The 70,822-nt window shown below is 39.3% G+C and overlaps 2 protein-coding genes and 1 long non-coding RNA gene across 8 annotated transcripts; all 3 read right to left on the reverse strand.

Moving 5' to 3' along the window:
• Positions 1-16,433: 16,433 nt before the first annotated feature.
• crls1 (cardiolipin synthase 1) lies at positions 16,434-25,298 on the reverse strand. 3 transcript variants are annotated; one of them, XM_081616308.1, is made up of 8 exons: positions 25,167-25,298; positions 24,717-24,822; positions 21,698-21,835; positions 20,672-20,801; positions 20,472-20,557; positions 19,684-19,752; positions 19,407-19,498; positions 16,434-17,031 (listed from the first exon to the last, which is right to left on the reverse strand). In XM_081616308.1, exons 3-8 carry the CDS (start codon positions 21,797-21,799, stop codon positions 16,938-16,940), a joined length of 573 nt encoding a protein of 190 aa, XP_081472434.1. In that variant the 5' UTR covers positions 21,800-21,835; positions 24,717-24,822; positions 25,167-25,298; the 3' UTR covers positions 16,434-16,937. The 3 variants fall into 3 exon arrangements, with proteins under 3 accessions (XP_081472434.1, XP_081472432.1, XP_008427293.2); XM_081616306.1 differs by having other exon boundaries at positions 24,717-25,296; XM_008429071.3 differs by lacking the exons at positions 24,717-24,822; positions 25,167-25,298 and adding an exon at positions 22,892-23,025.
• A 348-nt stretch (positions 25,299-25,646) lies between these two features.
• On the reverse strand, positions 25,647-38,623 carry mcm8 (minichromosome maintenance 8 homologous recombination repair factor). Of its 4 annotated transcripts, none has more exons than XM_008429069.3 (21): positions 38,456-38,622; positions 37,735-37,933; positions 37,517-37,582; positions 36,820-36,902; positions 36,586-36,735; positions 36,378-36,475; positions 36,110-36,308; positions 34,819-34,904; positions 34,225-34,370; positions 34,007-34,081; positions 33,787-33,925; positions 32,018-32,048; positions 31,785-31,922; positions 30,754-30,814; positions 30,497-30,577; positions 29,783-29,978; positions 29,476-29,689; positions 27,949-28,158; positions 27,780-27,856; positions 26,328-26,517; positions 25,647-26,189 (listed from the first exon to the last, which is right to left on the reverse strand). In XM_008429069.3, exons 2-21 carry the CDS (start codon positions 37,919-37,921, stop codon positions 26,097-26,099), a joined length of 2,520 nt encoding a protein of 839 aa, XP_008427291.1. In that variant the 5' UTR covers positions 37,922-37,933; positions 38,456-38,622; the 3' UTR covers positions 25,647-26,096. The 4 variants fall into 4 exon arrangements, with proteins under 4 accessions (XP_008427291.1, XP_081472429.1, XP_081472431.1 ...); XM_081616303.1 differs by having other exon boundaries at positions 36,805-36,902; XM_081616304.1 differs by lacking the exon at positions 25,647-26,189 and having other exon boundaries at positions 26,398-27,219; positions 36,805-36,902; positions 38,456-38,623.
• Positions 38,624-66,147: 27,524 nt separating this feature from the next.
• LOC145555066 (uncharacterized) lies at positions 66,148-67,464 on the reverse strand. The gene is made up of 2 exons (XR_014091140.1): positions 67,400-67,464; positions 66,148-66,653 (listed from the first exon to the last, which is right to left on the reverse strand). It is a non-coding gene; the product is annotated as an uncharacterized LOC145555066 (long non-coding RNA).
• Between the last annotated feature and the right edge of the window lie 3,358 nt (positions 67,465-70,822).

The following is a 70,822-nucleotide window of genomic DNA, read 5'->3' on the forward strand; positions in this document are numbered from 1 at the left end:
AATAAGGACGTCTAAGGACACAACCTTGTCTGTAACACTAGCTCCTGCGTGTTGTGTTTAATAATTAGCGGCAGGCTCACATCCAGTTAGACTTTCTTTTCACCATCTGCCGTAAAATTTCCAGTCAGAGTCTTTCAAAGCAGTTAGACAAATTCTTATTGAAATGCATCTGTGTTTATTAGACAAGCAACGTTAGTGGCAGAATGAAAATGCTTACTGATGCACTAAAATATCCAAGGGGTGCAATAAAAAGGAGCAATCATATATTATGGAGGTTTAGTTGTTAATTGTTTGCACTGTTATTAACAAGAACTGGAGAACGGTAAGGAATAGAAAGTTTTTAATAGAAAAATGCCCAATATTTTTATTCAGTGTTAAGTAAAAATCTGACCTTAAACCTTCCTTGCTTTTTGTGGGCAGAAATACACTTTTTAACATTTTAATTTGGTGATGATGAGTGAACAAACATTCTAGAAAAAAAGAAATAAAAGATTCCATGGCTGTATAATGCTTTGTGAAAATATTTCACATTTTGGTACATTACAACAACAAGCTACAGTGTTTTGATTTCATCATAATTTTGTTAGCTGGACTAGCTTAAAATAAAACATAACCATCAGGTGGAAGATTAAGGACTCAGGATTTGGTTTTTAAACTTATGCTACTATTATAGATCTGAAATGAGTGCAGCGCAAATAATTAGAAGTTTTGAAAAGTAGCCCTTTGGGAGAATTCATCTTAACACATTCTTAATTTATCTAACCTATTTAAAAGAAAATGCAGTTTGGGTACCTGGAATGCTATTGTGTGTGGTTTTCAAAGCAGCCAATCCAGGAACACTACTCACTTTTCTAGGCGTTGATTGGTCAAACCTCGAAGAGCGAAGATAAAGAAGACTATGGACGTTACCAGCTACTGTACTGCTAAGACAGATTCCACTGTGTCTATTAATGCATATTAATGTATATTTAGTGTTGAATTATTAAAACAGGTAGTTATAAGTATTTTTTATAAGCCAGCTGGATTTTACTAAAAGTGAACGTATGTGTGCAAATACTTCCTTATAAATCATTGATATTTTTCCCATTTTGGAAAACTTGTTAATTATACTAGACTTTTTTTTCCAACTGACTTAAGAATCTTCCAACCAAGCCTCAACCCTGGCATAAAGAGAATGTACCACACTGTTAACCAGCCACACCTGTTTGACTTCAGCATGCAGCACTCGTAAGTATTGATGAATTACTTGAAACGTAACAACGTGAAAACTTACAAAGCACATTACGCAGCAACGCTCTACGAGAAACTGATGCAGAGGCCGGCTTTACCAGCCTGCTTCCGCCTACACACTCACACTTGAGTACATGAAAAGACACGTGCAGAGAAACTCGTGTTGCCATGACACTGAGAGTTTGTACCCATTGCATCTAATCAGCTCAGAAGATAATATTTTTAACAAACATACAGAATAAACATGTTAGTTTAGATTAAACTGACTCTAGGATGAAAATAGTCAGAGAGAAAAACACAAATTACAAAGAATCTGAATTTTTAATCTCAGCTCACGTGTATGAAATAGGTTACTGCTTGTGGCAACATGCAGAAAATGCAAGCTTAAAAGTTAAAGTCAGGATTCAGGAAACCTGTGGATCTACTTGAACAGCACTAGTTCTGTGGGAAGAGTAGACAGCACAGCATAGGTGACCTGAGGATGCAAGAAAAACTGAGAAATGAGCAACACTCTGCTGTTTGTGCTCACATACTTACTGCCTTTCACCCAATAGCCTTAAGTCATTTAAATCTGTCCACATCAAGTTGTCATCATGTGTTGGACAATACATAGTTCCAACAAGTCTGAATTGGAAGTGATCTGCGCCATCTCAGTAGGCAAACAGCTCAAAGCATAGATGAACCGAGGCTTCAAGTCCAACAGAAAGAAAGAATGTTGAAACTCTTGACCAATGTGCAAGAGAAATTTAGATCAACAAAATTGCATGAGACAGAGAATGAAAACATGTCAGATGATGTGGACAAGCTGTCTCCAATCTCCTACTATGACAGTTCACTACTTAGTGAACACAGAATATGAACACCATTGCAGCCTGAAATCCATGGACTCATACAGTGTCTCGATTGCTTTCTAAAGGATCTCTGAACTCTTCATTTGAATATCAGGGTTCTGGTGACTGGCAAAATAAATCCATAGACAACATGTCCCTCTTAGCTTGCAGATAAAAGCTGTTAACTAAGAAAATTGCTAGTTCAGCAGTAGGTACTACAGCAGGGGTCTCAAACTCAATTTACCCGGGGGCCGCTGGACGCAGAGCCTGGGCCGCATAAAGGATTTCACAAAAAAACATTTTAAAAATATCCTCAAATGTCATCAACATTTAATTATTTCTCCAATACATGAACTGCAGGCTTTGACTTTGACAAAGACATGATGAGGGTGTGACAAAATTTAGGGTGCGTTCACACTGCAGCCTGAAGTGACCCAATTCCAATTTTTTGTCAAATCGGATTTTTTTCACCGGGCCGTTCACACAGCCACACATATGCGACCTGTATGTGTTCTGCAGTCTGAACGGGCGAATGACCTGAAAGTGTCCCGCATGCGCAGTAGAGGGCGCAATAGCGTCAGCGTTCTCAGTGTTCTGGAGCTTAGCTTACATATTTGAAGTTGTTGTCCAACCGGAGCAGCATATTAACAACTTAATCCTCATTATAGTCCATCATCGTTGTTTTTCTTTCCACTGTGCTGTTCAGACTGTCATGAAAAGATCAGATACAGGTCCCATTACGTAAAAGAAATTGGGTCTCTTCAGGCTGCAGTGTGAACGCACCCTAAGTTTATTCCACTTGGCGTCGCTCTTGTTCTACGTTTTATAGAAGTCTGTAGCCAGCTGGAGAACGTCTCGACGCGTGACGTCATTACCGCTTCTACTTGTCACAACAGCGCGGCTGATGACGAGCAGCCCAGTAGCCGTCGCCTTTCTCTGCGTTTGATCGTGGCATTTGTTAATGGTAGAAAGTACCGGAATGGCGACTGCAGGAAAGGGAAACTGGTACCGGACCGGTCCATCATCAGGCCACACTATTGTTAGAAACGTAGTGTGCATGAAGTCGATGTAGCACCGAATGTCAGCCATGATGAGGAACGGCGGGCGGGATTTCCTTCAGAGGTCCACTCACACTGTGGGCCACAATAATATTATACTTTCATATCACGGTGGGGGCCACGAGACATCGTCCTGCGGCCGCGAGAATGAGACCTCTGTACTACAGTAAATATCACAGATATTTATTTTAGTATTACACAGAGGTGGGTAGAGCACTCAAAAATTGTCATCAAGTAATAGTTATAATGTACCTATATTTATAAGTTATTTCTAAGCTCGTGGTTTGTTAAATGTTGGCATAACTCCATAGCAACTGTCTACTAAGATGGCTGTCAGTTTCAAAGTTCCTGGAATGTGATATGAAAACGATGTATTTTGATCTGAGGTCCACCCTCCTCTGTGTGGGGCTGTTTTGAATTTAGTCAATGTCAGATTCCCCGTTACTTCCTTGTTACTTCCCTTTGCACGATGCAGGAGGAGGGCGCTCCTCATCATGAAGGACTCCACCCATCCTGCACACAGGCTGTTCCAGCTGCTTCCCTCAGGCCGGAGGCCAAGGAGCATCCAGAGCAGGACCACTAGGCTGAGGAACAGTTTCTTCCCTTGAGCCATCAGGCTGTTGAACTCAAGCTGCACCAAATGCAGCTTCACCTCATAGCTTGAGACACATAACTACATCACTTAATTTACTTTATGTTCATTTATTTATTTTATTTTATTCTATTTTATTTATTTATTTTTTGTGTAGTGGATTTCTTTATCTGGGACCTGAGTACAAATTCCGTACCACAAACTTCCAAGGTGGTATGACAATAAAAAAATCCTTGAATCCTTGTGTGATTCAAGGATTATGTCTCAGCGAGGTCTAGAGAAACTCATCCATGCGTTTATCTTTAGCCGCATTGATTACTGCAACAGCGTCTTCACAGGTCTGACTAACAAATCAATCAAACAGCTGCAGCTGATCCAGAAGCTGCTGCTGCTGTTCTCACTAAAACCAGGAAGATAGAGACATAACACCAGTTTTAAAGTCCCTCCTCTGGCTCCCTGTAGCTCAGAGAATAGACTTTAAAATACTGATGTTAGTTTATAAATCACTGAACGGTTTAGCACCACAATACATTAAAGATCTGATATTGCTGTATGAACCTTCCAGACCCCTCAGGTCTTCTGGTTCTGCTCTGCATCCCCAGAACCAGAACCAAATGAGGAGAAGCAGCATTCAGTTTCTATGCACCACAAATTTGGAACAAACTTCCATAAAACTGTAAAACAGCTGAAACACTGGGTGCCTTTAAATCTCGACTTAAAACCCACCTGTTTAGAACATAAACAACAATTGGGATTTGAATCCCAACCCGGATTCAAGCGCTAGGGAGAAAAAGGGTGCGGGTTGGAGTCCACCCCCGCCCCTTGTTTCTTTTTTTTTTTCCTGCCAATTTGAAGGGCAGAACTTCGACTCAGCTGGAAATTGAATGTTTTGGATTGTTTATTCAATATTGCATGACTGTGTTTTTGTGTTTTAATATGTAAAGCACTTTCAAATGCTTTGTTGCTGAAATGTGCTATACAAAAAAAATTGAATTTTGATTTGATCATGGGCTTTGTACTATTTGTCTTAATTTTTGTTTTTTCATTAAAAATATCTCTTCAACTTGACATCATCTGCATCTTACCTGTGTTTGGGTTCGATGGTGCCTCAAAACAGAACACCAGTAGATTCAAATTCTATTCAGTTTGTATATGACCTGATTTTTTTTGTGCTCATATAGATTTTTTGCTATATTTTCTTCACTGAAACACTATAATTGATGAAAGTATCACACCAAATTAAAATGCAGTTTTTTTTAATCAATCGTCTGAGCAGACTTTCTACAGAATTGATGTATTGCAGCAACATATTTCACCCTTCCAACCAGCATTTTGTTATGTCTTAAATGTGCTCTACAAAAAAGAAATACACATAATTTCCCTAGAATAATTTAAAAACAAAAAAATCTGCAAATACTGCAGCTGACTGAATCTAACTTTGGAATGCGTATTAAGATCTACCGGTAATGTCAGATTTCCAGTGTCACTCAAATGTCTGCTTTGACTAAATCCTTTAAAATCTTCATTTAATCTAATTAACATCTTGACTGTTTTTTTCCCTAACATAACCTGAATGTACACAAAATTAGTAGTTTCCTCTCAAACTCGAATGATAGGTTTGTTGTCTGTAAAATGATCTGACCGCAAAAAATGTTTAACCATAAATATTGTTTATATCCTGTTGGTATCTGTAAAACATTTTTCATCCATTGCACAGTTCTTTACCAACTCCTGCTTTTCTGCCACCTAAAAATACCATGAAATATATGAAGGTTTGTGGATGTATTGTGACAGAATGTGAAAAAATCCCCAGGTGGCGTATTCTGAGGTTTCAGTTTGTTTTATACTCTCATGTAGACATCTGTAAACATCTTTAGTTTTTGTTTTGTTTGTTTTTTTGCTGAATATAGTTTTTTTTCCCCCTTTAAAGACTCAAGTCTCGTCATATCACCAGGTCTCTGAGCTGTCACAACACATGATGGTCAAAATGGCACAAATAAGACAGGAGTTGTTCAATTAAAGCACATGCTATGTAACCCTCCACACACTGAGGTACCAGCAGGACTCGGCAAAGAAACATCCAAAATATTTCCATTCACGCACACACACTCTCACACATACACACACGTATACACACAAATCAAGACGCTCCCGCTGCCCACACACTGGCATTCACACAGACAAGAAGCAGAGGCGCACATGTGCACACACAAACAGGCACATGCATTAACACACACCAACACTTGCACACACCCTAGCCTTTACCAGAGGATGGATCTCCGTGCTGGGAGATTATATAAGGTGGAGTGGGAGGCTGAAAGCTATTTCAGGACCTGAAAAGATGTGTGTGTGTGTTTGTGTTCGTGTGTGTGCGTATATGGCTATAGTACCCGTATGGATTTTTTACTGGTGCTGCTTTATGAGTATAGGCCCACTCTGAGGTCTGTAAGAACTCTGATTCAGCGGGGTTTCATAAGCAGTCAAGTTTGAAGTGAAGTTTGGCTCAGAAGCTCTGGCAGCGCTCAAGGTCTACGGACCTACAATGTGTTCAGTCACACCCCGGAGTGGTCTGCACACACACATATACGCACACAATTCCAATGCACAACATTCTCAGAAGTCTGCGTAGCAACTGGAAACTGCCCAAATGTTGGCCTGTTGGAGCTACAGACAGATTAAGTGCATCCAGATGGTGGGTTAGCAGCATCTTTCACAGCTCTGATAACAGCCTTTCTAAACCTTTTAATTGCAGTTGTACAAAATTCTCTTTCTTCAAGCTGAACCTGGACTGCAGAAACTGAGGTTGCTGTGAATGCAAGCTGATGTGAAAGTCAAAGAGCTGTGTACATAGACTGGAGGACCACTTTAGGCAACGTTGGTCCTGATGAGCTGTGACTTCTGCTGGAAAGGTGATGATCTGTTCATTTGTTTTACTAAAGTTGATGTGAAGTAAGATTATTCATCAGTTTAACAGACTTTTTTTTTTACAAATAAAAATCTGAAAAGTCATTGTTTTGCAGTTAATAATTATGTCAGTGAAGGTTTTTTCACACCTGAGGAGTCCAGTGGATTCTGAGCAAAAGTGCAACATTTGTTACATTTCCAGCTGGTGCGGTTCTCTTTAACCCTATACTGTCAAACGAACCAAACGTTTTGAAAAACCTGTTGTCCTCCTCGCATGTGGTGTCACTGAGAACCACTGAAGGAAATGAGATGAAAGCATCTGAAGGAGACACTGAGCACAACTTCCTTCTTCACAAAAAGTAAGTAAAAGTAGAGCGGCATCAGATTTTAGAGGTTGTAGGATTTTTCTTTCATCTTTGATAAATAACCTTGAGCCATTTCTCCTGCTAGCAATAGACTTGTGCATTTGTTTAGGTTGTAGTTACCCATAGTGCCCCACACTGTAGTCCACTTCCTGCTTTTGAAGAGTATCGCTTGTGTCAAATGTTTTTCCTTCCACAAGCTTCTCACAATACCTTCCTGGAATTCTGGCTCATTCCAAACTTGTGGCAGAGTTAGGTTTGTAGGACAAATCATTCATACGGCTTTTCATAAATGCCCAAAAGTTCTCTATGATTGAGATCATGTCTTTGTGAAGGTCACGCCAACACATTGACATTGTCTTAAGTGACTTTGGAACCACTGGGTTGTACGAATATGGGTTGGATCATTGTCCCTATGGAAGACCAATCTGCTGACAAACTTTACCTTCCTTCCTGATGTTTTTAGATTCTGCTTCAATATTTTGACATAGCTACTGTTCTTTGCTCATGACATCATTCATTTATGAAGTGGTAATGGAAAAAAAAGCAAAAATTGAGAAAAAAAACCCTCCTAAGAAACTGTCACTCTAAGTTACCAAGCAGAGATCAATGATTTTCACTCAACCAACATTTTATTGATTCTTGCAAGAGTGAGAACAGAAAGCAGACACATCCACCCGCGCTCAGCGGCTGCTCTGTCTAGACTAAAGAGTCTCTACCGTTTATATCCGGGTTGTCTATATGAGCTGTCACACCAAAGTATCTCAGCAGAGGACTGGGAATCTTCAGTCTGACTTAAGTGAACAGCTTGTCTGATCTGCATTGTAATCCTTCATATAGAATGTTGACATAGATTGAACTTTGAACCTAGGGGAGACATAAGGTATAGATTAAAATACAATGATCTCACACATAAATCTTTTGAATCTTGTGGATACTTTCCCCAGGTCATACAAAAGAGCTGAGATGGTTTAATATCCTGTTTTTTCCCTTCAAATGTTGTGATGGCCATCATGAACAAACTTTAGTCTCATCAGACCACAGGACACATCTTCAGAGATGAAGTTCTTTGTCTCTGCAGACCTTTGCAAACCGCAGCCTGGCTTTTTTTGGGTCTTTTGAAGTAACAGCTTCCTCTCCTCTGAGTGGCCTTTCAGCTCATTTCAGTACATGACACGTTTCAGTGTGGATAATGAAGGTTTTGTTCTGGAGTCAGTTTGCACATTTCAAACTAAATAAATGTATTCTTTGTTGACGCAAAGAATACATGTATTTTTTTTGTTAACACACAAAAAGAAATACCGTCATCACTCTTCTGAGATGACAGAAACACAGCCAGACAGGCACAGAATAAATAGCATGATGATGAGTGTTTGCAAAATTGTTTGCAAATTTACAAATTGAAACAATTTTGGTCAATCCAAAAGTGACACATCTTTAATTGTAGCAAGAAAAAATTGGCATTGCAACCCTGCAGTGTGAACTAAGTATAACTGACTTAAAACAAGAAAAGTTTGGTCAGATTTGAATTCAGACAGCAAGATAAAAACATTGCATGAGTATTTTTATTCAGTGTACATAAACCTCTAGTTTCAACTGTATCTTTAACAATCTACTGGCACATTTGAGTTTTCCACCTCAGGAACAATATAGAATATTTCTATTCTGTTCTATAAAAGCTTTAAGGCTGGAGTTTGCACAATCAGTCTTATTTCCAGCTTTCACAAAGTCTTTTGAGACCATGCTCAGCAGATCTAAGCTTTCTTTAGGTCTGGAGGAAACAGGATTTGTCTAACTTGATGTCGGAATGACTGAAGGCAGGGAGCGGTAGCTGGAGGGAGGTGCTGACATAAGCGCACAGATCTAAAGTTTTTTCTTGTTAGTGTGATTCAGCCAAAGTGTGGGTTCTGGAGAGCTGAGCTACGAAATGCGAAGCCCTTGCCATCACTAAAATCATCCAAATCAGCTTCAGGAGGACTTAAAAAAAAAAAAGAAAAACTGGCTGTTGAAGAAGCTTAACAAGTAGCCTGAGGTCATCAAGACCCAAATGGACCTTGGAGATCGGTGTTTAAAATCTGCTGTGTTGAGAGTGAAAGTGCCAAAATACTTCCCAAGAGGATTAAAGCTTGCAGAACTGGGGGCAACAAGAAAAGTCACTGAAGACAATTAAAAATGGAATAAAACTTTTTCTGCCTCAAGTAGAAATCATTGTTTTCCTGCATAATTGTTATGAATATCAAGGATTTTGGTTGGAAGCCCTTCCAGGTGTTTTGGGTTCTTGCCAAGATCCCTTTTGAAATCCAGCATTTTTGCAGTTTCTCAGTGTGTCAGTTTGGCTTATGTTTCTGCTGTGCATATTTTAATCTGGAGAGAATCAGACAGAGAAAACAGTGATTAGAAAGTTTATTGACATCAATGAATCAAAGTTCTTTGGCGCTCGGACCCCAGCAGAAGAGATTGTGCTGTGAACTGAAGTAAGCCTGGATGAGCATTTCCGATGTTGATACGGGATGTCTTTATCCTGGGGCCTGTACACTGGTGGTGGAGGCCAGAGAAAGGATGGAGGCCTGAAGAGCCAGGAGCATGGGCTTGTAGAAGGGGTGGAGGTGGGTTGAGCAAAACGGATGATGCCATGAATGAAGGTCCTTCTAAACGGAAGCTTGATCGATGATTGGCTGAGACGGGGCATGGTCTGATGCTAATGGGTTGGCGGCGGATGAATGTGATGCGGCGATTGGATGATGCAGGTGAGTGAAACCTTTGGAACTTTAGTACAGAAAGAAAAGCTTAGGTGCAGTGGTTAGAGCGGGTGAGGCTATAGACCTCGGTTTCTTTGCCACATGTCTTTCCCCACTTCCTGTCAGATTACTATCGAATAAAGGCCACTAGTGCCACAGAAATTCATTTAAGAAATGCCTCTAAGTTTCAAAAGTAAACAGCAAGTGTGAGAAGGCACCAAAAGGCTTCAAGGTGAAGAATAATCAGTGCTAAAAGAGGATTAGAGAGTGGAGTATGGAGGTTTGAGTTCAGCTTCTCTTTCATGCCTTGCTGACAGCAAATCCAAGCGGTCCCCACAGCTTGCATCACACATCTCACTCAACTCCACTCACACCCACTAAGGACTTTCACAGAATCCACTATCAACACCCACAGCCACTCAACACCCCAGTGATCACCACTCCCTACATTTGTTCATCTAATGCAAGCAATCAGCATTACAGGTCAGCAAGACTGAATGGTGAAACCTCAAAAGGCTGCACAACAGTCGTCTCAGAAATAGGTGCGTCTTCATTTCTAAAATTCCAACTTCCAGTTTCTAAAGTGCCTTAAATTGGATTGTTTACTTGTGCAGGGATACGGACGATGGTCAGAGCTTGTGAGGAGAGAGGTGGACATAATTGCAATTGAGTTCAGAATGGCCCATAATTCAGGCCAAAGTCTAATTTATAATCTGCAGCAAGACTTAATTAAATACTGGTAGTTGTGATTCCATTATAATGTACGCAGTACTTTACTGATATTACACTAATGTCGAAAAAACACAATTTCGCAATTGCAGTGTTTCCAATAAATAAAGAACACAGTTAAAATCACACCCGAGTAATTTTGTTCAAGCAATAAGTCCTTAAAAAACATGCCTCGCCATCATCCTCCTACAACATTCGGTTGTAAATCACAACTGGTATGATGTGAAAACAGTGTTTTCATTGCAGCTTTGCTAAGTATACCAATTTATATGCATCTAAATAAAACACCTCATCCTAGAACAAAAACTTTTTATGGAAAAACTAGTTTTTTGTCATTGGCATGTTTCCAATAAACATTTATTTTTGTAATTCCAATTTGTAAAATTTTACAGTCATTGGAAACACAGATAGTGTTTCCATCAATGTGCATTAGATGCAAATGGTAAAATTCTAAATAAATGTATTAATTTTGCAAAAAAGGTTTTACGCTGTCTTGAGGGTGTTTTTTGCTCGAGAGCTAAACTAAGCCATCCTCCTACAACATTCGGTTGTAAATCACAACTGGTATAATTTACATATGGAGAGCTGTTTCAGCCAAAATTAAATAAATAAATGAGTAAAATAAATCAAAGAGGAAAAAAAGTGAAAATAAATAAACAATTTGTTAAATAAGTAACTTAGCTTTTTCATTAACCCAATTTTTCATTTATTTATTTTTTATATCAATTTCTCAATTTCCCTTTTTCATTTATATACTTTTCATTTATCAATTTTTCATTTACCCATTTTTCATTAATCTATTTTTCATTTAACCATTTTTTAATTTAGCTTTTTCATTTACCCAATTTTTCATTTATTTATTTTTCATTTATCCCTTTATTTATTTACCCATTTTTCTTTAATCTATTTTTCATTTAACCACTTTTCAATTTCCCTTTTTCATTAACCCAATTTTTTCATTTATTTATTTTTCAGATTATCAATTTCTCTTTTTCATTCATCTATTTTTCATTTGTCCATTTTTCCATTTATCCCTTTATCTATTTACCCATATTTCATTAATCTATTTTTTAATTTAACAAATTTTCAATTTCCTTTTTCCATTAACCTGATTTTCTATTTTCCAGTTTCATTAATCAATTTCTCATATATCCTTTTTTTATTTACCTATTTTTCTTTGATCTATTTTTCATTTAACATTTGTTTGAAAAATTGTTAATTTTCCAATTTTCCAATTTCTCTTCATTTAGTATTTCCTTATTTTCTTATTTATCACATTCTATTTCCCCGCAAAACTTAGAAAAAAAATAAATGCAAATGAGGAGAGGCACGTCATCAGGCTACAACTTCCCCAATTGGTTGGTTAGCGTCACACCCATACTTTGCTTCAAGAAAGATGGCGACCTACTAACGGGTTATTAATAAGCTGAAGCTCATTAATATCTAGGGGTTTTATGGGAATGTGAATCTTTCAGATCAATTTGAGAAACAATTTTGATAGGTAAACAATTTTTTTTTGTCACATAAAAAAATTGCTGGTCTTGACTTAGTCTTGGGTAGGTGGTCTTGACTACAACTCTGCTAGTGACCGCTTGGTTCCTTGTCCTCCCCCACCCACCTTCTTTCCATCCCCTTTCTGTTGGATTTCTTTAAAAATAAAAGCCATTAGTGAAGTGAAGTTCATGCTATGTTAGGACAGGAGACGAGATGTTTCCATCCCTGAAATTATGATGCATAGAATCACATGTCTAAGTCTAAACTATGTTACAGAGTAAACATAATAAAAACATGCTTTATCTGTGGCATTGTTCATTAAAATTTCACATTTCTAATGTATTAAAATTAAATACGATCGGTTCACTTAATATTGTATTAGGGATTAGGTATTATTCAGCAAGTACTTTTACTTTTAATACTCAAGTATTTTTAAAAGCCAGTACTTTTTTACTTTTACTTAAGTAAATTTTTTGAGTACTTTCTCAACCACTGATGACAACATAGCTAAAGTCTGTTCACAGACCACCATCCAATCTGATGGAGATTAGGCTATTTTGAGAGAAAGAACAGGCAAGAGCTGCAAGAGGCCAACTCTGATAGACTTCCACCTGTATCTGCAGTGAAAGGTGGTTCTACCGCATTAATACAGTGGGGGCTGAATAAGGGTAAGCTGTACCAAACCTTCAACTCCCTGTTTGAGTGTGTGGGTGAAAAAAAAACACAACCTTTCTTTCATGCTGCTCTAGCTACATGGTGCTGACCAGGAGCGCCACCTGCAGAGTATTATCGGAGAGTGTGCACAATACTGTCACTGCACCTGACCCTCACGAGCACAACCACATCTCCAACGCGCATCATGTGCATTAGGCACAAAACCAGCACAAACCAAAACCACACAAATACAGGCCACAATGTGCATAATGCGTATGGTCCATAAGAACAGCGGATCTAATCTGCTTTTATATGCATATGTTGGAATATTGGAATTGAAGCAACGTTTGCTAGATTTGTAATCTCTTTGGCAAAGCTTCAACTAGATTTAATTGTTTAACCCTCCCGCAGTCTTAGCACGACGCTCAGCAAGAATGCGGAAGATATCATTGTCGGTCAACCAGGTGACGGAACTACATCTTTAACACAAAGACAAATATCACAAAATGAAAAAAAATAAGGAATAATCAAAGACATTGACTGTGTTGGTTTTTAAGTCTTGCAATCTTCAAAGTAGAATGATAAAAGCAAAAGTCAAAGAAATATATGCATAAATTGGTCAATTATTGGTTCTCAGCCTGAAAAAGTTTGAGAAAAACTGGCTTATAGCAAGGATTGTTAGATAATAAAAAGATTCAATAACATTTTTTCCTTTACTTATAGGAAAATCTCAAGGTAAGCACAGTGCGCACAGCTGCAGGCGCTACTGGTGCAGACAAATGCTGGGGGGAAAAAAACACCCAACCAAATTGAAAATGTGACACATCCTCATTTCCGACTTCCCAATTGTCCTAGAGGGGGTTATAGGAAGCACTAGAGGAGTGTTTATGAAAAACAAAACAAAAAAGCTCTCTGTGGCCCAAAGACTCCAGCAAAGAGCAGGGAAATAAGCTGCACTCCAGATTTTTCATTTCCAGACCGGCTGAAATCTAACATGATTTACCTACAATTCACTAAATTAAAAACAAAAATGATTAAAAACCTCATTAAGAAGCAAACATTTACACAATCAAGAGGAGATAAAACTTCTGGCTCTCCCAAAACAGCGTGAATTATGTTTTTTAATCTAAAAGTATAAAAATTCTCAAGGAGCAGTATTGTTTTCCAAGCAGTACGATTTTATAGCACAATCAAGTAACTATGTTACCTTCAGTTATTATAAAAATGCTATGTGCCATGAGCGACTGGCAACTAAACTGAACCAGCTGCTACAAAATGGGACTTACCCTGAATGGTTAACTGAAGGGCGCACAATCCTCATCCAGAAGGAACCCTCGAAGGGTTCAGTCCCATCCAACTATCGGCCAATAACCTGTCTCTCTACAACATGGAAGCTCATGTCAGGCATCATAGCGGCTAAGATAAGCGGGCACATGGATAAATACATGAGCAAGGCACAGAAGGGCATAGGCATAAATAGCAGAGGAGCCAAACACCAACTCCTTGTAGACCACACAGACGCCCGAGACTGCAAAACCCAACACACCAACCTGTGTACCGCTTGGATTGATTACAAGAAAGCCTGTGACTCAATGCCACACACTTGGATCATTGAATGCTTAGAGATGTACAGCATCAACAGGACTCTAAGAGCCTTCACTGCAAACTCGATGGGGCTGTGGAAAACCACCCTTGAAGCCAACTGCAAACCACTTGCACAAGTGTCCATCACATGTGGCATATACCAAGGAGATGCTCTGTCCCCACTGCTGTTCTGCATAGGCCTGAACCCCTCTGGCTACGGATACCGACTCAAGAATGGGGCCACAATCAGTCACCTCCTCTACATGGATGACATCACGCTATACGCCAAGAGCGAGCGAGACATCGACTCACTGATCCACACCACCAGGATCTACAGCACTGACATTGGGATGTCATTCGGACTAGAGAAGTGTGGTCGGATGGTTACAAAGAGAGGGAAGGTCGTCCACACAGAAGGGGTCTCACTCCCAGAAGGAACAATAGCAGACATAGAGCACAGCTACAAGTACCTGGGAATACCACAAGCAAATGGCAACCTTGATGAGGTCACAAGGAAAGGAGCCACAGCCAAATACCTCCAACGAATAAGGCAAGTCCTGAGAAGCCGGCTCACTGGCAAGAACAAGATCCGTGCAATAAACAGCTATGCCTTACCTGTAATCAGATACCCTGCCGGAATAATTAGCTGGCCAATGGAGGAGATAAAGACCACAGATGTTAAGACTTGGAAGCTACTAACCATGCATGGAGGGTTCCACCCCAAATCCAGCACCCTGAGACTGTACACGAGCCGTAAGGAAGGAGGCAGAGGACTAGTGAGTGTGAGAGCCACTGTCCAGGATGAAACATCCAAGATCCATAAATACATCAAGGACAAAGCCTCAACGGACGATGTGCTCAGCGAATGTCTCAGGCAATGGGGAACAGAGGACGAGGTGCTGGAGGTACCATCATGGGAGGACAAGCCCCTACATGGGATGTACCACCGACAAATAACTGAAGTGGCTGATGTCAGGAAATCCTACCAATGGCTGGAGAAAGCTGGACTCAAGGACAGCACAGAGGCTCTCATCCTGGCCGCCCAGGAACAGACCCTAAACACCAGAGCAATAGAGGCTCAGATCTACCACACCAGACAAGACCCAAGGTGTAGCTTGTGCAAGGAGGCCCCTGAGACAGTCCAGCACATAACAGCAGGGTGCAAGATGCTGGCAGGGAAAGCATACATGGAACGACATAACCAAGTGGCGGGCATAGTGTACAGGAACATCTGTGCAGAATATGGACTGGAAGCCCCGAGATCAAAGTGAGGACCAAAGGTGGTGGAGAATGACCGAGCTAAGATCCTGTGGGACTTCCAGATCCAGACAGACAAGATGGTGATGGAGAACCAACCGGACATTGTGGTGGTGGATAAAGAACAGAGGAAAGCCGTTGTGGTGGATGTAGCAATACCAAGTGACTACAACATCAGGAAAAAGGAGAAACTGGAGAAATACCAGGGCCTCAGAGAGGAACTGGAAAAGACCTGGAAGGTGAAGACCACAGTGGTGCCTGTGGTCATCGGGGCCCTCGGGGCAGTCACCCCCAAACTGGAGCAGTGGCTAAAACAGGAACAACATCAGACATCTCAGTCCAGAAATGTGCAGTTCTAGGAACAGCCAATTATTTTTTTAATATACATCTCACATCGCTCCATTAACCCTTTAACATTTTTACCAGCATTGCACTTAGAAGTAGCTCATATAATGAGCTCAACACATGCATAGTTTCATCAGGTGTTTGCTCATTTCTGCTGCTAGTCTGAAGGAGCTGAGTGGGGGAGTTGGCAGTGGAAGCTTGGAAACTGCAGCTCAGAGAACAAGCATCGTCCTTTAAGGCAGATCCAGGTCCGACTAGTTTTGCATAGCGGTTGCTATGGAGTTTAAAGGATTTCTCACATGCATCAAATAATCAAATCAGGACTACAGGTATGTTTTGGATGAGGTAATAGAATATAACATGATGTAAAGCTCTGAAAGTTGATTTTACACCATAGTGCTCCTTCAAAACAAGAAGTTGATTAAATTAAAATGTTAATGACCATTAGATACTATCACTAATTAAAGGCTGTACTGTTATAAGTAATCTGGCTCATTTAGGTTTGTGACGCAGCAGCTTAGGAACCCCTCCTTGGACGTCTTTGCTTTTCACCGACTTTGATTAAAACTCCACTAAACGGATCAGATGTCAGATTTCTGTTTTAGCAGATTAAACTTTGGTTTTGCTCATCCAATCAAATCACAGACACACCAAAGCAGATTTTCTATTTGTTTTGTTTATTCAGAAATCATTGGCTTACAAAAATTCAGGTTGATGAGACAATGATTCGGTGGACGTTGCATCTGACTGACTGTAAGAAATAAAACCAGGAAGAAGAACCTGGCAGCTCAGGGCTTGAGGTTGCCATGTACGGCTCCTGACGTGGGTGGAGGAAATATTTTTATTTATGTTTGCAGTTTTTTTCCCCTCCATGCATGCAGCTCTGGACGCGCCCGCTGGCAGAGCTGCTGTCTCAGGATCTCTGCAATGAAACCATCTGTGGCTTCACTTGTTTTCCCCCTGCATGCGTCATCGCCATGGTGACCCATGAAGGCTTGTCACAGCTACTTGTCTTCAGAGCTCCTGGCGACGGTCCATCTGCCTGTCTGTTCTACATTCGCTGCGGCTGATGAGCGCCCCCCTGCAGAAGCTTCTTCGGTTTTCTTTTTATTCCTACGAGCGTCTGGGGAGAGGGGGAGCATCCCGGGACGGGGGTGGCGTCAGGGAGATCTGGTGTTCAACACCTTAACAGTCTTGCGGCCGTAATGCCAGTAGCTGTAGCCTGATGCTGCTGTGGTCACAGCTGTTACATACCTGCAGAATCATAAAGACGATAGTTTTAGTTAAAATCACAGCTTTCGTCTGGCTAGATGAGTTTTTCAAATCAAAAACTCGAACAATGGAGAGGATTCATTAAACACCTGTTATACTCAATTGTTCAGCTGATACACTACTGCCCCTAGTGGTAGTGCCAGGAAAACAGTGTTATAGATTGAAGTGGGAAACAAAATGCATGTTAGAATTTTTTTTTATGGAAAAAAAACTTATTTTGATTTTTAATAAACTTATATTCTATTAAAATACCTCCTCCACAAAGCTGCAACCTTAATTATATTTGAATACAATTCAGCCTGAAGCTCTACAGAGACAAGAAAAAATAGTTTGATAGTTCTCAGTTTGCTCTGTATTAGTCATTATTTTCATATTTTTACCTCTGTATTTATGTCGTCGTCATGAAACTAATCTGAATCCAATTCTGTACCTATTTGACCAACTCTTTATGTTACACATTAGTGGTGGAGTAAGGGCGCACCGATTGTAGTTTTTTGGCTAATCTTTAAAAAAACAAACTTGTAGATTCTGAGTTTGGTCAAAACCGATTTCTAATTTTAAAAAGTCGCTAAAAGTTGACAACAGTGGGGAATATTGTTAGGTGGGTCTGCCAGTCAGACCCACCTAACCCTAACCGGCCGGGGGCTGATTTTCAGACTTTTGTGCAGGAGGATAAGATCAGCTTCATATGGACGCATCACTCGATCAACTAAATGCATAAAAATTTAAGCTGATTTATGGACCCACCTAGGCCTGTCGCGATAAATCGATAAATCGATTAATCGAACGATAAATTAAACCTATCGACCTCATTTTAATTATCGTCTTTATCGTCTCTTCCGGCCTTTTTTCTTTCTGTTGATGACACTGATTGAAAAACGGCTCAGCTCCGGTGCTCTACACTGACCCTCCCTTCCTCATTTCCTTAGTGTAATGTCCAGCACACATTACACGAGTTGTCGGCCCATTTTCAAACCGTGAGAGACACACTAGCCGACAGAAATCCGTCTATGGATTTCTGTCGGCTATGAAATCCATAGCCACACGGCATGATCGGGTTCATCGTGCCGTGTGGTGTCCAGCCACATGGGCCCAAAATAATGGCTACAAGTCCAGTTAACTAATTTTAAAACCAGGCATTAATCAATGCTTTACTAGAATCTACCTGTGATGCATGTGGCTAGAGTCAGTAAAGTCCTGACTGAATGAAAATCATTATAAACTATTTATGTCACGTTAAGAAGAACAGCTGAAAAGTTACCGGGTTTATTAACTGCAGTAGCAATTTGGCTCCAACTCCTCTCCTTATCATTTCTATATTCTTTGCACAAAATGTTGGATAAACATTAATGTTGTTTCCACATATCATCTCCAATGTCTGCTGAACTTCGGGTTGCACACCACACACTGCAGGATGATCGGTTAGATCGGCCAACGATCCAAGATTGTCATAAGGGGAGAATGGGGCCAAAAAATGGTGTAGTATTAACTACTGCATTAGGTAGTGGGATGTGCCGGTTTTCTCTATTTAAATCTAGTGATTACTGAAGGACAATATAGTATAGACTTTATAATCTGCACTCTTTTGGTTGAATGCAGTATTTATTTCCACTTTGGCTTTATGCTGTTTAGTTTTTATTCAAGTAGGTTTTTTGTTCATGTAACTGAGAATCCATTTTATTTTTGTTTTTGGTTGTTTTGTTTATTTAGTTTATCAGTTTCAGTGTTACGTGTTATTTTGAAAATAAATATCAGGAAATCGCATGTATTATTACTTCATTTCCATTAAATCAGTGTCAAAAGGTCTTGAAACAATATTATCGTTTATCGCAATAATGTTTTTAGACAATTAATGGTCCAGCAAAATTTGTTATCGTGACAGGCCTAAATCCCCCCTTAGTGGTGATGCTTCCTACTTAAAATCCACAAAAAAACTCAAATGAACATCTGGGAACATCTGCACAGTTCCAGACACAATGAAGACACATGATGCCACATCAAATGTAACAAGATCAGGTCCTGCAATATTATAAAAATTATGTTATTAAAATGTTCAAAATAATACAGGAGATATCAATTTTGAGAGAAAAGTTTAAACATTTGTGGTTTTGGGAAAAATAAAGTTTATTTAAAAATATAGGCTACTATGTAACATAAATGGCTGCAGTAATTTAGGCTTTTATTCTAGCTCCCCATTTGGTCCACGTCAAAATGATCTGAACCAGCAGCATTTATGTGCCAGACACAGGAGGAGTTGTTTCTGCTCATTTGTTGCTGGTTTTAGTAGTTTCTTCTAAGGAAAGGGAGGAGAGGATAAAAATTCAAAGGGACGTCTGCAGAGGTCATGTGATGTTTACCATAAACCCTGCAGCAGGACGCTGTCCGTATAGTGGAAGACCGGAGCAGCCAGAGAGGCGGCAACCAGGAACAGCTGGATGGCCGTGTTCACCTGAACAAACAATTATGCACATTTTCAGTCAAGGTCATCTTTATGAAGTAGAAATGAAAAGTTTGTTCCAGGTTCAGCAACATTTTTAGGTTTCCGTGAATAAGAAGGAAAACAGAGTGAACACAGTTTCAGAGTTAATGGTTTTTCTCTCAGGTTAGATAAAAAGATTTAAAAGTAGATCTCACCTTGCTGAACAGTGTGGGCTTTAGCTGGGCTGTAGTGTAGCAGGGGTTAAAAAACTTACTGAGGGTCACCTGGACAACACAAGAGAGAACATTTGTAAAAAAAAAAAAAAAAAGTAACAATAATGAAGCACATTGACATATAAGGGTCATTGTAGATAAAAAAAAGTTAATTTCTGCCACAAAATCCTCAAATTTTGAGATTCATCCAAGTATTTTCTAAACAAACAAGAAGGAAATTTTGAAGTTTGAAAAGTTGAAAACTTCCAAAAACTGAGATTAATCTCAAAAATCTAAATTTCCACATTTTTTTCTACAACAGTTCTGAAATTATTCTCAAAATTGAAGTCTTTCTAGGAAGTGTTAGAGTTTTTAAAACTCTGAATTTTTTTTTTTTTTAGCTTTTTCTAGAATATTTCTGAGTTTAATATCAACATTTAATTTCAAATTTGACTTTGAAAACTCAGAAATTTACTTTCTAGAAAATGTCTGAGGTTAATCTCCAATTTTTTTCTTGCAAATTTTAGACATTCAGAGCTCTGAAATTTCACAATTCTTTGTTGAAAATTTCTGAGATCATTCTCAAAGTTCTCAAAACTTTTTTTGGTGTAAATATGACAAAAAAGACAAAAAATAATTTTGTCTACAATGGTTCAATACACCATGGTACATCAATCAGTATAATTCAAACCAGCTGAAACTGTTGAGGCTCCATTGACTTTCCAGGAGCGTTTGATAGAACAGTTTGTCAGAACCAGACCATTTGCACCCATGTTCCCAGCATTTCTCACCGGTGGAGGAACGGTCTTGTATCTGACCCAGAAGACGGCGGCTATCAAACCAATGTCTCGAAAAATCACTAAAGCCGTCAGCGGAGCTGAAACAAAACACAGCCGGTTAGATTCGTTGCGGCTCCCACACAGATTCTTGGACTGTTAGTGAATAACAGCGAGAGACAGAAAGCAGAGCCGGGGCCTGCTGAGTTTAATACCTGGGATAAGTTCGGCGTAGGTGAGACTCACATATAAAACACTGATGAGGATCTTGTCGGCCAGCGGATCCAGAGCGCTGCCCAAGGCCGACTTCTGATTGGGCCACGTTCTGGCAATGAAGCCATCCAGCTGGAGGAGACACAGGGACAAAGACGGGACACGGAGACAAGCTTCAGGGTTCTGATTGGCCAAACAAATGAACACACTGCGTGTTGTCAGACGGGTTCTGTTTGAATGATTTCTTCATCCCTTTCGTTGGACATTTATTCCCTGTGGTTTTGGATGCTGTGAAGCTGGAAGGACTTTTGTTCTTAATTTTTATTTTCAGATAAAAACAGAGATTTAAAGAGGAGCAGCAACAATAAACAAACGAGGTTTAGTCAGTCCCTCCGGGATGTTGCGATGTTTTTTTTTGTGTGTGGTTATTGCAACCTAGAATGACTGATTTTGCAGCACCTTTTTCAAAAAGTTGCACATTTTTTAAGCTTTATTTTTGTCATAACATGGCGTTTTAAAAAAGTTGAACTAATTGGACGCAACCTTCCCTTTCCTTCTTTTTCACCCTCCCTACCTGAGAAAACCCAGCTTCATTGTCCTACCGCTGAATCTGGACACATTAGCATAGCTAGCTAACAACTGATGATGTCATCTAGTACATGTTGCTCTTCAATATAATCTCTGCTGCCTGAATATTGAGCTGTTAGCATTTCATAACATCCATGAAACTGTCATACAGCAACAGAGGTCGATTTAGATTTGTTGCAAGACTGACTGCTACTGGGAATCCTTCCTGCCCAAAGCATCACCACCCACAATGACTCTCTTAATGATTTTAATTAACGTTTAATTTTCTTTGAGATAAATGAAGTATTTTTGAATTGAACTGGAACATGAAAGAGCGAGTCAAAATCAAGCAATTTCACAGTTTTAATTTCACACAGAACTATACATTTTTTTTAAATCTTTCACTTTCACTGGCATAAATAAGACAAATTAGTAAAAAGATAAACTATGAAAAGCTTTACCAGGTCAGTGGCTCCTGCCAAAGTAAACAGACCCAGGCTGAGGTCAAAGTGCTGCTGGGTGATCAGATAACCCAGATATGGAGCCAGCAGAATCCGACACATACACAGCAGGTTGGGGATTGTCCATGGGTTCTCATACTGCAGAGAGAGGAAGAGGTTACAAACGGGTTACAGCTGGAAGTTAACGGGACATTTTTTTAAAAATCATCAAAGCTCTTCCTGGAGCAAATCTCGTCTGTCCGCGTATCTATGGCTTATCCGTGGGGTGTGGAGGGAACAGATTTTATCTTTATCATTTTCTGTTACAAAAGTTTTTTGTTTCTTTTTAATTGAGGTTGTTTTGACTTGAGGAAATGACATTTAAAGGGGCAAGTTAATGTCACCGACCAACACAAAACATAACTCTAAAATCTAATAACTTTAACATCAGTAGAACTTCTAGTGGACTGTTAAAGCAGTGGGAGCGCAGAGCAAAAGGTTCAGACTCTGTACATTAGACATACATGTGATGGGGAGGTCACTGCTTGTCCTGCTTTTATACAAGAAGAAAAACACAACAACACAACCTAACTGACAGGAGAAGTCTTTGTCTACCTCTGAAACTGATCTAGCAGCACAAAGGTCTCATAATCAGCCACTATGTCGCTTAATTTAGCAACTTCTCAGACAAAACAATTTAAAAACATTGGTATCAGCAGGTCAGGATTTTTACATTTTTACTGCAACCGGTGCACCTCCTAATTGTCACTTTAAAATATTTGCGGCTCTGCCTACAAAGAGAAAAATACACAATTCTCACAAAAGTTTTTCTTCAAACTGTTCTGGTAAACCAAATGAAATGCTGGTTGCTGCTGACCTTTAACCCCACTTCTTGCAGAAATATGAACTCTAGATTTACCTAGAATTTTAAGCAGGAGAGTATCTATCGACTTAAACATATTGTCAAAAAGAGCAACAAATAGAGATGTAGGTTGTCTTCTTCAAGTCTGGCTTAAGATCACAGTATTCAGAGACAGGCTGTCAAACAGGAATCAAGCTCCACAATAAGACTCCAGAGTTTTGTGACATTAAAATCTCTCACTGCAGTCAGTCAAAGAAAATCTGCTTTTAACAAATATTGCTAAACGAAGATGTTCAAAATAATCAATAAAATGATGATTAGAACAGCAGACTAAACCAGAATGACTCCAACACCTTGGGTCTGAAGAATTCGATGGATGAAATCCGCTCTGTTGTCCTCAATTGTTTCTGAAAGGTCATGCTGAGGTCATCAAACATTCAGCTTCAGGTCTGCACTTCTTCTGAGGATTCTCTTCCAGAGAGGAGTCTGCACTCAGTGCGTTTCAAGGGTGATTTATAACTCAAGCCTATCTGGAGACTTTATTTTTTATTTTTTTACAATAGACATGATCTGGGCTGAAAGGCGACAGATATGCTGCAAGCAAGGTCAAGTTCTCCAAAACAATCCAGGTCAACAGATTGTTTTATCGCGAAGCCACACAATCTGAGAAATAATTTGTTTCTGTGCAGTGGGAGGAAGCCAGAGTGTCTGGAGAACCCCTGCATGCAAACTCCACACAGACAGTAGGGTTGCACTGGTCACCGAAGCCTGACCTGTCGATTCTGGTTGTTTTTGGTCAGAAATGTTGCTAAATATAACAATAAAGTCTGCCATACACTGTTAACATTTTTAATCATGAACAGTCCAGACCTTGTGATAAGGTCAATAAAAAGTGTTATTTTATTGCCAATATGCAGATTAGTTCAAATATCCTGACATGACTCCATACAATTAGCTGGGAAACTTTTTTTAAACTACTCGGAATAATTCAATATTGCAGTGTTTGATAGGATCAATTTGAAAGTATGTGATTGAATAGTTTTGTTTTTCCAAAGTGATTTGAGACATTTGTTGTAAATTTGTGCCATGTAAATAAACTGAATTGAATTATAATGCTTTGTCTTTCTGCTGTGGGAAAATATGCTTATACACCTAAACTTACGTCCGCTATTCTACAAGTACGGTAACTGATTAAATTGTTAATACGGTAAAAAGGAACTGTAATATTAGCATCACCATGCCACCTATCCTTTTTAGTGACCTTGGTTGAACTGTATGTCTGTGTGGGAAGCTGCAGCCCTCTGACCAGTTGGACCAGGGGTCCCCAAACTTTTTCCTGTGGGCCACATAACTTTTCCCTTCTCTGCTGGGGGCCGGAGTCAGTTTGGAACAGAAAAAGTGTGACGATTGCAGGAGTGCCTAAATGTAAAAATGTATTGTTTTCCAGAAAGCACAATCAAATAACCCTCTTTGGGTTCTTCACAGAAAAAATCCAGAAAATAACACTATTTATGAAATAAATACCATATTTTCCAGACTATAAGCAGCAGATATCTCTGCCGCTCTAGGTTTTCCACAATGATGCAGCAGCAGAGGGGGGCGGACACCCAAAACGGTAACTAAGTAAAAGTGCTGATCCTGCATGTTGCTACTAGCATGTGCTAAATGAAAATGGGCTCCTTGTTCTCCTTCTACTGCTTTCTTTAGATTTCAACGGCAGCTTGCATCCGTTATTGTTACACTACTGCCATCTATTGGATCCTAATATCTATACCTCAAATTCTCATAATGATCAGAGTATTATTTAATTATTATTTAAATTTTAATTCCCTATTAAAACCTAATTCCGTTTTAATTGGAGCTTTCTTCTTTTATTTCCAATTTTGACTTCCAATGATTCACTTCCTGCTAAAGAGCCCCCTGGTGGTTGAAGAAAAATTCACATATAAGCCACACTGGGCTATAAGCCCTTGCAAGGTTCAAAGCTTAGGAAAAAAGTAGCGGCTTATGGTCCGGAAAATATGGTCTATGAAAAAAAATCTAAATGCTCTCTGGTATTGTTCAGGGGGCCGGACCAAATGTGGAGGCGGGCCGGATCCGGCCCGCGGGCCGTAGTTTGGGGACCACCGAGTTGGAGGGTTAACAGCTATGGCTGCCTCTATCCCTGTTCGGACTCACCAGTTCTTTGAATTTGAACAGTCCTTGTCCCGGTACCGTGTCCCTGTCCGCTGCTGTGGACTTGTCAGACGCCTTCTCTGTCTTCCTGCTGCAAAGTCCTCGAACTCTGGGGAGAAACAACGGTCTCAAAACGGCCGCTGACCTTTCAAGACCTCTTGGTTGCACAAGCACAGATCCCTCCGCGAGTCCAAACATTTTCACTCGATGGAGGCTCGAGCGCGAACCCCCACAGTCCGTCCATTTGAGTTTGAAGAGCCACGAGCCACTAAGTCGAGGCCGTGTGAGCCTCACGCTCACGGTGGCAGGTGGCTGTCCGAGTCGCCATATTGGGGACGCAAGCCGACACACACCCGGGCAGCGCTTAGGAACACTCGCTGCCTTGAGAAACAGTGAAGCGGAAAGCCGGCTCAAACACGTCGTTATCATCTTCGAGAGGCTCGCATTACTGACCGGCTGCCCGTGTGTCGTTTCCCCGCGTGCTCATCGTGGGTTACTGATCCTGATGGCAACCCTGCGAGGGAAGCAAGGCTGCCATGTTACCGGAAACACATACGGCACAAGATGTCGTAAAACATAGGTGGGTTTCAAAATAGTTTCAGAAAAAAGTTCCTTTATTCTGCTCAATCTGAGACTGTATTATATTATGGAAGCCCATTTTCGCCATGAAAGAAAAAATAAAAGTCCAACAGGAAGTCATAATTTCGACTTTCAAAGTCATAATTATGAGATTCAAAGTCATAATTTCGACTTTCAAAGTCATAATTATGAGATTCAAAGTCATAATTTCGACTTTATGACTTTTAATCTCATAATTATGACTTTGAAAGTCGAAATTATGACTTCCTGTTGGTTTATTTTTCATTTCATGGCGCAAATGGGCTTCTATAGAGTTTAAGAATCACCGTTTCAAAAAAAGTATTTAAAAACCCATTTTAAAATAAAGTCTGTTGTATTTAATGAAACGCTCGACAGAAAAGAATAGTTTATTTACAACAGAATTTGCACAAACAGTAGTTGTACATTTTTACACAATTATCTACATAAAGAGAAAATTCATTTGTGAAAACAACTGTAGTGAGATTATATAAATTAAACAATTAGCATATTCATGCACTTTAGCTCGTATGTGAACAATAGCTACTACTGCTGGAAACTTGTATTCCTGACAAATGCTGCAGCAGACATCCCGTAAGACGCACTTTAGAGGGTTTTTGGCTGGATTCACTCCCTTATTTTCTTCTGATCGTCAGCATTCCCTCTACTCTTTGCCTGAGAATATTATCCCCACACAGGTTTTCTTGTGTTTTTAGTTTAAAGCGATTTTACAAATAACCAACCAAACACCAAGTAAAGTCTGTGTTGGGCAGTAGTGTCCAGCAATCACATGGTCTGAAGTTGGTACAACTTGGGCCCTTTCTTAAGCAGGAAGCCCTGTTCATTGAGGGAACTCAAAAGACCTTGAAAATCCATCACCTGGAAGGAATCAACAGCATAAAGTTGTCATTAGAACTGGGATTGTAGAGAATGTACTAACTTTACTCACCCAGTAATAATTATCTAAATGATGAGCACGGCTATGTGTTTAACTTTTTTCGGGCCAAGAACTTTTACCTTTATGTTCATTTTGTCAGCTACAGATCGAATTGTCTGCAGGTCAAACTGCTTCTGATTGGTCCTCTGAGCGTGTGAGTGGAGGGCGCTGACCAGCCGCTTTGCAGCGCCTCGCTGACTCATGCCAGAGCCGAGCTGAGAACGTTCAAAGTCCAGGTTTCCCAGGCCGTCTGAATATGTATCAGCTAGACTTCAAACGGAAACAAAAGATGCTTACGTCGCAGTACACAACACAATAAGACAGGCCCTCACCTCTAGAAACAAGCAGACTTTTACACTACCTTGATTGTTTCGAGAAAGAATAGAAAAAACTAAAGTAGGGATGCACCGATGTAAAAATTTAAATGGAAAACAAATAAACATTGTTTGGACGTTAATATTGGCCCAGTTTTACTTTCCAGACCAATACTGACATGTTAAAAAATGACTAACATCAGCTGATATCGATATATTGTGCATCCACAGTTAAAAGAAGTACAGTGCTTTACAATTATGTTCATATACCTTCAACTTTTCAGTGTTTTTTTCATATTACAACCACAAACTTGAAAGTAGTGTGTGGTTCTCCAAATTGTTCTGTTTTTTTCTTCAATGCATCTGTATATAGGCCTGTCACGGTAACACATTTTGCTGGATGATAAATTGTCCCAGGAGTTATCACAATAAATGATAGCATTGTTGGTTTTGAGACCATTGTCAAGTAATGCAAAGGTAACAGCATAGTAATACAAGAACACATTCTCAAAGACCAATAATATGTAATTTCTAATGAACAGTTAAGACTGGAAGAAATTTTAAATATCCAAAATAAATAAAGTAATGGAAAAAAAAACAAATAAAATGATCAACAAAGTCTCTAAACAAAATTCAGCAAACTTAAGACTTTTATCATCTAGTTTTTGGGAGAAAGAAAGAGAGAGAAAAGAGGAAAAACAATAAATCATGCACATGGAAATTATTGAGTTTGTTTTACTTTATCATTCGATTGATTGATTTACTGCTTATTGTGGCAGGCCTACAGTTGTACTCACCCCCTTCCTCTAAATACTCCTAAATAAAATCTAAATAAGCAGAAATCCTAAGTTTTTACATGTGTAAAGCTGGTAGCAATATACACAAAATAACTAATTGCAGCAAAAAATAACTCCAGGCAGTATTCAGTATTCAGACAGCTTAAATACAAATGTGTCACAATTTTTAGACTTTTTTCAAAAAATATTGTAGAAAATCATGTCATTTTTCTTTCATTCACATTTATGAACTTCTTTGTGTTTGTCGATTGCAGGATATCTCAATAGAAAAAGTTAAATAGCTATAAATACTTTTGGAAGGCACTGTTTAGGGTTATTACAGTGAGGAACTTCATTAATTGGCGAAACAGTGAGATAAAAATAAATAGAACATGGAGTCTCTAAAGTCTCTTCTGATTTGCTGACGTTGCTGCAGAGTTACCTGTGTTTCATGATCTCCACCACATCTTCAGCATCACTTTGTGTCGCCACTTCTCTGAGCTCCAATTTGGCTCTTGCCTAGAGAAAATCAAACAATTGCCGGAAAAGAAGGTCAGAACTCCAGCAAGGTACGAAGCACTCACTAAATACCTCAGCCCAAGCCAACCCACCTCGGTAAGCCTGATTAAGGACTCCAGCTGCCGTGTGGTGATGGGCGTGGCATCAGCCGAGTGCGCTTGGGATCTCAGAGATAGGTAGAAATCTTGAAGGGTTTTTGCCGCTTCAGGAGACAGCGTGGGTCGGACGTACTGACGGGCGTAGCTGATGTACTTCCTCAACAGGCATGTTGGAATCACATCGACCGATTCATTTGCTGGAAACTGGAGACAACAGGTGGGATTGGTAGAATCTTCACAGGCTGTACAAATGCCAAGGAGAGCTTAAGTTTCAGTAGACCTCTCTACTTTAACGTTCAGTATTAGAGTTGCCATCTATGAGATAAAGAGTCTGACAGAGTTCATCCTAACATTACAGTCAGCTGATACTTTGGTGCCAGCTTACATCATGCTCTGGTGTTGAACATAAACAGAGAAGTTAGGATAAGAACGAAGGACAACAGATCTCCATGTCAAGAGGACAAGATTGTAACTCAAAAATATGATTTAAAGAGTAAATGTTGAAATGAGATCTTTTTGGAGCCAAGGAAAACTTTAAAAGAATGTAAAACAGGCTTTTCCAAATATAAAACAGAATTCACTTTTTAAACTGTAGGCACCTTCGACAGAAGGTGCAATTTCCACTGCATTCCCTTGAAGTGCTTGAGCAAGTAAAACTGCTAAGGGACAATCATCTGCCCTACAAGGTCACTGACATTTCAAACCTGGCATGTGCCATAACAGAGGGAGTTTAAATGCTTCAAAGACAGTTTTGTTCAGTCCTTCTCCCAGACAGACACAGAGATGCGTCCTCTGGTGTAGCCTCTTAAATAGCTGCATTTATATCGACTATAAAACTGCACAATTTGACATTACGAAAATATGCCTCTTAATAGAAACACAGCAATTTTGAAAAAATAAAAATTTTTTGATAAAGTAAGTTTTGGCACTAGGGTGAGGTGGTATTTTTAGCTATATCAAAATTAATTAATTTTGCAAAACTGCAATGGAAACACTTTTTTCACATCACATGAGTCACACATTTAACAACCGGATATTGCTGCTGGTGCAGCATGCTGTTTAATGACCTATTGAATGGACAGAGTTATTCACATGATTTTTATTGCATTTCTTATTTAATAGTAACACAGCAAATGCAAAATGTTATATTTTTGACACCAGCGGAATATTGGCAAAGTTAGTTCAGTAAAAGTGTTTACACAGAGGAATGAAATGACTATAAACTGGTGGAGGCACTAAAGTATGATACACTCACTTATTTTAAAAAGACCAGATTGTTTTAGACTGCCTGGTAGAAAAGGCTGGCTCTGTTCTGGAGACTAGTTTGGAATCTCTGGATGACATTATGAAAGGAAGGATTCTTTATAAAATCAAAAAGATTACAGACAACCCAGAGCATCCTAAGTATCAGACAGCAACAGAGGATCTTTAGTCAGAGTCTTCTTCAAAGCTGCTGAAAGACAGGCCACTGCAGGAGATCCATCCTACCCACAAACATCAGCATCTAAAAAAAAGTTTTACCTGCAGTCGTTCAGACAGAGGCATGGCTGCATGCTGCAGCAGGATGGAAGTCTCGGGGTCATTACTTGTTCTGGTCACCGTGGCGCTGCTGGTTCTACCTTTCCCCGCCCTGTTGGCCATGACATGCTCGGACAGCTTGCGGTCATGTGACTCATCTGGGATGTCCAGAAGAAGGAAGACAACGTCGAAGCGGGAGAGGAGGGCGGAGCCCATTCTACGGACACACCAGAAGGAAATTAAAGCCAACTGTTCCACGGTTCCATCCACCTGAAGCAGCTGCTGGAAGTTACTAGAGGTGAAAACTCACTTTAGATTTTCAGAGACAGTCTTCCCTCTGTTGTAGTGGCCTCCGACGGGGTTAGCAGCAGCAACAACAGACGTTCTAGCAGGCAGAGAGGAGACGATGCCGGCCTTAGCCAGACTTACCGACTGCTGCTCCATGGCTTCCAGCAGAGCCTGCTGCTGGCTCCCCAGCTTGTCGAACTCATCAATGCAACAAAGGCCTGGAAGTACAGGAAGCAGGAAAACAGGAAGTCAGCCTGACACAGAAGGTGCCAATCAACAACAGGCAACATGGACTTCAAATCCATAGTAACACAGCAAATGCAAAATGTAATATTTTTGACACTAGCGGAATATTGGCAAAGTTAGTTCAGTAAAAGTGTTTACACAGAGGAATGAAATTACTACAAACTGGTGGTGGCACTAAAGTACCACCACCAGTTTGTTTTATCACATTTTGAGGTATTCACAATTCACAATCAACATTTCTGCAATACATCTGTTTTTGCATACAGTCTATGTTTAAAAACCTTCACATATATTAGTCTTGAAATAAACTTATCAACTATCAGATACTTAAGTACATTGGTGAAATTTTCACTGCTAAGCCGCACAGTAATTTCATCAATGTTTGTACCCAGCAGTGAAAAAAAAATCAATATGGAAAATTAATAACGCTGTTAGTTTTGGGGAATTTCAAATAATCTTTCCCAGAGGAAAGTTCACATGCATATATTACCTTGGTCAGCCAACACCAAAGCACCTGCCTCCAGAGCATAATCTCCTGTTCCAGAGTCTCTGGACAGACTCACTGTTAGTCCTTTGGAGATAAACACAAAATGCAACATTTTGGAACTAGAGTATATATAACCATAGTCAAAAGAACAGAGTGTGTAAAAAGAGATACAGTCAAGGTAAAAAAAAACCCCCAAAACAAAACAATACAATACACTCTTTCAATTCTAGGATTTGAAGTATAGGCACATAGAGGCTTACCCGTAGTGCTGGTGCTGTTGCCGCATACATAGATTCCCCTTGGAGCCACGTTACACACCGCCTGTTGGAGGAGGAACAGAAACAAAAAAGATATGAACAGTTAAACCATCTCAGTCGGTACTGTCACAAAAGGATCAGGATCACAATTACAACTTTTACTGGATGATGAATTGTCCCACAAATTAATGCAATAGACAATAAAACAAAAATTGTTTTGAGATCATTTATAAAGGGGCAGTATTGTGCGTATTCCAGTCACAAAGTGCCATTTTATAGCACAATCAAATAACTATGTGAACTTGTTACAAAAGCGCTGAGTATACATTTATTTACTTTTAAAGGCATCACAACATGGCTCCTCTATTAACCCTTTAACAACGTTTTTACTAGTGTTTTACTGAGAAGTAGCTCCTATAAAGAGCTCAGCAGATGCGTAGTTCCAGTAGATGTCTGCTAATTGCTGCTGACTAGTCTGAAGGAGCTGAATGAGCCGGAAGGTTGGAAACTGCAACTCTGAGGAGGAGCTTTATCCTCAAAGGCAGAGCTAGGTCCACAAAAGTGTTGTGCACAAGTGAATGGTTGCCACGGGAGATTAAAGGATTTTTCAAACATTCATGAGAAAAATCAAAACAAAACTCCACGTATGTTTTTGATGAAAGATTAACAGTATGACATGATGCCAAGCTCAGAAAAGTTAATTTTGGATAACACTTCCCATTCAAGAAATATGTTAATAATGACATAAGTTTGTCCTCTTAAAGACTAATAAACTTTAATTTTGTACATAAACACTCCACACTGAAACTGGGAGATATTTTAAATATAAAAAAACTCGAGAACCAAAAATGATACAAAGAGCAGAAATAAAAACCACACACAGCCAAAACCTTTAATAAAAAGGAATATGAAGACTGTGAACAAAATAACCCTTCAAAAAAAATGTATCACCAGAATGAAAATCACTGAGCTCATTTTAATCTATCATGCAATTAACTAATAAATTGCTTATTGGGACAGCTCCTCTGTGTTACCTGTAACATCTGACTCTTCCCCAGTCCAGGGTCTCCCACCACCAGGATGTGAGGGTCTCCTCTCACTGGGACGCTGCTCTTGTCTGTGTGTTTCTGTCTGCCTCCAAACAACGCCAAAGCCAGGCCAGCCTTCACCAGCTGCCAACGCACAGGAAAACCAGCATGAACACTGAATATGAGCAGCGTGTTTGATTGCTCTACAAAATCAGAGTGTAATTTCAGTCTGAACTCACCAGATGGCCAAAGATGGCAGGACACAAAGAGCTGGAAGAAGTCAGAGAAGAGCACACATTAAGAACTTGACACATGTTAAAGCTGTTTTAATCAGATCATTACATGGCTGCTGGATTTCACCAATTTTAAATCAATACTGTCTGAAGTATAACTCCTAGAAGAGCAATGCTCATTTCAAATTAAGAGAAAAGTCAAGAACACAGGAAAAAATGAACACAGATAAACTCTGAAATTTAGAGCTTTAAATAGAATTTAAAATATGTCTACAATAGGATTCAAATTCAAACATATTTTATTGACACCAAAGGGAAATTAAATATATTTCTAGCTTCAGTTGATATTATTTCAGCTTTCCCAATGTTAATCACAGGCTACCCAGTTGCTATGGTTACACATTATCACCAAATATCAAAGCATGAAAAATATTGCCAAAAATCTGTACAACTACACTGCATCCAAAACATAAAGGAACATTTGTCAAAAAAAGTAATTTCCTCCAGAAAGGCAGGAATGAAAGTTTGAAAAAGAAAAAAAAATCTCAATGAAAGTACAGACCTGCTCCAACCTGCTGAGCGGCGCAATTCTACAACGATTCAGATGAACTCCAGACTTTTTCAGATTTAAATTGGAAGACTTCTCAGTCTTGTGTGTAAATACAGAAGTTTTCAATTCACTGCAGATATATCCATTAATTTTGGCCATCGTAAGAAAAACATCACAAAAAAAAATCCTAAAATGCATAAATGGACAGATGGACCCTTAACATGTCCTGTAGTAGGTGGTTTCAACTTTGACCAGGTCATGTTAAATAAATCACATGCTCAACCAGTTTTTAGGATTTCCTTCTAATGAATATCCTGAGATATCTCTGCTACTGTCTCCTACTACCGTCAATGTTGTGATATTTGCTGTTATTTCAGTTTTTAAGTTAATCTTTTCCTCTGATTTTTTCCTCTCTTCACAGAAGTTGCAGTTCAGTTTTAGCTGCTAAACTTTCCTGGAAGAGAAGGAATCAGCAAGCTGCCAATAACTTCATATTCATATATTTGAAATGACTTACTATTCATGCTCTTGTGGAACAACCAGTGAAAAAAATTAGTAGAAAAAACAAATCTGACAATGATGTCGGTTTTGTTTTTTATTTAACATCACTAATTGAAATTTACTGAGATAATAATAAATCAACAATTTTAGAATAAAATTTTTGTGTGTGTGTGTATCTGGTCGATCTTCTCAAACCTGCAATCGGTCATGGTAGCTGGACGCCCAGAGTCAGAGTCATCCTTATTCATTTTAAACATAAAGGGAATCTTTATGTTTAAAATGACTCCTTTTAAACAGAAGGGTCTGATGTAGCAGAGCAGAATTGATCTGCAAGTAATTTTACTTTAGAATTAATGACATGTTAAACATTTCATCCAGTTCAATTAAACAGATCCATATAGGTCATGTGTTCAAAAAAAAGTCTTACTAAGTCCAAAAACTAAAAGGTATATCTCTATGATCGGTCTATTAGCACATTTATGTATCATATAATATCTAGAAATTCTGGCACTGCTGTGGTGTGGCTTGCCATCACAGTCCATATCGCCAAACGCAGCAATAAAAACACATTGAACTCTTTTGTTTGATTTCCCCTCACTATCGTATTTTTCATGCCCGACTGTGAAGATTTACACAAATCATTATTTTGAACCTTTTGATGATTTTATAATAATACCACGAAGCACAAAGCAGTCAAACATACTGCAGACAGCGATACACTTACTGCACGATGAGACGCAGCAGGTTCGGCTGTGACTGGATCTCCTGGATGGCGTAGAGCTCCTTCAGACTGAACTCCTCTCCTCCTGTGCGATCTTCCCTCGATCCTCCTGACCCTTCACCTCCACACTTAGACAGCTGACCTGAATATTCAGCTCATATTATCTTTATCCTGAATTCTTAGAGGGAAATGTGGCATGGATCAAAAACATGCCTGCCGGTACCTTTGGTGTTGCTGACTGAAGTAGCTTCGATGTAGAGGAGAAACATGCATTGATCTTTATTTCCTCTGGAGCTGCCTGCAGTCAGAAAGCAGATGTTTGAACTATGTGATGAAGACATCTGACTGGACAGGTGGCGTCTGAGGTTAGTCTTATTGTCACTGCTGAGGGTACATCTCTAACCATGATCAGATATTAATTCAACATATGTATGTTCGCACCGTCATTGATGACTCTGACTATCCCCGTAACGGTGACTGCGTCTCCTGGGACGCAGCTGTCACAGAGGTCGGAGGTCAGGTGACACTCCACGGTGCGAGGGATTCGTCCCGTCTCCCTCTGCTCGCCGCCCACCAACTCCTGCACCCTGAGGAGGCGAGAGAGATGCGTTTCAGAGATCAACAAACACTTTTTTCACTTTTGATCTGCCTTTCAAAATCTTTTTAATTTCATATGGAGATAAAATTACAGCTCCCTAAACAATTTTTAAAATGTTTAACTTTTTTTTAAAATGATATATGTGCTACAAAAGCCTTGCTAAATCTGTTACGTAGTAAATTACAGACACATAAAAAACATAGATTTTTTTTAAAACAAAATTTATGTCACAAAATTGTAGAACTTGCAATATCTGAAGACCACGCCTTCTGAAATCACCAGCATGTAAAACAATAAATAAACAATCCTTCATAACCCAATAAATCTGTCTGTACAATGTCCCAACAAAAATGTACAGCTGATATTATATTCTCTGTAGACCAAATGAAATAGTTTTCATCTCCTCTACACAGAGAATATGGTCATTATGCCCTTACTTGATGATTTGCCAGTCTACTGTCTTTGTGGAGGGAGAACTTCGAAGAGGGAGGAAGGAACGAGTACGACATCCAGGCTGGATACACTATGTGATAAAACAAACAAAACTGTGTCATTGTTTTAGAGACCAAACAGGGAACAGAGTTATGTACATGGAATTATCTTTATGGGTGAAAAAGCCTTTTTTCAGTGGAAAACAGTCATAGTAAAATTGCTTAGTGCTTAAAAATAACATAAAATAGGTAAAAACCAGTGATGGGTACATTTTCACTAATTTGAAAATAGCAGAGCTAATTTTTCATTTTAATGCATTAACATTTTTGATAACTTTGAAAACAGTTGGAGCACTTAGCCTCCTCTAAATGAACATTTCCAGATAAATGAATGTAGATTTGAAAACTTTCAGCTAAAGAGGGGGTCACCGTGCCTCTAATGTGCGGGGTGGGGGGAGGGGTCGAGGGGCCATAATGGCCCATCGATGAGTACTCAGTCCACACTGAGGACTGTCCCTCCCCAGTGTTGAAGCACTGAGGAGTGACAGTGATTGTCCAAGTGGGCCGTTTGGAGATGCCGAATGGAGACTCCGGATGGAACACTTGGACAACACCTGCACATCCTCATAAATAAATGTCAAAAATGACATTTTTTTTGTGTGCTATTTTAATCATTCTTGGAATCCACGAGCAGAATACTTTATTCAACAGATTTATTGTATTTTCCAGTCCATACATTCAACACTCAATGTGTATTGAAAAGAAATAAAAATGAAAAAAAATTTTGAAGCAAAATTCTTACATTTTTTTGTTTCAAACGTAATAACTACAAACCACTTACAGTTGGAGTATATTTTTGACTGCAAAAATGGAAAATTTAGCTTGTCTTCTTCATAAAGAGACCAAGTTTTTGCATGTACTCCAAATTGTTCAAGAACAGCAGATGATTTAATTTGGGTATACCTTTTCAGCTGTTTTTGGTGATTTTGGTCCCACCAGTTGATAAGTTAACATAGTTGAATTTAGCAGGTTAGCATTAGCTTCTGCTAATAGCATGCTGGAATAGTGCTTTGGCGTTTAACTAATGTTTATGACTAGTGCATTGGGTTTTAATCCAAATAACTTTTTAGCAAGCAGTATTCACAAACTAGCTAGCAAGGGTTTACTAGCAACTAGTCAGTGGTAGCCTCAAGTGCCTGGAGTCACAAAACATACTGAAGATGTCTGCTTGTGAAAAGTCCCAAAGTCACCAAATTTGTGAAACCAACCCAGATCACTTTGAACTGTGTGTTCTAACCTTCGTAGGTGTTGCATATTTCCCATGCTGCAGTGGTAGGGTCAGAGTGCTGGTGCAGGTCTGGCACTTGAACGCCATCCTGGTACACTGAGGTCTGATGTTGCTCACCCGGACCACGGTTCCTCTCACACACACCATCCGGCCGAACACACTGGCTCGCAAAGTCCGCAGTGGAGTCAGCGGCTCGTAGTTATACAGCCTGCGAGGGAGAACCTACAGCTCAGCTGGGACAGTAGAACAACTTCCTGCTCTGTACGGCGGTCAGTACCTCACACTGATATGAGGAATATTGATGATTGGTGTAGCAACAGGAAGTTCCTCGTCTTGGAGCTCTGCAGCTTGTTTTTCCAAATCTGCAGTCAATACCTGAAGCACACACGCTCTTCAGTTGGAAATGTAACAGCAAGCGGACTAACTTCACAAATTAAAATAGATTTATGGTAAGAATATTACATTCAATGGCTTTTTGTGTTTACCTGATGAATGGCCACGCCCAAACAGTTCAGTATCATGTCTGGCTGTTCCCGCAGGTCTGTCACAATGTCAGTGAGAGCTTCACACACGGCTTTATTCCCAGTTAAATCTGTGTAATCCACCAGCACACTGCCCTGGCGCTCAATATCATCCTACAGAAAAACACAACTGTTCTCTTTTACTCACCTTTTGCCGAGAAAACACAAATCATAAAAACATACCAACACAGGACTGACTTTATCATACAGATGGATCTGGGATATGAAGTACTTCTCAAACACTTTGATCTTCTCCACACTGGGTGAGCTCTCTATGAAACCTTAGCAGGAAAAAATGGAAATATTCTCAAAATAAATACAGATTTTACTTATGCTGTGTACAGTCAGGCTTTACTTCATTTCTGCCAGGCTAAACTTTGTTTGCTAACTAATTTTAAATATGTTTTTTGATACACCAGTGGCAGTGAAAGCAAAGACGGGTTAAAGAGCATTTTTGGTGAAACCGTAAAAAATTGTGAACACACAAGGATTCAAATTTAAACATTACACCAGTGGTCCCCAAAGTGGGTCCTCGAGGGCCGGCATCCTGCATGTTTTAGTTCTCTCCCTGGTTTAGCTCACCTAGATCAAATGATGGCTGATTAGAGGCCTAAGAAGAACATTGACATGCTGAAAAGGTTGTTACTACCACCAGGGAGAGAACTAAATCATGCAGGATGCCGACCCTCAAGCACCGGCCTTGGGGACCCCTGCATTACACAAACGTAGAAAAATGCCTTCTTTTGTAACAGAACAAATTAATAAAATTAGGCTGTAAGGCTTCTCATAACAAAACAAAATGCAAAAATAATTATTAACATACAAATCATTGAAATTTTACCAAGTTAAGTTAAAATATGAGGCTAATATGTCCTGTAATGACACATTGACTTACCTTCTGTGAAATACAGAGCCCAGCCTTTGTATGGACACAGTGCATCAAGAGTGGTCTGGATTGGGGCTGAGTGGACAACAGTAAAGCAGTCTGGATGAAGCTGTAAGAACTTTTTATTTGTTCTAAACTAATAAAAATGGTGACATGACATTTTTTAGGTGATTTGAAATAAAAAAAGCAAAATTCCTACTAGATACAGATATAATAATGGAGCTCACCTCTCTGGGAGCTTAAAGATGGATTTCCACTAACACCACCTCCTCGGCTCCCTCCACCTCCTGCTGCTGACCCTCCTCTCCACGGCCTCCTCCACCCTCCCTGTCCTCTCCATCCATTCCCACCTCCTCCTCTCCATCCCTTGTTCCCACCTCTCCATGAGCCTCTAGAGGTTCCCTCTGTACTCATTGGGGGAAAAGTCTAAAAAAATTTGAGTTAGAAGCACAGATTTCACTTTTTTAAAAATGCTTAGTTAAATGAAAACACACCTGCTGCGTACACAAACGAGTCACTGTAAAAAGGAGATCGCACATCTAGCACAGGATTTATCACTGCAGTCTTCCAAGAGAAATAAGACATGGCCAACACTTCTATCACTTGATGGAGCCAATGAATAAAACAGGTACCCTACATAGTTATTTTTAACCACAAACACTTGCTTTTTAAGGTGTTTCCCAGCTCTGTTGGCTTTTATTTAACGGTTGTCAGACATGATGAAAATGGGTTATGAAAGAGAGACATGCGGCACAGGTCATCTGGCCGAGATTCGAACCTGTGACGGCCGCGGGTCGTACGCTGTGCCCCTGCGCCACCGGTACCCACGTAACACCTAATTTTTTTAGTTGTTTTCAGTTACACAGGGATTGCTTAAAGAATCTCATTATTATTATTACCTTATATTATCATAGGAAATCTATGAAAACTACATAAGGTCGTACATACCTTTCGTTTTGAGTCGATAAGATACTATAACTGCTCTGTAACTAGACCAGTCCACTAAATATCATCTTCCCCGAAACGCTTCGATAATTTGTTAGCTAACTAAAGTGTCAAAATTCCCTCCACTGACAACAAGCTTCTTCTGCTGCTGCTTACAACACCCCAGGTTGCGAGGTGCTATACTGCCCTCTGAAGGACATCAAAATAACTACAGGAATAGATTGAATCTCTCTCTCTCGCTGAGAATTTATATATATATATATATATATATATATATATATATATATATATATATATATATATATATATATATATATATATATATATATAATAAAAAAGTTCATAATGTAATGATAAAAATTAATTAAAAATTAATATAACTGTCTTATATTTTAGATTCATTGCAAACCAACTGAAATATTTCAGGTCTTTTATTCTTTTAATACTGATGATTTTGGCATACAGCTCATAAAAACCCAAAATCCCTGTCTCAAAAAATTAGCATATTTCATCCGACCAATAAAAGACATTTTTATTGGTCGAATAAATAATTTTTATTTATTATTTATTGTTTTAATGCCAAAAATGTCAACCTTCAAATAATTATGTTCAGTTATGGACTCAATACTTGGTCAGGAATCCTTTTGCAGCCTTCAATGCGGCATGGAGGCCATCAGCCTGTGGCTCTGCTGAGGTGTCATGGAGCCCAGGATGCATCGATAGCCTTAAGCTCATCCAGAGTTTTGGGTCTTGGTCTCTCAACTTTCTCTTCACAATATCCCACAGATTCTCTATGGGGTTCAGGTCAGGAGAGTTGGCAGGCCAACTGAGCACAGTAACACCATGGTCAGTAATACCAGTGGTTTTGGCACTGTGAGCAGGTGGTGCTGAAAAATGAAATCTTCATCTCCATAAAGCTTTTCAGCGTCAATGATGGCCTTCTGGACAGCAGTCAGGTCAGCAGTCTGACCCATGATTGCGGTTTTGAGTAATGAACCAGGCTGGGAGTTTTTAAAAGCCTCAGGAATCTTTTGCAGGTGTTTAGAGTTACTTTGTTGTATCAGATGATGAGGTTAACTGCTTGTTCAGAGAACCTTTTAATGAGCTAATTTTTTGAGACAGGGATTTTGGGTTTTCATGAGCTGTTTGCCAAAATCATCAGTATTAAAACAATAAAAGACCTGAAATATTTCAGTTGTTGTGCAATGAATCTAAAATATATGACAGTTTAATTTTTATCATTACATTATGGAAAATAATGAACTTTATCACAATATGCTAATTTTTTTTAGAAGGACCTGTATATATAAGTGTTTCTGAAACACCCAAGTGTAATAATGCATAGGAGCCAATATGTGGCCACAGACATACATTTTCAGCTGTGAAAAATGTGAAAGAAAAACATCCAGGCAAACTGACTAGCCTCAAGGCAATCTGCCCTTAGATATAAAATAGGCAGTAAAAAAAAAAAAAATAAAAATGAGCATAGACAACAGTTTGTAAACAGCATATAAGAAAACTGATGAAAATTCACATACAGAAAAAACAAAATATAGAAAAGCTATTTCTCAAAACGTGATATGAAAACTTGAGCCAAATTATATGAAGGTTTGAGTTCAGTTCTTTACTTTCTACTTTCTCCCTTCTGATGCTGCTGCCCCTGCAACCCGACCCCGGATGAGCGGAAGAAAATGGATGGATGGACTTTCTACTAGCGCAATCATGTTGCCAACTGCTAATTTGATATGTTTTGTTATATCTTCAGTTGCATGCTGTTTGATAAGACTATTGTGGCTTTGATAAAAATAAATTGTAGTAACAAACTGAAATTGTAGAGTGACTAGAGGACAAGAAATCCATATTAGTTATCTAGCCCCATCTTCTGGACATTTTTATAATAACAACATACTAGTAAGTATTGAAAGAGCTGCACTATTTGTTATCAATTCAGAATTACATCAGTATAAATACAAGTCATTTACACATTCTGAGGAGCACACCTCTACATTTTCTCAACAGCTAATTTGTTTCCCCCCATTCTTCTTTGTAAAATAGATCTAACGCTCACCAGCAATTTTCTAATTTTACCATTGATTCCCAACAATATTTAGGTCTGGACTTTGAGTGGGCCATTCTAACATGTGAATGTGCTTTATATGTTTTTGTTGCTTAATGAGTTCTATCGAGTTTGGCAGGAATATATGTGAATTTCTCCTTAATTTAACTTCAGATTTACTTACACTTCTGCATTTTTGACAAATTATCCGTGGATTTAGGGTTAATGACATTTGCAAGAGTCACATTTTCAGTATAAAAGCATAGTTTTCTAAATCAAATTTAATTATTTGATTACATTTTTTTTATCATTTGATAAATAACTATTATCTACTTAATTTTTCTAATTGTATGGAAACTGGATTTTATTTTATATCAGTATATTTTACATTTTATTTAATGTTCAGCATATTATGTGTTTCTTGTATGTCATGCAGCTGTTGCCCAAGAATTTCCCAATTTTGGGATCAATAAAGTACATCTTAATGGACAGTATCATATACTTTTGAGGCATTTACATTTACAGCACAATTAAGTAACTATGTTAACTTCAGTTATTCTAAAAATGATACATATATCAGATTTGACTTATAATAAATTTTATTTTGTAATTTAATGTCTTGAAATTAGGCCTATGTCTCTTTAAGAACGTCCTACTTTTTCTAAAACACTACCTTCACAAAGTCATCATGACATGGGCCCTCTTTTAACTCTTTAAAGTTTTTATCAGTGTTTCACTGCAAAGTAGCTCCTTTAACAGCCACAGCAGATGTGCAGATCTATCAGGTGTTTGCTAATTGCCATTAAATATATTAAAATATCTGTTTGTAACTTGAGAAAATATGAAAATATTAAATGGCTATAAAGACACAACTGTTATCTGAAGATAAATTTGCAAAATATGATCCAGAAACTTGTTAATTTCATTAAACTGAAAAAAAAAATCTTCATCAACAAAGTTGAATTCAATATGATTTCAGTGACACAACTCAAGATAATCATTTAAAAAAACCAAAGCTTGTCAACACATTTCTAAAGTAAAACTTGCAGCAGCAACAACAACATCAAAAAAGTCACAAATTTTCTCAAGTGTGTGTTCTGATGGGGTGGAGAGAGACAATGAATAGAGAGGAAAAATCAATAGTTGAACTACTGTGGCCTGCAGTAGTTAGTAGTAATAGTCCAGGATGCACACACTCAAGAAAAGGGAGACGAAGGGATGATGAACTGTGTTGTGGCAGGTTGCTGCAAAGGCCAGAAGAAACTTTTGTAGGAGAAGCAGGCAAAGAAATTAAAAGAAAAATGTTGTGCTCCTATATTCATCCCCCGGTGTTATCACTCTGCTGTGATGAAAAATAAAAACATCTCTGCTTGTGTGCGTGTGTGTGTGTGCGCGCGTGTGTGTGTGTCTTTTTGGTATTTTCAGGAGAGTAATCGTGGAAGTGGAGGTGCTTGGCGGGAGCTGAGGGGCCAACAATCATGGTCAAGAGATGGATGTGGAGAACATGGAGAGGTGCAAACTCTCAGCTAGGCGTTTAGTGCTATGTGATCAATCAGGAGCGGGTCGATGCGATCAAAAGCAGTTTAGCAAGCAAGAGGATTTCATTTTTCAGCTGTTTGTTGTTGAGCAAGACCTCAAGGCTTTGAAGTCTGATAAGTGTATTGCTGCTGCTGACATGACAAGAGTATTGATATGTCTTGAAAGAGTCTGAGTGTCAGAGTTGAAAGATTCTATTCAGTGTGTGCGTGTGCATGTGTGTGTGTGGGTGTGCATGTGTGTGTGCCATGCATTTAATACCTTGTGGGGACACATATTACTTTGTGGGACCCACTGCGCCTTGTGGGGGCTGAAGCCTGGTCCCCACAGGGGGGAAATGCTGTTTTTGGGTCAGGGGTTAGGTTTAGGACTAAGGTGTGACTTGAAGCATTCTGGAAAAACAACCGTCCCCGACTGTGAAGAGAGTAGTACCAAGTCAAAGAAGATGGCTGTTAAAAAGAGCAAACATTCTTGTTCGTCCGACTTTAATTGCTCCATATTTGGAACATGAACTGAGAGGCTTCATTCACTTCCTCCACTGCCATTGCCAAACTACATATCTTATCCATGTGTCTGTCTCCTTTGGTTAAACAAATTGTTTTGTTATTCAAAACTATTTATCTTACCAATAGATAGATAAAACTGTCTACCAGGGTAAATAAGACCCCTGTAAACAAACTTTGTCTTGCCTCATAAACCTAATATTGTGTTTCATCTCATCTTGAGAGCTAGATATATCATCATCCCTCCATTATCTAGACAGTAAAATTATATATATATATCCAACTTTTCTTGTGGTTTCAGTTGGTTTAGTTCTGATATTCATTAAGCGTAATGTGAAGAACTTGTCAAATCTTTGCATCTTTATGCGTCAAGTACCCACAGTGATTATTGTGACCTTTTGTTTTCGTAACCCTTAAATGTATTTTTAATAATGATTTTAACATTTCTGAAGTCGATTTGTCTTTGTTCTTCTTTCACTGTCGTTGTAGCACAAACCTTTGCAGTGTTATTCCAATCGTGAAGTTTATTTTTTCTTCATAAATTCACAGAATCTTACTGTGTGAAAATATCTCCTCAGTTCATACAATCCGGTTCCCCTCAGGAAGCACAAAGCCCTGTGATCAGTCGTGTCTCTCGGAGAGCAGCACAGCCCGGTGTGTGTAGGTGGTGGGCCGTCGCCACTTTGCTGCAAAAGAAAATTGAACTGCCAAACTGTCATGGCATTGCTCTGCAGAAAGTAGTGAATGTGGATATTCATTGAAAGAATGTACACCTAGTGTTGTAAAAACGTATTGCTGCCTTTCAGATTTCTTCTGTTTTTGCCTTTTTGTCATAAAATAGACTGAGTAAATACAAAAAGCAGTTTTCAAGTAATGATTCTGTTTACTGAGGGAGAAAAACAGCTATCCAAACCAACCTGATCCTATGTGAAAAAGTAATTGCCCTTAAACCTCAATCCTGGCAACAACTGCCAGCAGTAGTTAGTGAAAAGTGGTAATGAGTCTTATTTTGCTGAGGAGGATAAATGAAAAGAAATAAAAAAGTTGTTCACATGAATAGTGGGAAAAAAATAAAGAGAATAGCAGTTGAGAACATCCTGGGTGGCTTACGAATGTAGCAGCTGGAATAACGATTTTATCATCCAAAAAAGAAGCAAGGTTTCAAAGCTGAATCTTCCAGGCCAAATAGTGGGTTCATCACACACTACCTTTAGCAAACCCACACCACCACACACACCCAAAATTAGATGTGACATAACAACTAAACAAACACACCCACCACAAGTCGACATTGAAGCAGAAATCCAGCCCACACTCTGGGTCTGGGAGAAACTGCTCTGGCAACCTGCTGTCAAGTGCTACTGACATTTCTGCCTTTAACACGGGCCAGTAGAATATAATTACAGACCAGGGCTTTTCAGCGGTTATCTGAAGGTAACATATGCATAAAGACACCAGCAGTATGTCTGACACAGAAACTAAAACCTGTCGCTTAGACTCTTTCTGCCAGCAGCAAGTCTTTACTCCAGTCCCATTTGATGGAAATGTCAAGGACTTTTTTTTTCTTTCCTTTCGGTGCTTCTTCAATTTGTGCTCAAATTACTCTGATGACAGCTTTGTTCTCTGCTTTTCTTTCAATGCCAGTATTAAAAAAAGGGTTTCTCACAGTCATCTCAGCTTTTCACTAAGGACGGAGAAAAGAGCAATCGAGGACCTTCACACTCATTCCGTCTCTCTGACTACTGCCTGTTTTTTCTCTCAGCAGAACTAAATTCCAAAGAAGATTAGTTTATTTTTTTCCATCTACACTTTGAATTATAACTCGTCAATTTTGTACAGCATATGGGAATCTGGGTCAAAGGGGCAGCAGTCTGAGTAAAAATCCCTCTCCCTAGTTACCTCCAAGCTCATACCCTGGTAATTTGAAGCTGTCTGCAAGGTATACTGTGTCAAGCAAGTCTTTTGTTTCTTTCTTCAAGAACAGATTTAAAACAGTCCCTTGAGATACATCAGGAAGGCATCCTTACCAATTTCTCAAACTGTCTCCTTTCAATGTGGATGTGCAATGACTAGACTCTTACTCTCTCAAAAATAGCTGAGCTTCCCAGTTTGCCATTTAGCAAATCATCCAGGTTCTCAAGGAATCTTGTTTTGACCTCAGCAAATTCAGTCCTTTTGTAATTATCCACATCTTATGCCTTTAGAGAAGAGTTGGATTACAACCAAATCTGTTCCGATTCCTTCCAACGGTTGGAAGGAATTGGAACAGATTTTGTACATCGAGGTCCCAGTTTATCTGGTCATCCTGCTCTTTAGGGTCAGAAGCTCAGACACTGGTTCACTTCCAGCTCTGAGTTGGCAGTTTAGTCTGTCCCTCATAGAGAATAATGAGATAAAGAGACACTAATTCTTATGCAATCTGTCCGAAGGCACTCAAACTGGATGCCCTCTGCCTCCGGTGGTGCACAAACATGGATGAAAAAAGGTGATCCTGGTGCCGTCCAACAGTCAACAGAAATGAATCTAACTTTTTTAAATATGTGAACCAAGCTGTTGCTCTGGTTGTACAGTCCTAAATGCCTACACTCAAATAATGTCTTCAATTGACCTAATATAGTTACCGTATTTTCCGCACTATAAGGCGGAATAGTTGTCAAAAAACTGGTTTGTTAATAAAGTTTGACTGACCTATCTACCTACGACCTGATAATCAGGTCGTCTGCAGGTCATTCAGCATCACGTTCTCCACAAACATGCTGTGCGCGAACGGAGAAGGGTGACCATCGTCCGGCCACGCCCCGGCCCAGTCGCGGAAGGCTCTCCTCGCCGACACGAGTCGGACTGTTTTGTCGACATTCTTTATGTCAACAAAGTGGCTTTAGACATTCATACGGGGTGCTTTGACTAGGGTTACCAAGGGACCAGCCCCTATACATTTAAAGCTGGGGGGGGTGGGGGAGGAGAGACAGAGACCGTGGCGGGAGCGTGTCGGTTGGTCTGTGTTACCCAGAAAACATTTGGGCACAATATCGCAACACCACACCGTGAGTGAAACAACGACTGGGGCAGCCTACTATATAAAGTACTCGGGGACCACTTCTTTATTATTACACATCCACATTTGTAGAGAATGGAACAAATCATGTCCCGTACAGGTTCAATACGGGACGGGTGGCAACCTAACTGTAGCGTCTATGTTATGCGCCTATAATCCGGTGCGCCTTTTAGTGTGGAAAATACAGCACATCATAGCGGTTCCCAACATGGGCGGTACCGCCCAGGGGTGTTCAGAGGACGGCAGGGGGCGCTGGCGGACACGCTTACAAAAGGGGGCGCTGGGATTCCTTTGGGGGGCATTTGGTCGAAGGTAAATTTTACACTTTAAATGCACAACAATACCAGTTTAGACTTTGAGCAACTTGGTAAAACTATTTTGTAACATTAAATCATGCTTGGCTGCAACTGTATCAATGGCAGCTCTTCTTCTATTCAGTGTTTGTTAGCTTTTGGGGCAGCTCCGCTCCTGCTACTAGCTTCTCCCCATCAGTTCAGCGTTACACCGGCTGATGACGTTGCTGTGATTCACTTTGTCTGGTATTTTTATATGTTTTGCCTGTTCTGTGATCATGTCAAAGCAGCAACTTATTAAAAAGTGTTTTATTTCTGTTTGAAAGCTGCCCGCTTCCATGGAAGAAAAAAAATTGCTCTTATTAACATACTTAAATCACGATACCCTCACTTTGTATCCCTCTGAAAAATGAACTACTTTTAATAAAGAAATCCCTCCATGGGTGATACCACGATAGAGAGCGTTCATTTTATAGCGTTAACACCGGTGCTGTAAGAGGTCCGGTATGAAACGGGTGTGATAAAACAACGGTACCACAGCACTTTTAAATTTCAATAATCAGAATACCGAAATTGTTTCCGTTGTTTTAAAAGGTTTATGTCAGTCTGCCTTTTCCCCATCGATACTCTTCCCGACCGCCCTGCACTTTAGGGGCTTAAAAAAAAAAAGACGAGCACATTGTGCAAAACTCTGAAACAGGAGAAGCGGGACATAAAACGCAGCGACGAACTAGATGTGAATTATGGCATAAAAACAGAGAATCTGACGCTGAACAGTGAAAAAATCAACACATGATGTGAAACATGACGATTAGGCAGAGCAGCAGGTGATGAGTGAAGATTACTGATGGTCAATAAATGATAAAATAAATCTAGCAACAGGAAAGAAACTAAAGTGGACATAGCAATAAACCAAGAGAGGATAATACTAATCAAAGGAAACTAAATGGAAATGAATGAAGAACAAAATGCAAGAATAAACTAAGAAACTAAAGTAAATACAGAGGAATAAACTGGTATGGCAAGACCTTTGGAGCAATAATTAATACAGAGACTGTATGGCAAGAATAAACAGACACTATTTCCAGATAAAAGGTCAAATAATATTGTTGAAGTGCCATGGGTTTGTTGAGACCACATCTAGTACTGAGAATAAATATATCTTACAGACCATAACAGTAAAGAACTTATCACTTATTTATGTTTTTAATTAGATTTGATATATTTATTTCTTTATTATTTTTCATGTCAGTGTTAATGTCATGAGGCTGATGACTCCATGACACTTTGAATTTGACTCATTAGGATTTGATTAAGAACCAGATTTGATCTTTGTAATTTCTGTCCAGTAAAACTATTAATCTATAATCAATAGACAGGTCTATATAAAGATATAATCCATGTTTCTGTTTCATATTTGTATGGCATTAAAAGGATCTGGAACTTATGTTTTTCCACTGAAAGCTCTGGTTTGAACAATAAATGCCATGTGAGTGAAATAAATTTTATGGATGATGCTCTGATGTCCCATTCTCCTGAAGGCAGCACAGAGCTGCACAACCAGAAACTAACAAACACTGAAGAGAAGAAGAGTTATGATTAATGTAGTTACAGTTCTATCCATGTTTTAATGTTGCAGAGCTCAGTCGTTTGCAAATAGTTCACAGTTTAAACTGGCATGTTGAACATCTTTTATCTGGTCATTTTGTGGAATATTTAACAAGTAGAAAAGGGCAAAAAACAAGAATATTTTTTCCACTTTGACTGGCAGCCTACAAATTTTAAGTTGAATCTGCATTACATTTTCCATAGACACCTGTGAAAATAATTTCTGTTCTTATGGCTTTTTTGTTCTCTGGGAAATTATCTTGATGATAAATACAGAAATCAGCATAAAAATCAAAACATCTACAATAGTGATAGTAACATTAATAATAAAATAATAGTCAGTGCAAAGTAGCCTACAGATTCTTTGGTGGGGGGCGGAGAGGGACCTGGATAAAGGCTGGGGGGGCGGTTGTCATGATCCGTGTTTCTGTGTGTTTATTTTTGAGTTTTTTCTGTGTGATCCTGTTTCCTGTGAGTCTCTGTCTCTGCGTCTTCCCCGGTGATTGTCCCAGGTGTGTCTCGTTCCCTTGATTACCCCGTGTTAATTTAGCCCCACCTGTTGTCTGTGTTCCTCGTCGGATCCTTGTCTAAGTTTGTCGATTGCTGTCAAACGTACGTCTTCGTTGTTGTCTGCCGGCACAGTAGAACTGTGAATTCCTGTGTCGGCAATAGCTCGTTTTGTCAGTCTTCTTTTGTCAGTTGCTACCGGCATTTAGCTGTGTGCTTGTTTCCTGCCGTGCTGCCTGTCCTGGACTGTTTCCGAGCAAAATCATCATTAAACATTATCATCATCTTCACCATAACCTGTCCAGTTAGTTTTAAATTCTTGGGGGTACTATGTAAAAAAAAAAAAAAAAAATTGCACGTATTGCATATGTATATACTGCTTCTTTGAGTGCTTTGGAGTTTTTGTGCTGATTATTTTGTTTGCAAAGCAATAAAAGCTGGGTAGCTCTTGAATTGCTACAAAATAAAGCTGTATTTCTTTCAGCCCTCTGGCTGCAATGTTGACACCTTGAGATGTCATGAGACCTAAATCCTGAACATCATGGCATGGAGAGCATCCCAGTTTACCATGTCTGGTTTATAACCATTCATTTTATATTTTAAACTGGTTCTATTGATCCTGTGTCCAGACAGAGGGATAATCAGTAGCCCAGCATCATGACCTGTTTGTTCTGAAGATCCTGCAGCTTCCACTTCTCTTCCTAACATGGCGCCTCCTCACCCTGACTCTCATACTGACAGGAGGAATCACAAAGCTCTGATATGTTAAAGCTCATCTTCTGAAGTTGGGATGTTTTTCCTCCAACAGGTTCCAGAGGAATCAAACCAGATGATGGACTGGATTTTATTTCACTGTCATTTGTGAATGTTAGCTTCTCATTTTCAGCAGTGGAGCTATAAAGGTTGAAAAAGGTTATTATTTTGGAGAAAATCTCATCAATATTAATATTTCCACTAAATAAGGGCAAAAAAAAAATTGTTAAAGGAAAAGCCTCTCAGACTCTGAGCCCGACACCACCAAACTATTTTTTATATTAGACAATTAAATTTCACATAATTATCGTGGTAGAAGCCATTTGTTTGTTAGATACTTAATGAAACTTATTTACCGTGTCTGATGCTTGTTGTAAATGACGTATAGTCACAAAGAACGACGTAATTAGTCCAAGTTTGTTGTTTATATGAAGTTCAGAAACTACAGCGGCTGTGATGAGCCAAGACAAAGGTAAACAACCTGAACAGATGATCAACTCTAAACCAGTCCAACCTTTTTATTCTCCGTCTCTCTCTGTCATTTAAGCACAGCCGTTGCCATGGCAACCTCCTGCGCTCCACAAGCCAACCAGATATTACATTAAAAACATAACATTCAGTCCGATATTAGGTTTTCAGGCTTGATATTTGTTTTGCGTTTATTAATAAGCCTCCCTGATTGATCAGTTCATTTTAAACTCCTGTTTTGCTCATTATTTTGGAAATGGAACCGAAACGCACAGAATTGTGCAACACCTTGTTGAAACAATAATCACTGAGATTATTATTGTTGTTGGGTCATTAATTTGAAAATGTTTTGTTGACTTTTTTTGTTGTTGTTTTTTAATAAAGTTATGAACGTTTTGATAAGGAGTCAGAGCAGGACGTGCTGCTCTCAGCCTCCTGGCTGCGTTCAGTTTATCACCTAATGCTGAGATCGACTCAAAACCTTCCGCGATCGACATATCGCAACCCTGCTCTAACAACAAACAGTTCCGAAACAATATGAAATGTGGAGCTATTTATTAATTAATTAAATCGTGTTTTGGATTGTTCTTGAAAAACTAATCAGTCACGGCTGATTAGTGGGCGCAACACGGCTGCACAGTGAACCCACTGACTTTTTACAGCAGACAGCCGCTCCCCCCTCTACTGCGTATCCCCACTAAATCTTTTAGGGGTATGCAGTACCCTGCCTTACCCCCTTACTTTTACCCCTGGGTTTAGGCCATAGAAATTAACAAAAAATGAATGCAAGTCAATGCAAAGTCCTTGTAAAGATAGAAAGACATACTGTGTGTGTGTGTGTGTGTGTGTGTGTGTGTGTGTGTGTGTGTGTGTGTGTGTGTGTGTGTGTGCGCGCGCGTGTGTGTGTGGGTGTGTGTGCGTGTGTGTGTGTGTGGGCGGTAAGGACATGGTGTTTGCATGAGCCAACTTGGCAGAATACGTTGTTTCAAGTCATAAAAACAGTGAAGAAGGAACAGTCTGAAGTGAGAATGAAGTATAATCTCATCCATTGAATAATTAGCTCTGAACAAAAGTGCTGCCTTTCAGAGATCCTGATTGTAACTGCTGAGCTGAAATAAAGTAGTCAGTTAATGTTCATTTGAATAGATTTTTGTGGGATAAGTAAACACGTTATGTGACCTAATCATTAAGAAGTTTAGTGTTGTTTAATAAACACAATTTAAATCTAATTTAGGAGGGAAATCTGCTTCAAAAAGGTGGCAGTGAAAAGGAGACAGGAAGAAAAATGAATCATTCACATTGTGGTGCTCGGCCCAGTTTGAACCTAAAACCTACTTTACCTTTGAAACCCCTCAGGGAAATGGGACCACCATGAGAAATCTAACTACTGAAAGTTTAATTGCGTTTACATTTAAGCACATTCTTAAAGCTGCAGTAACTTTTATAAAAAAACAAATGCACATTTGTTGAAACTGTGACTATGTCACAGTTTCAATTGTGACATAGTCACAGCTCTGCATATTGTTTATGACACAAACAATATGCAGAGCATTTCTTCAGACAGCAGCAGGAGCTCAGGGAGGAGGAGTTGGAGAAGATCAATGTTTTCACAGATTATCAATCTTATAACATACTGTCATGATACAGAAATCTTTTCCAAAGCGGAATAATACTTTTTGGACACAACAAAACATAACAATTCTATCAATTGTTAGAATCTGCTTAAAACGTTGCAGTGGTTAAAGTATGAAGAAGTTCTTTTTATTCATTAAAAAAAAAAGTTTTTAAAAACATTACCTTAAATTGTAACGGCAGTGTGCTCTTCAAGAAAATAAACTGTTGTATTCTGAACAAGTGCTCAGACCAGCACTTTTTATTGCCTTTCTTATTTTCTGTGTAAGCAGGAAGGACAGGCTCAGGGTTTTTAATATGCTGCTTGTGCATTTTAGAAGAAGTTTTTGTGAATAAACAGGAGGACTGTGTGTTAGAGTTTGCATTTCTTTTAATTCAAGACCTAATAACAAGCAAATGGCCCATTTATTACTCTGTGATGCAAAACCTCAGTAATAAAGTGCCAAACCCTTTGAGAAATAAATCAGTGCCTTAGGTTTTGGTTGATAGATTGTCAAGGGAAAGGATTTTTCTGCCGGTGGAAGCATCTTTTTCTCCTCATACTTTTCCAGAATAAATGACTTTGGAAGCTAGAAGTAATAAAATTTGATTTTCTTTGCAGTGAATGAGGAACATAAACTACTTTTCAAAAGAAACTGTAATAATTGTGAGAATAAAAAAAGTGAATAAAATGAAACTGTGTGCCGGACAGTACAACAATGACACTCAGATCTTAGATTTTAGTCAAATAATCCCCAAAATAGCGAAATAAAAATAACAAAAAGCCAATAGTATGTCCAGTTATCATACAGTCCATAAGTCAAACATTTGTGCTTTCGTGTGAGGTGCAGTTGAAGCTCTCCAGTTCTTATTTGCACCATCTCTAGGTAGATGGCAGTGTTGTAGTACTCGAGATCAGTCTTGGTCTTGAGACCATTTTTTGATGGTATCGGTCTCATCTCGGACTCGACCGCATTTGGTCCCGGTCTCAGGCGCTGAGGACTCGGCATTTTATTTCAAGACCAGTTGAGACCGCAACTGTGAAAATGTCACTAAACGTACAGTACACTGTCCAGTTTATTTGTTAACATCTTTGTTTTCAGTGGATGCAAAATGCACCGATTAAAATCCAAGCAACTACGTGTTTCTGTTACTTCCCCTGCTTCTCCCCACCTTTCACTCACATGCGGCGCTCCAAGACATGCGCAGTGGTTTCCTCTGAGCGACAAAAGGTGTCTGTCTAACCGTCAGTAATAGAATAGCGCTGCATAAATCATAAGAAATCCGATGGCCACAGCTAACTCAACATCGCTTTCACAGACGATGGGGACAACGTCTAACTTTTTTCGTCTCTTAGAAAAGTATCTCAAAGAAAGGTTAGCTCCGTTGACGTGATGTTAGCAAAGCTAGCTGTATAGAGACACATAAGCATTTGTGATGAAAAAAAGTTGTCACTCACTGTGTTGAATTATTGTGCGGTGGTGTTGACTGACTTGTCGCATATATGGGACAATGCTGTGTCCAAAAGTCTGCAATATAGTGATGCGACATTCAGAAACAGTCCGATTCTTCTGCACGGCACTTTACTTATTAGATTGGACTGGAGTGTCACTGCGAGCCATTGTTCTATCAGATTACCATGCGCTGTCAAAATAGCATACATGCAGTGAGTACCACGCCTGCATGCTCATTGTTGAGGAAAAATGATTATTTTTAGTTTAATCTTTTTTGAACAAATTTCTTAATTTTGAACAGGTTTCTGTTAGGGATTTAAAACTAAACTATTGCTGGGTAAGTATTGAAATAATGGAAAGGGAAAGTAGAGATCTGCAGGAGAACTTCTGCTGGGACCCCTGGGGAGTTATCAGAGAGGACAGGAGGCCATAAAATTAACATATGCAGGAAGGCAGTATCACTTGAATCACTCTGGGAAACAGAAGTTTGGTCGGTTCACACAAGCAGGATCAGAAGTCTTCCAAAACTAACATCGGAGATGGTGCAAAAAAACTGAATATAACATAAAATGTTTTAAAACAATAACATTTAATTTGTAAGATATTTTTCTTAGTCATTAATAGCATGCTTTGACTGAAAATGGTATTATCCGTGACTATATCAGAATCAAATGGAAATTGTGTGACATGAAAATGTTTTGTTTAGTATAAGAAAATTGCCTAAGTTTATAGTGAATGGGGTTTTTGGAAAATTATTCTGTTAATTTTTATACTTAGGATTGAATATTATAGTAGGCAAAAAAAGGAATTGTACTCCATTCTTTTCTGTTGATTGTATGTATTGCTTTTTGGCAGGACTAAATCTTTGAGGTTGCTGAGAGCAGAAGAACAAAGTTGGTTTCATGGAGATAAATTTTTTCCTTGAATTAAATACAGAATAAAAGTTTGTTCCTGAGAAAGCGGGAGAGATGCCAGAATTTCACAGCTACCTGTGAAATTCTTTCCTCTGTTTCTCTTTGCCCAGATGGCTGTAGATCCGCAGGAGGCCCGGACAAACTCTCCATCATTTTGTTTAACACAAAGGAGCAAATGTCTTTTGATATTGGTAATAAAAAAAGGAAAGTTCTAGATTTCTCAGACGCTCTAAAATAGCTTCCAGTTGGTCAAGCAGAGGTACGCCTTATTTAAATATATTAAAGAGGAAAACACACCCACAAGTATAAAAGTTTGTGCGCAGGAGTACCAATTCAGACTGCTGGTTTATTTCCTCTGCATTCAGCATTCTCCAAAGACGCGTTTTTGCCCTTTTCTATCTTTGTCTCAGGTGATGAATGTATTGTCTCTGTTGTTCTGCAGTTTTCTGTTGTATCTTCATACTTTGTCTCCCATTGGATTAAATTCCGCAATTCTGTGATGTCATCACGCATTGTTGTGTTTCTTGTGCCCACACGCGGTCGCCAAGAGGAACCTGGGATTTCAACAGGAAGAGAGAGCCAGATTTTTTTTTCCAAATTTAACCAATTCAGAATACTCTTCCTTTAACAGCATTAAGAAGTCCGACTGTCAGAGGAGTTGCCAGTTCACCATACACAACAAGGTATGACGAAAATAAGTCATTAAATTGTTTTCAATGATAACTGTATAGATATACATGCATTGTTGTGGTTTCAAAGTGTATTTAAAGCAGGGTCTAGCTGCAGCTGGAGTCAGCTACCACACACGCCCTTGTAAAACTCATTAACCTACTTAACCGCTAAGTCAGTATGCCATACAACTGTTAATAACAAAGTGTATGACAATCTACATAATGATTCTATGTTGCTGATTAAATGAAGTCTTATGGTAATGACGTCTGACAGATATAGCCGTGACTAAGCGTATGATGATCTGACCTGGCAGAACACCCGTTCTTTGTTCTTGTAATGTTCTGCGTACACTGCAGTAGCTATCATTATTTTATGATAGGCAAAGAGAAACAGAGAAAAGTATTTCACAGATAGCTGTGAAATCTGGAATCCTTCTCGCTTTTCTCCCTACGTAGATTCTCAGGAACAAACTTAAATTCTGTAAGTAGTTCAAGGAAAGGTTTTCTCCACAAACCCAATTTTGTTCTTCTGCACTCAGCACTTCAAAAGATTGAGTCCTGCCATAAACCAAAAAGTAATACATACAATCAACAGAATAGAAAGGTTATAAAAAGAAATTTTACTCCAATCAAATATAATATTGAATCCTAAGTATAAAAGTTAACACAATCATTTTCCTAAACCCCATTCACCATAAACCTGAGCAATTTTCTAATACTAAACAAAACATTTTCATTCACACAATTTCCTTTTGATTCTGATATAGTCACAGTTAATACAATTTTCAAATACATTCATCATCTACTAAATTAGTAATTATAAAACTAGATAATACAATTTTCAGTCAGCGCATGCTATTAACAACTAAGAAAAATGTCTTACAAATTAAATGGTAGTGGTTTTAAACATTCTATGTTGTATTTAGTTTTACACCACCCCAGATGTTCAAGGAACACTTTTGATCTTCCGTAAACTGAACAAACTTCTCTCTCCCACGGTCATCCAAGTGATACTGCCTTCCTGCGGATGTTAATTTTATGGCCTCCTGTCCTCTCTGATAGTCACAATAGGGTCTCAGTGGGAGTTCCTTTTATGATCTCTATTGTCCTTTCCGTAATTTGAATACTTACCCAGCAATAGTTTAGTTTTACATCACTAACAGAAACCTGTTCAAAATTAAGAAATTTGTTCAAAAAAGATTAAACAATATTAAACACTAAAAATAATCATTTTTCTTCAACAAACGCAAGAACGAAAGAGCATGCACATTGCTCTTTGATTGTTTTCATTCAAAGTGACAGCTGTAATGTCTGCCATGGTGTCAGACTGCCTGGCTTCATGTAGCGGGAGAGAGGGAGAGAACAGTCACGATGAGCGTCTTGTGCTTGGTTACTTCTTTGTTGCTCCTTGGTCAGTGTTCATAGTTGAGCGTTATTTACCACCAGGGCATTGCCTCAATTGCTATGTTTAATGGTTCAGACAGTGGTGGTCTCTGACATGAGCAATATAGGCAAACGCCCAGGGCGTCATCTTTTTAGGGATGGCACCAGACCACCACGGATTGTAGCATAGAGATGGAATATTTAATATTGGTAAAATGTATTAAGTATTAAATATCTAGGTGTTTTTATGGGAATATGGATCTTTCAGATAAATTTGAGAAGCAATTTTGATCAGATTTTATTATTGTGTCATGTAGCGCGGGCCGCTGGTCTTGGTCTTGTCTTGGTCTCGGGTTAGGTGGTCTTGACCACAACACTGGTAGATGGTGAAGCAGATAAAAATATTTCCTGTTTTCAACAACCAGTAGCAGAAGAATAGTCTAATAATGCAGGTCTGCATTACTAATACAAATCTAAATACTAAGTTTGACTTCATCAGTGTAAACAGCTTTGCTACAGATGGTTGTAAACCCTGGCAGAACTGGCTTCCCCTGCTCTCTGAAAAATCTGAGAAAAACTATATTTTTGTCTCTACTCGCGCTATCTGATGTTGCTAATTAATGTTTTGTCGCAGTCTCCTTTGAGTTTCAATCAATAACTATGACAGAATATAAGAGCGATTGTAGAAAGGAAAAAAATAAAGGAGTAAATTTCTGCAAAAAAAAAAAGGAGATTTCTAAGTTTCAAAAGTAGAAAATTTTCGACTTTTGGAAATGTTCTGCGTTTCATGGCATCCAAACTTCATCCCTTCCCTGCGATTTCCCCGCTCAGCTTCTTCAGACTAGCCAGCAGAAATGAGCAAACACCTGGTGGAACTGCACATCTGCTGAGCCTCATTATAGGAGCTACTTCTCAAGGCAACACTGATAAAAATGTTGTTAAACGTTTTTTGCCCCCCAAAAATCAGTGCTTTCACTTGGATTCTGACAAGTGACAGCAAAACATTGTTAAACATTTTTACCAGTGTTGCTGTTAAGGAGAGATGTTGTGATGACTTCCTGAAGGCGATGTTTCAGAAAGCGCAGGAGTTTCTTAAAGAGATAGAGGTCCAATTTCAAGATGTTTCTATACAAATAGATGGCTGCACAGTGGTGCAGTTGGTAGAGCTGTTGCCTTGCAGCAAGAAGGTCTTGGGTTTGATTCCCGGCCCGGGATCTTTCTGCATGGAGTTTGCATGTTCTCCCTGTGCATGGTGGGTTCTCTCCAGGTACTCTGGCTTCCTCCCACAGACCAAAAACATGACTGTGAGGCTAATTGGTCTCTCTAAATTCTCCCTAGGTGTGAGTGTGTGTGTGTGTGTGCATGGTTGTTTGTCCTTTCTGTCTCTGTGTTGCCCTGCGACAGACTGGTGACCAGTCCAGGGTGACCCCGCCTCTCGCCCAGGTCATTCGCTGGAGAGGCACCAGCACCTCCTGGTACTGGTGACCCCACTAAGGGACAAGGGTGTATAGAAAATGGATGGATGGACTATACAAATTTCTTTTAAATCACATTTGATATATACAGCAAAAATACATAGTTACTTCTGTGTGCTATAAAATAGCATTATGAGCCAGGAAATACATAAGACTGACCCTTTAACAAAAGAAAGAGAAAAATCACTTGGCATGAAAGACTTTGAAATACACATATGTAAAGGCCCAGCTTAACGTCAGCTGGTAACCACGGGTTCTCAGACAACAAGGAGGGAGACAGTACCAAGGGAGGACAATTCAATTAGTTAGCTTTTTTTTTTTTTATTCCCCAACGGAATAAAATGCTCCGTTTTCTTTTTGGTGAAAAAGTACAATAAAAGTATTAAAATGTTCCAATCAGAGCAAACTAAAATTGTCCAAGAGGGTCAACATCCACAAAGTCCGGCAAATCCTGCGCTCCGTCCAGTCTGTAGTCGCAGCCCCAGCGCCACCGCCTCCTGTGGTCACTCCAGCCCACTCTAGTTGCTCCGCGTAAAGCGCCGCCCCGCTGGCGTCCTGTTGGGACAAAAACACCTGGCCAGGAGAGCGATCGCTGAGCAGCGGATGTTTTATCTGTCCCAGCAAGGGTCCCTGCAGATAATCAGTGGAAACGTTACTTACTGACCAGGGCAGAGTTCCTCCTCTGCCCACTGACGGTCCGACACGTCGTTCCCACTGATTGTATCCTCTGCTGCCAACCACTGGCTCGTTCGGGGTCGCAGTCCTCCGTCACGAACTTTCCTGGGTTCCTCTTTTTCTCCTTCCCCAACGCGAAGTCCTCTGCCTTTTAAAACACACTGCCAGCGTCTTGCAGGTTCCAGGAACTCTGCCTACGGGCACGTCCACCCCGCGCAGGTGACTGGCATCAGCTATTAGTTCTCGGAGTCCACAGTGAATAAAAAAACAAAACATGCAGCGAAAACACTCAATAAAAACCACACTTAAAAAGTAAAAACAAATTTCTACTGTGTGACACATACTACAAGTACTAAAAAACGTGTCATGTACTTCCCTTGTACTATTTCATTTTCAATGGTGTTAGTGAAAAAACTGTAGGAAGATAGTCATTGAAGAGGACCTTGTCTTTTTGGGAAAGCAGCCATTTGTACGTCATTACGACTGACTGTGTAAGCTATTTTTATGCTTGTGTTCTTAAGGCCCTCTCTTCCCTCTGTCCCTGATGGTCCGACCTTGTCAGCCGCATCACTTTGCCATTGAAATGCTTTGTTGAAACAAACGAGCCACAAACTGTAACTGCTTCTGGAAAGCAGGGATGACTGTTAGCTAAAGGTAAACACATCCTGGGTGGTTTTTAACAGGAACAAGTAGCATATTTCTCTGCGCGGCGCCTTGAAAGCAGCTGGTTCTATATTTTTATCTTGGTGACAGCAAAGCAGACATCTTTTTTTTGTTCCTTTTGCTTGTTTGGGAAAATAACAAGTTTGAGTGCTTTCAGACGCTGACTGTTGCTGATAACACCGGTTTCCATTAAACAACTCTAATGGCGGCTAACAGCCCCCATCTATGGCAGCTAACTAGAGCGGGAAGCCGTCATGGAAGCAGCAAGTGTGAGAATAGTTGCCTTTTCTTCACTGCAACCAGGGAATAACAGGACTACCACCTTGAGGGACCTTTTCCATTACAGCTAATAGGGCAGGATAGATGCTGGTTAATGAGGCAGTGGGTCGGCCTTCATCTGGATTGTTCTTTGTTTTCATCTGTACCTTCAGGTTGGGAGTGCTGCTGTGGTGTTTACCTGCTCTAAATCAACTTCATTTAAAGGTAATATACTGTGGAAAGACAGTGATGCTGTAAAGTGATGAAGGTCTTATGCTCTTTCATCTGAATTACTGGTGTTGTGATCCAGAAGGACAGATACTCTTGTTTCAAATGCCTCTGAGAAAAGAAATGTATTTGTAGGGTAGCTTCATTTAAAAAAAAACAAAAAAACATATTGGAAATACTAACAAAAAATGCATTTTACAAAGCTAGATGTATTATGTGATGTGCATTGCATAGTGGAAAATATGATTGTTGATTTTGGTTATATTTTGCATCTTTATATTGTGTAGTGTTTTTTTCCCTTTTAACTCCTCAAAAGTGAAATCTGGTCTTCTAGGTCTAGTAAGGAGGCGGAGTGCAGTGATTGGCTGCTCATACAGGTGTCTGCAAAGACAAATTGATGACAGATAAAAGGAGCTCAGGTAGAAGGAAGCAGGAGAACTGAGTTGGTGGGTGACAGAGACAGATGAGCTCCAGGACGAAGGAGTGAGAACTAACGCGCTCAGTGCAGATTCCTGGGACGTGGACAGTCGGCCCAGCACAGATGATTGGACAAGGATAGAGTGGAAGCAATGAAGCTTTCCAGCCCTTTGCTTTGCCCAAAGGTTCATTACTCAATGCTTCATTCATTACTCACCAGTGACAGCTGCTGCTGGAACTGTGCCAGCCTTGTCACTCAGATCATATTTCCAAAAACATGTATGTAATAGTCACAAAGTTTTTATCAAACTCATGTTTAGTAACCATCCATCCATCCATTTTCTGCCCCTGGGGACACGATCGAAAGCCTTCTCCAAGTCCACAAAACACATGTAGACTGGTTGGGTGAACTCCCGTGCACCCTCCAGGACCCTGCTGAGGGTGTAGAGCTGGTCCAGTGTTTCACAACCAGGACGAAAACTACACTGCCCTTCCTGAATCCGAGGTTCGACTATCCGATGGCCCCTCCTCTCCAGGACCCCTGAATAGACCTTACCAGGGAGGCTTAAGAGTGTGACCCCTCTGTAATTGGAGCACACCTTCTGGTCCCCCTTTTTGAACAGAGGGACGACCACCCCAGTCTGCCAATCCAGGGGAACTGCCCCCAATGCCCATGCAATATTGCAGAGTCGTGTGAGCCAACACAACCCTACAACATCCAGAGCCTTAAGGAACTCCGGGCGGATCTCATCCACCCCCGGGGCCCTGCCACCGAGGAGCTTTTTGACCACCTCGGTGACCTCGTCCCCAGAGACTGGAGAGCCCAACCCAGAGTACCCAGGTTCAGCTTCCTCAACAGAAGACATGTTGGTGGGATTGAGGAGGTCTTCGAAGTATTCCGCCAACCGGCCCACAACGTCCCGAGTTGAGGTCAGCAGCACACCATCCCCACTATAAACAGTGTTGGTGCTGCACTGCTTCCCCCTCCTGAGACGCCGGATGGTGGACCAGAATCGTCTTGAAGCCGTACGGAAGTCTTTCTCCAATGTTTAGTAACAATATAGGGTAACACTTAAATTGACGGGTTGCGAATAAGACTGTCATAACACCGTCATAAACATAACACCTCTCATGAACATGAATAAGTCTTTGTGAATATTTATGACTGCTGTCATAAAGCATCATTCGGTAAATTATACTTTTAATTCAAAGCTGACATTACGTGATGTCTTTGTTATGACAACTTGACATTAACCAAGAAATCATGATCTGACATAAATTTGTTATAAAAGTATTACTGATTACATTTTAGCTTTAATAACAAAGTTACATAATTTTTAAAGTGTAATCAGCAATACTTTTATAACAAATTTATAAATTTTACAGCTGCGTACACTGATCGCCATCAGTGTACGCAATGAGTCTTGTTCTAGTCATCTTAAAGATGAGTAAATTTTATGTTTCAGTAATAAAAAAATGTCATCGGCTCTTCTGATATTGTAGCTCATCAGGTTAATGAAATCTCTACAGTAAACCAAAATTAAGCTTTTATTTCACAAAATTTCATCAAAGTTTTGTAAATTGTCAGTTATGGTGTTGACACATCATGGTTGTGACAAACAACTTAGGAATAAAAATAGAAAAAACTAAAGATTAACATAAGCTAACCAGAGCTAACTAGCCCTCTTAGCAAAGGAAGAGAAAGGAAGTGGTCATGGGATTTACATTCATGCACAACTTTGCTTTCTGTCGTATGGTATCAAAAATTAGAAATAGTTTTAAATCACTAATATAAGAATGAAAAATATCTGATATGAGGATGTTGTGATGTTCCTGCTCATTGTGTCCAGACATAGTTCCTAAAGGGTAATAAATTGTTGGAGCAAATGACTGGTTCTCTCCTTGGGATCGTATGGACCCAACAGTTTTACGGGTCTCATTCTGTCCTGATAACTAGCCATAATCTTTCTCCTAGTAAATACAACTATCATCTTTGTATTTTTATTTCTAAATCCTCGTTTAACCCTATTCCTTGTCTTCTTACTGTCTCACTCCAGTAGCAGAAACACTGACATTAAGAAACAACAATCCCTGAATTGCATTATTATCAAACTTCTATAACCGCTGGATCAAATAATTATGAAATTGTGCGTATTTATTCATAGTTTAAAGATATATACTTTTAGGACTGCCATTTAGTAAAAAGCTGCATGAGCTGTCAACTAGTGTCTAAAACTCAGTCACCATGTCTTCTCATCTTCTGAGGGAGATCAACAATTTGAGAAACAGTTTGTTTTGTGAAGCACCGCCTCACTGGGAGGGAAGCGAAAGGCTAACATGCCAATCAGGTGCAAGTTGGGCGGGTTAAAGTAAGAGAAACCAGATACTGCATTCATACAATGAAGAAGACCATCTAGCAAAGCTTTCACAGAAAGAATTCTGTAGAATATCAGAGTACAGGAGATACAGGATAGAAGATTTGACTGAATCAAGACATTGTCCAGAAGTTCAGACTGGGAAGCAAACTGGAACATTGCTAGCCAAGTATGTGGAGCAGGAAAATAGGTTGTAGTTACTTAAATTTATGCAAACCAATTGTCTCAAAAGATTCAATAACTGCAACATGTAAAAGACAAGTGTAGTTACATTGTGTGATTTTGACAAACAATATTCTTAAACTCTTCCAAAATATTATTTAATGCATAATTTATTTTACTTTATGCTTACAGCAGCAGCAATATATTTACTACATGTCATTACATGACAGTTGTACTGTTCAAAACCTCTCGGTTTGCTTGAGTAGAAATGGAGTAATGTCTGTGTGTTAAAATGTGAAACATTTACCACCCAAAATCCTCACTACTTTCAAATAGTTTACTTTTTATTTTGATCTAGTTGTTGGAGACTCAACTTAAATAGATTCACTTGTAAAGCATCTTTTTTTTTTTTTTAAATCCAAAAGTTCCTGCCACTTGTTTAAGATGAGTACAAACAACAAGTTGATGAGAATTAAGTGATATTCACTTGAACTCTTTTATTAAGCAGAATGTTTTATTTTACAGTGAGGAAGGCTGGAGTCCAGCTTTAGCAGACGGCTGGAGGCATCTGACCCGCTTCAAGCTCAGTACCTGTTTGCTCTACGGCAACAATTTGGTAAGATTAAATTTAGTGGACTAAAGAAAGTCAGACGGTTCATTACAAGTGAAATCCCTTGAGGTAGTCAAGTTTCTTGTTTGTTCAGATCTTGCAAGTCATTTCCATAGTATGATTACTAATTAACAGTTGATTCTTTTGTGTCTAATTGCAATCTAGTTATTCAGTTCACAATTGAAGTTTTATTATCAGGATTCTGCAAATAGAATATTTTCAAGGTATATTTCAATCATTCCTTTCATACAGCCGAAGCTCCCTGAAACTATAATTATGTGAACTATAATTTTGATTACTTTGAGTATCATGATATTTTACGAAATCTGACTGATATGATCTTCTTGAACGCATACTGATGCTTCACATTGATCATTTATAAGCTTATCAATAACAAGAGGTGTACTGTCTGTTAGTGAACATTATTGAACAGATAGCATCATTAGGACCAAGGAAAAAAGTTGTAGATAATTTTAAAGGTAACAAAACAATTTACCATGTTTTGACCAACTCTTGGAGCCTGGTTGTGTAGCGAGCAAGTTGTATTCTTTAGGTAAGTGTACCAACAGCTAACTTAGTTAATGTTATTATAAGTTGTTCCTGGTGTCAGAAGATGTAAGTCTTCGTGAGAGGGGCTACTTGAGAAAAAAAGCAAAGATTCACTGATTGAATTGTTGGTCGATAGCCAGCATATATTTGAATTTCTGCAACAAGCATTAAATGAAGAGAAAAAAAACTATATAAAACCTGAATGACCATTCAGTTTGATAAATATTTACACAGAGCATCATTCAATAAATCGATAGAAATCCAAGTGCTCACATGAAAACATCAAATCTAAATAAAAATACAAATTGTACTAAATATTTTAATACAGACTGATGGTTCACATTGATCATTTATAAGTTCTTAGTATTGGAACCTTAACAACTAAGGGTGTACTATATTTTGTTAGTGAACACACTTAAGCATGTAAGATAACAGATGGAGGGAAAGAATCATTAAGGCGAAAAAAACAAACTGTATAAGTCAGAGACAAAAGCTGTAGATAATTTTAAAGGTAACAAAACAATTTACCATGTTGGAGCAACTCTTGGTGCGTGGCTGTGCACTGTAAAAAACTTTATCTTTGGGGAAAACTGAAAGATAAATATTAGTAGCCTAACATGGGCCTGTTTAGTCCCTGTCACATATTCTTAAGAAATAAAATTTACAGATGAGGAACTTTTACTGAAATGTATCACACTAGCAAGTTTTACAGAAAAAAAATCTATAAGTTTCAAATGTATTTAAACCAACCTTTACTATTTTGGAGAAAGCATGAAGCACTGAGAAGATCAGTATTGATTCAACAACAGGAAAAAAAACTGAAGCAAAGTTGCATTCACAATGAAGTGAGGACAAATTCTGGAAAGGCAGTGATGTTAGAGCAGTGGTTCTTAACCTTTTTTGAGGTACCGAACCCCCCAGTTGCATATGCGCATTCACCGAACCCTTCTTATTCTAAGCCCCCAACCACTCCTGCTCCACCCCGACACACAAAATACTTTGCGGTATTCTGATTTAGTAATGTAATTATATTAGCTGTGTTACCACCCCCACACCACTAGAGGCAGTACCAACCCCGAAACGATGCGACTAAGGAGCAGATTTAGACTATAGAATGTGGTAAAAACTGTGAGCTTTGCTGAAGTAATTAAAGATAAAAGCTCAAATCCATGCTGAGAGTGGATCCTTCAATCAGGGCTCCTCCGCAGCACTGATTGGCTAATCAATGTAACGTAGCAAGTGATGGCAAAGTGGGGCGTCATCACGACTTTACACAAGTGTGTCTTTACCTCCGTGGCAGAAGTTCCGCCGAACCCCTGAGACCGACTCACCGAACCCCTGGAGTTCGATCGAATCCAGTTTAAGAACCACTGTGTTAGAGTTGTCTTTCACTTTAACTGCAGAAAACTAAAACTTAAATTTGAGTAGCCTCATGTAGGTCTGTTTACTACCTGTCACATATTCTTAAGAAATACAATTACAGATGAGAAACATGTATTGAAATGTATCACACTAGTAAATGTCAGAAAAAAAATCTAAGAGTTTAGCAGGGTCAGAGGTCAGCCACTCTTCTGTTTAAGAGCATGAGGTGGGCAACACCGGCTGTTGGCTAGCTATAGGTTATATTATATCCTGTTAAAGAGTTTGATTTTTCCTTCAGAAGGATTGCCTAATGTATCCTGACGTGGGCATCACCGGCTGCAGAGTCAGAGGTCAGCCTCTCTTACCTAGTTATAGGATATATCATATTCTGTGAAATAGTACGAGGTAGGTTTCACCGTATGCTGGCTCAGAGATCAGATACACACACGGCAAGACTCTCCCCCCTCCTCCTCCTTGGAGACAGACAGAAGAAAGATCATGGTTACCCTGCCTCTTATGGGACAAGAGTTAGAGACAATTAATTCCAGCACTGTGTATCATGAATATAATATGTTTAAAACCATTAGTTACAATATTCCTAGTCTAATTCAACATGGTTTAGAATATAGTATATTTATTCGTTTATATTTATTTATTCACATCAAACTCCGATTAAAATTTGACAGAAGGGTGCAAGGGACCCTTCTGTCGCTTGCACCCAGAAGGGTGTTACATATATATGTAACATAATATATATGTTACATATATATGTAATATATGTTACATATATATGGGGGTATCAGGTTATCGGATGTGGGGCAGGGGGGCGGGGGGGTTGATATCAATTAATGTCAATTAATCCATCAAACTCAGATTAAAATTTGACAGAAGGTGGTATATATAGTCTCTCTGACAATCATTAAGCACACTGGGTAAGTCTAAGTCTGAATGCCTTAAAAACTCAAGACTTAGGAGTGGCCTAGTGAAAGTCTGAGCTTAAATCCTGTTGATATAGTGACCAGAACTCAAATCGGTTGTTCTACAATTTTAGTAGATTAGTAGTAGTAGATTACTAGAGGTTAATCTCTCCATTGTAAAAAACTCATTTCCAGTCATGTCAGAAGCAAGATTGACATTGTTGCCACAATGATTGGCAATACCAGTTTTTAAGTTTTTCTTTTTCACAGATTTCCAAATTAAGATTGGTCCAAATTTTTAATACAAAAAATATTTTTTGTATTCATTAGGTTATTGTTGCCCCTATTTTGAGCTTTTGACCACCAGGCTATTGAATGCCTACTAATTGGCAATAGGAAAAGGTCCTTATTTAGAATTTATTGTTTTTTGACCGGACTGCACAGTGGAGCAGTTGGTAGAGCTGTTGCCTTGCAGCAAGAAGGTTCTGGGTTCGATTCCCGGCCTGGGGTCTTTCTGCATGGAGTCTCCATGTTCTCCCTGTGCATGGTGGGTTTTCTCCGGGTACTCCGGTTTCCTCCCACAGTCCAAAAAAAAACATGACTGTCAGGTTAATTGGTCTCTCCAAATTGCCCCTAGGTGTGAGTGTGTGTGTGTGCATGGTTGTGTGTCCTGTGTGTCTCTGTGTTGCCCTGTGACAGACTGGCGACCTGTCCAGGGTGACCCCTGCCTCTCGCCCGGAACGTTAGCTGAAGATAGACACCAGCAACCCTCCCGACCCCACTGAGGGACAAGGGTGCAAGAAAATGGATGGATGGATGTTTTTTGACCATCAGGCTTTTTTCATGTGATTTGAAATACTTCAACTAAAGCAAACTAATAAATAACCCTTATAGTCTTAGGATGGTGCTCTGGAGGAGCGCGGCAGATGTCATGGTCGGACATCTGCAAGGAGCAGGGTGGGAGTGTTCTGTCAGACTATCAGTTCCAGAAACCACACACACACGCACACCCACACACCCGCACACACACGCACATGCATACACACGCACACACACACACACACACACACACCCCTACACACGCACACACACACACGCACAAACCCTGGTAAAATTGAACAGGGTGTCAGTGAGACACAGGGTAAAAAGCTCCATCTCTTAAGACCGCAGGAGAACTGAAATTAAGCAAAACGACACTTCAAACATTTTTTATTATTATTCATGTTTCGAATGCATAGATTCCAAATAAAAGCATTAAACATCCCTGTCTTCACACCAGAGTCTGAATTCATAGAGCCAACGAACCCCGGCTGTTCTTCTTCTCCGACCTTCTTCTGCATGTTTCTGGGCTCCTCTGGTGAAGCAGCAGAAAAGTGTCCGGCAGCAGTTCATGGATGCTGCCAAATGTCACGTCTTGTTTTGAGTCTAGATTGTCAGATAAAGGTGTTGAAACTGCTGCCTCTCTCTGATCCTAATTGGCGTGACACTGAAGAAGTGGAGTGAATGATGTGGAATAAGTCGCGTGGTTCCATTCTGTTTGTTTGTGGCTACGGCTTTGAACTGCGCCGGTGTCCCGCGGGTGCTTTCAGATACCACCAGTAATATATTGTTCATGGCGCAGGGCCTCAGGCAGACAGAATGATGGATTGAGCTGTTCTGTTTTCTTCTCACAATCCATCTTCAAAGAAACAAATCGATCTGGAACAGAGGAGAAGGAATGGGTAAAAAAAGAGAAGAAAATCACACAAATTGACTTTCTTTAGAGTGTTTTGATGTGATGTGTTATTTTGTCAGAAGCATTTTCAAATCAAAGTTTACCTTTTGGATCAGAGAACAGCAGGAGTGTGTGTGAAGTTTTGAGTGTGTGTGTGTGTGTGTGTGTGTGTGTGTGTGTGTGTGTGTGTGTGTTTGTGTGCATGACTCTAACGCTCTAAACCTATCCAGAGGAATGAATTCACATATTTATTTAATAGCTAAACATAAAGAGTGCATTGACGTTTACATTTATTTTTATGTAGTAGTTTTAACTTGCTTTGTGTGAGAATCAGACCACTGTAACCAGGTTTTTCACTGTTCTTAGAACCATGCATGTCTCATTGAATACATGAAAAAAATAAAATTAACCTGTCAGGGGATTTATTATATCTTATCATAATTTTAATTATTACATAATTACTTTTTTCCCAAGGCTTTTAACATATTTTTGAATTTCTATAGCTTTAATTATAAGTTTGTTTAATTTCACTGACAAATTTACAGTAATTGCTTTACAAATTATATTTATAAATGATCTACTAAAATTGGTATTATCAGAATTATTATTATTCAAAGATATTCAGCAATGTTACCATAAACATTTCATGATTATAAGACGTTGTGAAAAATAATATCATTAAAGGTTTTCCTAATATAAGTATTTATTTTATATATTAAAATCATCCTACCTTTACACATTTAATTATTAAAAATTGTGGAATGGCTTCATTTTACAAATATTTAATTTTAAAAATATACATTTTTAAATGAATATTATTGTTTAAAATGTATTCTATACCAACAAACATTTGTTGTTATTATTGTTATTATTATTAAAGATGTAAGACCATAGGGATATAGATGTATCAACCGTCATCAGAATAATTTGCTCATTTATATTAATTTTTGCCAACATGAAGTTCATCCCTGATCCACTATTGTTATTCTTCATCTCCTGATCTTTAATGCAACCACATTAAATGTTTGTGGTGTAAACAGACTCAGCCACAGTTTGGTGACTCGAGCCCCATAGTCTCTGTACATTAGGAAGCTGCAGTATTTCCTGGGGAGGTTTTCATAAAATCTTTGCTGTTAATTAGTAAATTCCCATGTCTCTCATCTTCTGTGGCATTAACAACCTGTAACTGTCAGCTTAGGTTTGTCAGCTCAATAAGCACACAGTGGCGTCTCTTATAGACACAGCGGTTACCCTGTGAGGCAGCTGCAGTAACATCTGACGCCTCTGGAGGGCAGAATGACTCTGTGGTACAAAACCATAAACAAACTACATTTTATTATTCTCCTTTGCGCTCATTGCCCTATTTCATTTCTTTTTAATTTCCTGTCCTCAACAAAAGCCTTTCTTTTTTTTGCGTCTTTCGTCCTTGAACATAAGTTATATTTAGACTTATGGTCTGACATAAAATGTAACTTTCTGTACAGCACTGTTTTGATAATCACAATGTAAATAAAGTTTTATGAACATTTTATCCAGTCATCATTTCTCCTAATCTAATCCCTTAGATTTTGTCCAATTTTACTTGACTTCTTATTTTTCTAGATATTAAATAAAAGTGCAATCTCATCTCCCATAAATAAAGCACTTTAAAAAACATTCCTCCATGATTTCCATTGTGATAAAGTGTGTGAATGAATTTTCTGTGAAGACTGGACAGCGGTTTGATCAGCCTGGACACTTTGGCTCCGCTGACCTCCTGAGAGTCACACCGCTGCAGACTGGAGAGCAGAAGGTCAGCAGGATTTCTGGATGACAGATGAGGATGGTACGGAGGAGGGGATGTGTCACATCCAGGTGACTTTTCCTTAGCTGGAGGTAAATCTGCTGCTGGCACTTTTTGAGCACGGTTTACATGATGTCCTTTAGCCTGCTGTCTACAGAGGTTAACAGAAATGTCAAAAAATCTCAAAGGTATTTATTTTGTTTTTTTACAACAATACAGTGTGAGTTTTAGATCAAAATTTAAGCAAAATTCAAACAAAGCAGGAATTTCAGTAATATGACTTGACAGATATTCAGCTCATTGCTCTTCTGAAGATTCAAAATTTTCCTACACTTTATTCATTTTTACTCTTTTCCTTGTGGCTTTTGAAGGATACAAGAAAAAAAAAGCTTTCACAGTTGATTCTTCAGAGGTGAAGCAAGCCGATTCCTGACTGCGTCTGTTTTTGTCACCCTGGGTTACCCCTCCTTCTGATCCACACACACACACACAGCCCTATATATATATATATATATATATATATATATATATATATATATATTCCCGGCCCCGGTCTTTCTGCATGTTCTCCCTGTGCATGGTGGGTTTTCTCCGGGTACTCCAGTTTCCTCCCACATGTCCAAAAACATGACTGTCAGGTTAATTGGTCTGTCTAAATTGCCCCTAGGTGTGAGAGTGTGTGTGCATGTCCTGTGTGTCTCTGTGTTGCCCTGCGACAGACTGGCAACCTGTCCAGAGTGACCCCGCCCCTCACCCGGTACGTTAGCTAGAGATAGGCACCAGCAACCCCCCTGACCCCACCGAGGGACAAGGGTGTCAAGATAAAGGATGGATGGATTTATATATAAAGTAGTTTTAAATTCTTGGGGGTACTATGACACTGAAAAATGCTTGTGCAGACATGAATTCCTCCAATCATTTAAGTAGTCTTGACATCATTTTCTTTCCATCATTATCTTCAGCTTTTCTTTTGAGTGACCTGGTCTAAAGCCACTTGTCCATTGTTATTTTTAAACACAATTCTTTTGTAAGCTGTAGTGGTTGCACTTTGAGCTCACGTCATGGCAAATACGCTGTCATTTACATGCACTGCAGATCAATAGGGGGCGCCTGTGGACCACCAGTGGTCCGGAACCACAGTTTGAGAAAGACTGCTCTAAATCTAACCCTTGACCTACACAAGGGGGACCACTGGATTAGTAAAAGGCTTTGGTCCCCATAAGGTCAGTCAGTTTTCAGAAGGTTAGTAAATATGCCAGAAATGGTCCTAAATATTTTAGTACACACACTCAGAAAAGACTGATCAAATGCATCCAAGATTAAAACGATACATTTCCCAGTAGTTTGGAGCCACTTTTCATTGACTGGACATGGAATCAAGGCAGAAAATGCTCGTGGCACTCTAGGGGTTGTGCCATATTCCTTAATGCTTTAATGCAATTTTCACATTTAACCAATGAACACACTCCTCAAATCTTTGGCAAGGCTTACAGGTTTTCTCCTCTAAGGTGGCAAAGCTGTTGGAAATGTCATCTGTAAAATTGATGACTGTTTCCACAGTGCCCCCAGTACTTCAGGGCATTGGCATGCAGCTTGAACTGTTCTGGCAAATTTGCTTGTTTCTGGAGGGTAACACTAAACGTGAACATGGAAGGGGAGAATTTGCTATTCACTCTGATGAACTACAAACGTCTTAAAGAGAAAGTCTCATGTGGAGAGCATCTGGAGCCGAGGTGTTGGAAACAGGACGGCCAAGTGATCAATCGTGTCAGTCGTCATTAGATAGTGTAAGCCACACAAACTGTATTCATTTCCCTTAGTAAAAGTATTTTGCAGTAAATTACGATGGAAACGTCAATTTTCAAATGAAATATACATGCCTGGAGTAGATTTCTTGACTAGATCAGTTGTCCCTAACCTTTTTATTACTGTGAACCGGTCAAGACTCCAAAATTTTGCTGAGACCCTGGGGGGGGGGGGCACCATCTGATAAGGCTTCCACCTTATCTGGTGTTCCCGCTAAAGCCTGAATATGCCCAGTTTGGGTTGTCTTGGCCCTTTTATCGCAGCCTGTGGGTTTTTCCCTGACTGGGAACGAGAACACAACCTGCTGAATGTGACAGGCAGCCAATCACAAAGCGCGGTGACGTAAGAACAGAGGGGAATCCCAAACAGCTGACATATCTCGCAACTGAGAGTCTGGTGGATATCGGAGATGATATGTGGAAATGTATATTATCATAAAGGTCGTTATTATATATTATGTTTATTCAGTTAAAAATGTTAACTATGAAAAAACAGTCGCCTCCAAATCATAGTGCAGCAAATAGAGCTGCTGCTCCCGTCGTCTTTTATCCACCGCCTTTTGTT

This window comes from Poecilia reticulata, chromosome 15, assembly GCF_904066995.2.
Source record: "Poecilia reticulata chromosome 15, P_reticulata-male-v2, whole genome shotgun sequence".
Lineage (NCBI taxonomy): Eukaryota > Metazoa > Chordata > Actinopteri > Cyprinodontiformes > Poeciliidae > Poecilia > Poecilia reticulata.

Bases quoted from the DNA above. Each gene is read 5' to 3' on its own strand.
- crls1 (XM_081616306.1), bottom strand. From the start codon at position 25,142: ATGATAACGACGTGTTTGAGCCGGCTTTCCGCTTCACTGTTTCTCAAG. The intron at 19,753-20,471 runs GTGAGAAATGCT...TGTGTTGTCCAG, and splicing joins ACAAGACCGTTCCTCCACCG to GTGACCCTCAGTAAGTTTTT. The intron at 17,032-19,406 runs GTAAACATCACA...ATGATTCTGCAG, and splicing joins GTCCTGCTGCAGGGTTTATG to GTATGTAACAGCTGTGACCA.
- mcm8 (XM_081616303.1), bottom strand. From the start codon at position 37,921: ATGAGTACAGAGGGAACCTCTAGAGGCTCATGGAGAGGTGGGAACAAG. The intron at 34,905-36,109 runs GTTAGAACACAC...TTTATCACATAG, and splicing joins AATATGCAACACCTACGAAG to TGTATCCAGCCTGGATGTCG. The intron at 26,518-27,779 runs GTAACTCTGCAG...TTCCGTTTGAAG, and splicing joins GTGGAGATCATGAAACACAG to TCTAGCTGATACATATTCAG.